The sequence below is a fragment of the Chionomys nivalis genome, chromosome 16 (genome assembly GCF_950005125.1).
Source record: "Chionomys nivalis chromosome 16, mChiNiv1.1, whole genome shotgun sequence".
Lineage (NCBI taxonomy): Eukaryota > Metazoa > Chordata > Mammalia > Rodentia > Cricetidae > Chionomys > Chionomys nivalis.
Window position 1 is genome coordinate 41992001 of NC_080101.1, and position 72089 is coordinate 42064089.

Sequence of the window (72089 nt, forward strand, 5' to 3'; positions counted from 1 at the left end):
AAGGCTGTTTCCTAATATTCTGAGAAATCTCCACACTGACATTCAAAAGGACTGTACCAGTGTGCATTCCCACCAGCAATACAGGAGTGTTCCCTTTAGCCCACACCCTCTCCAGCATAAGTTGTCTTCAGTGTTTTTGATTTTGGCTATTCTTACAGGTATAAGATGGAATCTCAGCGTTGTTTGGATTTGCATTTTTCTGATGACTAAGGATATTGAACTTTTCCTTAAGTGTCTTTTAGCCATTTTAGATTCTTCTGTTGGGAGTTCTCTGTTTAGGTCTGTACTCCATATTTTTATTGGATTATTTGTTCTTTTGATGACCAATTTGTTGAGTTCTTTGTGTATTTTGGAGATCTGACCTCTGTCTGATGTGTTATTTAAGACATAGTCTCAAAACAGTTAATTCTGAAAATAACCACAGAGCTGATTTATTAAACTTCTCCATCTGAATGTATACAGGTTTATATGGCTTATACAAATACATCTTTAGATATGCATCTTTATGCATTTAGATACAGGTGTTGGAATATGGATAATGAGAGTTTTTTAACTCCTGGGTAATCGTGTCTTCAAATAAAGACACCTGCCCAAAGTACTGTTAGAAAATAGTTTGGGTCTTTTTACTTCAGTATGTTTGGTAAGGAGGCAATGAGGTATCATCCTTCTAATGTACAGGAACACTAGATTTTCTAATATAGGCAAAGAAGTCGAAGCCATTAGTTAATTTGCTTCAACACTTGCATTCTTGTGTTCTTTATCAGAAAATTCTGTCCTTATCAGGCCTCACTCAAATGCTATATTCACTGTATATCTGAATATTTTGTGTTTCTGTGAGTTTACATTCTTCTTTTTCTATTGCCATAGACACTGTTTAGGATGTTTGTAAACACTGAGAAAAGAACTAATTGGCAGGTGACATAAAAATATAAATCCAGGAAAGATATTCAGCATCTTATCTGGAGACAAAATAGCACAGAAACCTGAGAAAGGGCTTAGCTGTCCAATTCCAGGACAGATCAAGCACATTTTATAAAAGAAGAAATGGAAGTCAGGAAATAAAAGCTTCTGCCAGGTACTTAGAAACTTCAATCTTGTTTCATATAGGAATTACATGACATATTTAGAATTAAAAGTAACTGAATTTTATAGACTTTTAGAAGTTATCATTTAAGACAGTAAGAACAGATAATGTACCATTAACTACCATACAATATTTCTATTGTTTATATAGAGAGTAAATTTTAAAATAGGAACTGTGTTCATTGCTCTCCCACTCCATCCTTCTCCGCACTCTACCATCCCTGTACCTCATGCTATCATCTTCCATCCCCTCCCCTTTACTGTCCCTCTTTGTCCCCTGTTTACCCAGGACATCTCATCTAATTCTCCTTCCCTGGATGATCCAGGTGTTATTCTTAGGGTCTTCCTTGTTATGTAGCTTCTCTGTACCTGTGGATTGTAGTCTGGTTTTTGGAGCCCATTCCCTATGGTGGGGTGCCATGCTCAACCTTAATGAAGTGGGAAGGGGCTTGATTCTGCCCAAACTTAATGTGTCACTTTTTTGACTTCCAATGGGAGCTCTTATCTGTTGGGAGGAGTAGATGGGGGAGGTAGGCTGGCGGAAAGGCGGTTGGGGGCAGGAGTTGGAGGAAGCACTGTGGATGAAATAAAAAATAAAATTAGAAAAATAAAATAAAAAACTGTGGAATAAAAGGAACTTCAAGCCTAGAGGTAGTGCTGTATGCCTTTAATCCAGTCCTCTGGAGTCAGAGGTTGGTGGATCTCTGGGTTTGAAGACTGCCTTCTGCAAAGCACATTGCAGAACAGTCAGAGCTACAGAGCGAAATCTAGACAAACAAAATCCAATAACAACAGCAACAACAACAAAAAAGAAACTACAATGTGCTTAACCAATTTATATATTTGACCATTTTAAAATCATTAAAGTATATTCTAAGTTATCCATATATTCTAAGGACTTAGATTGTTCTTAGTTCTACTGACTGAGAACTCACCATGTAACTGGAAGACTGAGAAGCCTAATATCTACTAGCAAGCTCAACAGGTGTGGGGGCTGATGGAATAATTTCTAACCACATCCAAGGCGTAGAAGACTAATAGATGGGCTCAGAGACAACTAGGCAGAGACAAAGCCTTCCTCTCTTTCTTAGTTTTTTACTCTATCCAGCTCTCAGTATATTAGATGAGGTCCATTCAAATAGAAAGAGAAATCTCTTTAGCTCAGCCTACTGATTCTACAACAACATCTTTTTTTTTTCTTGCTGATTTTTTTTATTAATTAATTAATTTAATTATTAAAGATTTCTGCCTCTTCCCCGCCACCACCTCCCATTCCCTCCCCCTCCCCCAATCAAGTCTTCCTTCCTCCTCAGCCCAAAGAGCAAGCAGGTTTCTCTGCCCTGTGGGAGGTCCAAGGACCACCCACCTCCATCCAGGTCTATTAAGGTGAGCATCCAAACTACCTGGGCTCCCACAAAGCCATTACATGCAATAGGATCAAGAACCCATTGCCATTGTTCTTCAGTTCTCAGTAGTCCTCATTGTCCATTATGTTCAGCGAGACCGGTTTTGTCTACAACAACATCTTTTCAGAAACACCTTCCCAGTCAAACTTAGAATAATGCCTAACCATGTATGGCAGCACCTATGACATTACTCAAAATGCCTCATGAAATTCACCATGCCAAGTCCACCATTTGCCAATTTAACACTCATGTGCATTTCTTTATATCACACATATTGATTAACTATGATAGTAATGTGACGGTAATATAAAACTAGTCTGCATGTAGACAGATGTACAAAAACCCATTCACAGAAAAATAAAGAAAAATCCTCAAGAAATACTTAGTCCTTTTATATCGTAACTTACATCTTATGATTTAAAACTAATAGTCCTTGAATAGTACTGTAAACCCCCAAATATATTGAATTACATGAGTTAGGAAAGAAAAAATGAAATGTATGTTAAGCATATACATGCTGTATATTTTTATTTACATAGTAAGGAAAAACCCTTTTATCAATTATAGTCCTCATTTCCATGACAAGACTTGTGATGATAGTGGGTATGCAAAATCATCTTTTTTCATTACCCATTATTACTTCTCTGAACCTTCAGTAAATACACCTATTCATTGTGCTTATTACCCTTGTGAAGTAATCTAAATATTTGGTCTTAAAAGGGATTGAGCTGTTGTCCTTTCTTTTTAACTTTAATCACAGGCCTTGATAATACTAAAAGATATCTTAGGGGATTATCTGTATTCAAAACATATTCCTTTTTTCTTTAGAGTGGAATTGAAGTTGAATTTGCCCCTTGACAGTCTTATTCAGTCATAATAACTAACATTAATACTGCTTTCTTTGACAATTGGTTCAGAAGCATGACAAATTCAGTGTTCAGGAAGCAGTCTGTGCTTCCAAATCAATGGAATCCTTCTAACTCCTTGTTGAAGACATCTAGGCAAAAATAGAAATTCACAGGAAAAGGATGAAAAATATGCTAATAGATCATGTCTTTGTTAGGGTCACTATTGCTGTGATGTAAAACCATGACCACATAAACTTGGGAGAAAAGGATTTACTTCACTCACAGTTCCTTAAACATTTCATCCAAAGCAGTGAGGGCAGAAAGCTGAAGGCAGGATCTGATGTAGAGGCCATATAGAGGTGATGCTCATTGACTTGTTCCTTATGGTTCGGCCTGCTTCATTAAAGCACCCAGGTCTGCCAGTCCAGAGGTGGCCCCACTAACGATGTGATGGTCTTCTCACATCAATATTTAATTAAGGAAATGCCCTAGTGCCTTGTCTCCAGCCTAATCGTAAGGAGGCATTTCTCAGTTGAGGCTGTCTGCTCTCTGATAACTCTGGCTGTGTGAAGCCGACAAAACTAGCCAGTAGAACTGGCCCCTTGTTCACTTGTTACACAAACGCGTGGCAGTTAGGCCACCATCTTTTCTTTCTGGTTCATCCCCAAGTTCACATCTTAACGAAGACATTACAATACAAGACATTTTTACAAATGTAAAGACCCCACAGCTTTACAAATTCAAACATTTTGAAAGTTGTCTCTTAAAAATTAGTCACTCTCATTTAAAATCCAAAGTCTTCATAAACTCTAAAAGCTTCTTTTATGTTTAACATCTCCTTATAAAAATAAATTGTTAACTTATTGTTGATTTTTGTTTTGTTTTTTGATTATGATTTTTTACTTCAAGAAGAAAGAACGAGGGTACAATCACAATCATATCAAAACACACTCTCAACAGTGTATAACACAATGTACGATGCCTGGATCCACTTATGATCCACTGAGCTGCTCCAAAAGGCTTCAGTCACTTTTCCTGATCTGCCGTCTGCAGCACACACAGCTTGTCTTCCAAGCTCAGGTAGGCTCCACTCCTCGGCTGCTGCTGTTCTTGGTGGGTATACCAAGACACTGGGGCCTTTGGCTGCAGCTGGGCTGCACCCCTCCTGACCTCTCCTCAGGATGTTTGGTCTCACCTTCTCTGCATGACCCCTTTACTCTTGGGAATTCTACTGCTACTGAGGTTGCCCCATCTTCGCCTCTCCCAGCACCATGCCTCAGCTGTTCTATGTGACCCCTCGTGCCTTCAAAACTAATACTATTTGGATAATTCTTCTATTACCAATTCAGATGCCAGAGGTTGGTACACAACCTTGACCTCCTCCAGAACACAGCTTCTGTATGCTAACTGAGCAAATGTTACCAAGAAGATTTTGCTTCAACATTGCTGACCTTTTCTTAATCTGCATTAATTCCTTAGCTCCAGCTGATCATTTGTCCCAGTAAAGCGAAGGTTTTACTTCAGCACTTCTGGTCTCTTGTCAATCATAGCTGATTCTTGAGCCTCAGCTAACCAGAACAATAGATTATTAACTCAAAATACCAAAAAGTTCTCATATAGTCTTTAAGTAACTCTTAAACATCCCTCTGAAACATCACAAGCCAGGCCTCTACCAACTGCATTGCTTTTACCATTTATACCTTTCGAGGTCCTACAGAACACCTTACCGAACTTTGTCTTTTCTAGCATCGAGTTCCAAAGTATTCAATAATCCTCCCTAAAACAACATGGCCAGGACAGTCACAGCAAGACCCCACTCCTGGTGTCAGTTGTCTAAGTTAGGGCTACTAACGCTGTGATGACTATGACATAAAGCAACTTGGAATGGAAAGGGTTTATTCAACTCACAGTTCTATATAACACTTTATTATCAAAAGCAGTGAGGGCAGAAACCTGGAGACAGAAGCTGATGCAAAGACCAGGGAGCGGTGATGCTTGCTGGCTTCTTTCACTGGCTTGTTCGATCTTCTCTTTTATAAATCCCAGAACCACTAACCCTGTGGTAGCTCTACCCACAATGGAATGGACCTTTCCACATCAATCACTCATTAAGAAGATGCCCTACAGCCTTGTCCACAGCCCAATCTTATGGAGGCATTTTCTCAGTTGGAGCTTCCTCCTTTCTGATGATTCTAGTTCATGTCAAATTAACATAAAACTTTCCAGGACTTGTCCCTGGATATATTAAGAAATAGTACATTTGCTCATCTACCTCTCAATTCCTGAATTCATAAATTCTAGGAACTGGAGAAATGGCAGTGCATATCCTTGATAAGTCAGAAAATACACAGATGTCCAGGGAACTTCCATAATCCCTGGCAAGCAGTACAATAGAGCCTTCCAAAGGCCATTTACCATCAACCAAACCAGCTGCACAAGCGTTCCAGGAAGTAAAATAACACCAGTTCATCTAATGAACATGTCTTCGTCCCATCCTTATTGGATTTTTTTTTCACAAAAGGTGTTATATAGAATACTAATGATGAATAAGGCATTTCTGTGTACTTAAATAGCATCACTGGAAGACATATTGTATTATTTGAAGAGAAGAAGTTTAAAGCAATGTCTAATAAGAGCAATGCTGCCCCTTCCAAGTGGAAGTCCATGTTTTTCAGCCTGTGTATGAGCTTCATTATAGAGGTTTTGGCTGTTTTATTCATGAGCCCATCAGGTGATGACAATGCTGAGTGAGGAATAAGGAATGAGGTCAGCTGGGTTACTAGACTGTGAGTTTCTTCTTCACTAACATCTTACTTCTGTAGACAATTACATAGACTACAATACTTCCACATTTTTTTTTTCTGATTCTATGAGGTCTTTTCTCATATACTTTTCTCAAATTTCTAGTCTTATTCGTATGATATTCCTGAAAATCCAAGCATGGTTTTTATTATACACAGACTATGCACTAATAAAAACATGTGGACCTTTTTTTATTTCAATCAAATCAATAGCAAGATTCTTATTTAAAGGAATACTACCGGCATAGGTCAGGAAGAGATAATAGAACTAGAGTTGATAAATTTTGGATGATGTTTGCCTATCATGCAAACTATGAGGCTTCATCAATCTGTGTTTTCTGTCTACTAATAATAGAACTCTGTGAGAACTTTAATGTAGACTGAGAAAACAAAGGTGGATAAGCAAAAACAACATCTTCATGGCATTAAATTAAGGAGTATACTTGAGACATTGTTTAACTGAGCTTTACTTGAGTCTATTTTCATATTTATCACTTCCATGTTTGCTATAGACTGCTAATTTGGATGCTCAGACAAATGCCAAGCTCATGATTCCAATTTCATTTAATTGCCATGGTTAAATACTGAGTTTCCACTACGGCCCAATGGAAATCTCAAGATTGTTTTCCAAAAGAATAGTTTTCTTCAGGTGATAGTAGACCTTGTTCCTAGAATCCTAAGTTTTTGTGCTGTAATTCAACTATAAAGGCTTGCCAAAGTTTCCGGGCAGCATTATCTCTATCCTGCTCTCTCAAGTACCATGGGCTCATGTCCCCAAGTGGGTGGGTCACCTGCACAGCCTCATGGATATTCAGAAAAGCATTCTCTCTAGGAGTTTCAGTCTAAACTAATGAGTTTTTTTTTAGATGTTTGATAAAGAACCCACTATTTATCACCTCTGTTTTTTTCTCTTATTTAAGGAAGAGTCAGTTGAATCTACTTTTCCTTTACTTTAGAAGTAAATACAGATTTATGCATGCAATAACAATAACAAAAGAGGCTATAAATTTAGAGGAGACTGTGGAGTGGGATATGAGAAGTTTTTGATGGAGAAAAGGCAAGAAATGTTGTAAGTCGATTGTAATCTCAAAAATGTGTAAATAAATAAAAAAGTAGCATGAAGTAAAGATGTGAGAAGCAAAAAGAAACAAAAGTGGTTAAATATCACGGTGTTTTTTTTGTTTTAATATGTCCTGTATCACTAGACTTGCATTAATTTTACTGAATAATTTTTGACAGATTTATTTCTCATCATTTACTTTACAAAGGTATTATTAGTAAAAGTTACACCATGCTCACTAGGTCAAATTACTTTATCATCAGTATAATGGGTTAGTATGACTTCCTTTGAAAGAGAAAATCCACCATTTGTCTGTGCAGACTAAATGACTATATTCCCAAGTTTATACATCTTCAAAATACTCCAAGACCTAAGGATCATGGAAAATTGCAGAAGAGAAAGTGGAGAGATTATAGAGCAAGAGGACAGGGAGTTTGCAGTAAAATTGTGTTTCCCAGTAAAATAGGAAGCTATACCAGCAAAGTCTCACCAACATGACTATCCAAATGTGAGTTAAACAAGGATGGCACAAATGAATTTGCCAAACTAGACTAGTGAAGTCCACAAGACCTCAACCTACACAGAGAACTATAGGCAATTGAGAAAAGATGGAAAAGGGTAGGTAGTCTTCACCAGGGAAGCTGTGCACCAATTGGATGTACAGTACCAAAATATCAACCCTGAAGACATATAAAAAGGCATTATTATATAGACTGACCTTGTTATACTTAGGAATTTATGTTCATATAAATACAGATTTATGCATGAGATAGCAATACAAAAGAAGTCATGAATTTGAAGGAGGCTGTGGAGTAGTATATGAGAAGTTTTGGACGGAGGAAAGGGAAGGAATGTTGTATGCAAATTATAATCTCAAAAATGTGTAAATAAATAAAAAAGAAGCAGGTAGTAAAGATACGAGAAGTATAAAACAATAAAAGGGGTAAGACAACATAAGGTTGATATGTATGTGTACAAAAGTAGGCGTATATATGGCATACATTTATTTACTAGATGAATTTAGTTCCATGATCAGGAAGACAGAAGTTCAAGATTTAATGTCATTTAGCAGAGAAGAGAAAACAGACATCAGAGCAGTAGTCAGGGTGGGGTCTTGAGAAATAGAGGACTGATGGAACAAGGCTTAGGTCATCTGCAAAGGCAGAAGACTCCTTTCGGAACTCTAAAATGGGCAGAGAAAGAATCTATTCTTACTCTGCCTTTCTTTTTATTCAGTCTTCAGCAGTTTTGCACACACTCCATTCACATTAGGGAAAGTAGTTTGTTTTACCCAATTCATTGATTCAAATGTCAATCGCACCCAGAAAAGCCCTCGCAGTCACACTCAGAATGATGTTTAAACAAGTATCTGGGTACCCAGTGGCCCACTCTAATTGATACATATAAGTAACCACTCCAATGCTTCATTTTACAGCACCTGATTAAGAGTAAGGTGATAACTGAAGAAAATACATTAAAGTCCCATGATAAAGATTGAAAATAGAATTTGCTTTTTTATATTGTACTTCAACTGCTTTAATAGATTATAATTTATTTCTATAAAGAAAACATATGGAGTGAAATGTGATTTTATTATTTACAAAGTTTATACGTACACTGAATTCTCCCATGAGGCAGTTACTTTCATAGTTCACTGGAGCCATCCTAGCTTTTCACATTTTACTGTCTAATATGGGAAATCAAGCACGGTACCCAAACCTTCAGAGTTGTAAACATTTCATAGCACTTTCTTTTGATATTTCTTTTTTGGATTAAACATCTTCTAGAAAAATTATCCTGGTGTGTTCACATGTTAATTTATATGTTAAGACTGTGATCTTGAATTATTTGCAAGACTTGACAATGTGTGCCATTAAGGATCCTTAACACACTGAACCTATGTTTTTCCTATTGTATAGAAAGGAAAACTTCACAAACACTAAATGTTTTGCAGAAGGTCTAATGACAGTCTAGTAGCAGAATGTGCGAGTAAATGAAAATTTACTTAGTGTGTTTCCTCTTAAGCAAATTGTTATCAATTTAAACATTAGATAAAATGAGTGCCATGCACTAGCTAAATACTTTAAATACACCTGTTAATAACAAAAGTCCAACTTTCATGTGTGTATAGCCAATAAGGCTAATCTAAAGTTTTAGAGACAAACAATATTAAAAAATAGTATGATACTTGAATTTATTGAGCAGTTAATCCTGGGAGTAAATTTTCAATGGTTTAATTTAAATGTAGTGATGCATCAAATCTGAAAAATTAGAATTCAGAAGTATCTAGCTTCAAGGGAGAAAACCACCTTTGTAATGCAATGATATTTCTTTCACTGGTAGATATAAAACAATGCTATCCTATTTCAAGTTGCTATAATAAGAAGATATAATGATAGTTCCATGTCACTTTCAGATCTCCTTTTGTCTTAAAACCTCCAAAAATACTTTGAATTTTTTTTTATCTTAAGAGACTCAAAAGTACTTTCAATCAGGTGAGATAGACAAAAATATCCGTTCTATTCTCATTTTAACTGGATTCAGCCCACTGATTGAGACTTATTAATCTGCTCTCCATATTTTCCAACTAGTATCTGCAGCCTGGATATATCTGTCACTTTATAAGGTTGTGCATAGAAATGCCTGAAAAACTCAACTCATGTATTTCACATGCAACTCCAGGTATAACTCAATCTAAAGTTATTTTCCTGCATGTTATAACTATACTCATTGCAGAATTTTCTGTATTCCAGCCACATCTCTTTTCCTTACAGCTAAACAATGCCACTGTATTATAGAGACAGCTGGTTTTCAACCCCTTCTCTGCTATTAGAGCTAGCAGTCAAGAACCTCTGTAGTGACAAGAGCTTTTACTAGCAAGTTAGACAATATTCTCTCCCTTCCCTTCCTGTTTCTGACACATAATTTTTCTGCTGAGTAAAAATGTTAGCAGAGATGACTCCCTCATCTTAGTTATTGCAAACCCCTTGATATTATATGTTAGTGTTCCTATAAACAATAAATATAGTTTTGAAGAAATGAACATAAGGTTTGAGGCGATGCATTAGTGAATAAGACCACTTATTGATCAAACCATAGAACATGAATTTGCATTCCCAGAACTCATGTAAAAACAATGAATAGCCCACTATTGCCGGTAATCCAGGCACTGAGTGGTGAAATCAAGTAGAATTTGGGAGCTCTCCCACCAGGAAGCCTAACCAAGATGATCAACTTCTGATTCAGTGAAAGATCCATCTTAAGGGTATCAGGCAGAGAGCAAAAGAGGAAGACACTTGCTGTCCTCTTCTGGTCTCTGCATTCATACACAGTGGTATTTGCAATATATCTCAAGCTATGGACATTGAAATGGGGTTTGATTCTAGGCTATAAGAGTTTTACACTTTTATTTTTTGCTGTCTGTTCAGGATTAGAGGTACAAAAGCTTCTCCACATGTGAAACAGGAATAAAGTTTGAATATCTCAATGAACACTATACTGGCCATGAAGAAGAGAGATACCCAAGGTAAAATATTTTTATTATAATAAACATACTAATGCTTGATGATTTGCTACTCAGTCATGCTTAGTTCCCCCCCCCCCCAGGGTAATTAGCTTAGAGAGTGATAAGAGGGGATCCTGGAAAGATGGCTAAGATTTGTTATTTTAATTATCCATGTATAAAAAGACAAAAAAATCACGTAGCATGAAAATACCGGAGGTGACTTATAGACTACTCAGAAAAGACTTTCTCATAAAGGACACAGGCTAAATTAAGAGCTTTTATTGGCCAATGTATACTCATAAGACACTAGGAGTATCCTCTGCTTCTATATATCACAAAAGCACTCTATAGATCTTACCAAGTAAGCTGCACAATGACCCTGAACTGACACTACCTGAATAACTTCAGGTAGCAAAGAAAACATCCTGACAACTGCTCCACATACGTGCATCATCATAACTGCTTGTAAATGACATAGAATTCCATTTAAATAGGAGTGCAATGAGAGTAGGGCATATTTTTGCATTCTCAAACCAAAGCTTTTAGGAGGAACTGGGTGTTTCCTTTGGCTAGAATGTCAAATCGTTCACTTGGTTTAGAATGAGAGCTTATGTGCATAATTTTAGATTGATTATCATAGATATAGTTCTCTTTTTTATGACTGGTCTATGCTTCCTTTGGCTCAGATGTTTTTAAGTGCTTTGCGCGCCTGGCTTCTGCATTAATATTGTGCCGTGTCTATTTTGTGATCTGTTATTAGTATTATCAATTGTAGCTCAGGCAAACTTTTATATGAAATAGAGGCAAGAACTGAACATCGTCAATATCTTTTAACTGTTAACCCAAGCCCGAGGAAGTCTGCATAAGCATCCTCTCTGCATTTCTAGAGGTAGCTGTTTTTCTACCCTGGCTCCCTAATTACACCTTCTGGGAGACAGAAATTTGTACCATTTTGCCCTTCATTTGCATCATCACAGCAACTATAGCCTTCATGTCCCTTTGCCTGATAAGTTGCAGGGTTTTTGGGTTCTGCACACTGATTATGCAGCCACGCTTGCCTCTCCTTGGACAGTTCCAAGGACATTGCAATTCTTCCTTCAGGCTTACAGCACACACTTGAAAAGACCATCTTGCCTTCTCGCCTACTCAGAAAGTGGTGCACGACAGCCCCTCAGTCCATTTTCACCTTTCTGGATACTGGAGTGCACCTGCATAAGAGCTAAACACAGACTTCTTCATGGCTGAATATATCTTGACACTCACTTGAGAATTAACCCTTAAGAATCATGCCTTGAAGCTTACCTGTGGGTCTGGCTTTTAGAACTAATTCATTATTTTTCTTATTTGGCAGACATTATTAGATACTGGGGCTTTATGAGGTTTTTTCATCACTAAATTTACATCTAGGCCATTTAATCAACTACCTGTCTAAAGCATTGCATTAATCAGAAAAAGACAGTTAATCTGGAATATTTATTTTTAGCTTATATATTCCTGTGTGGTAGTTAGGTAGGAATTTCTTGAAATATACAAAATAATTCCCTATCATTCTGAAGAAATCAAGGTGGTACAGTGTAAAATGATGTCTGCTGTGATTATTGGTTGCCTAAAATTTTAAGTGATATGAAGTAAAGATTGTTGTTTGTGCATGATTCATAGAACTCAATGCAAAATGCTTATGAAAGCTACAAAAATCTCATTCAGTGTGAGATTTGGAGATATTGGATGGTTTTATAATTTGGATTATAATGTGCCTTTTAAACTGGAGAATTCTCCCACCAAATTCTACTTGATCAGCATAATTTCTTCTATACTAGTGACTATACTTTGAATAGTGATCTCATTTGGTCCACTTTGAGGCAATACTGAAAATTTTGTTTGAGAAACTGCCTCAGTGTTGATCAGAGTCATAGATTATAAAACAGTAGAAATTGAATTATTTTCTCTAATAACCAAAAAAATCGAAGTATATTATAGTGTAATTTTATCATATTCTATTTTCATTAATGTTTTATATGCTATGTAGTTATAAGGCAAATAAAGAGGTATTGGTAAAATCTAATCAATTGTGTACTATCCTTAATCATAATTTGACATATATACAAAGGATCTTCTATGGTCTTAATGTTTATATCTCATGAAACTTCACATGTTACAACTCTAATACCCAAATGATATTGTGAAGAGGAAGAAGGGACCATTGCAAAAAGATTAAGTCATGAGGATGGAGGTATCATGAATGCTATCAATGCTCTTATAGATTCAAGAGAGTCCTTTTCTTCTTCTATAAGCACATAAGCACATAGCAAGAACATGGCATACAGGAACCAAGAAACAAGATATCAACAGACATCAATCTTCCAATACCTTAATCTTGAACTTCTAAACATAAAATTCTCTAAGGAGTAGATTTATAGTCTGTTACTGCTTTAGTAACTCAGACAGATCATCATAATCTCTACCATTTTTTAGAGTTTCCACTGAGATTACATAGACAAAAGAGTAGCACAAAAATCAATTTGCATAAGCAATCACGCTTTCCTAAAATTTCAGACATTTGAAGGCAGTTAGTGAGGCCCACTTAAACTTTTTCTCTTTTATGCTAAATACCATGTTTCCTTGAATAAGTCTACATTGAGACCTGTTTGGATTACATATACTTTAAAAATACTCCCTTTCTTTCATTAAGACTTTGAGTTTATTGCTGGTACTATAAACTGGTGAGGAACCTAAAAGAGAGGCTACTACTGTCATTTGCCTTGCCCATTATAACTAACTGCATTCTAAATACTTATCCTATCAAAATGGTGACTTTCACATCTCACCAAAGAAGGATTTATTTTTAGCAACATATAGAGACCATAACCAAAAAACACAGCTGGTCAAAATTCAGAGAACAACTCACCATGGGGTATCCATCCACAAACTTCTAGCATTCAGCCTGTACATTTAAGGCTCAGAGAACATTACAAAAGATAGTCAGAAATGAAAAAAGAGTCAGATGACAAGGTTCACCTGTGAAACCTTAGCACTATTGTCGCTGAGACAAGAACTGAACAATGATTACACAAGTTGGTATATCAACATAGAAAATATTTCATAAGGTTCCACCATTAGATGAAAAGTTACAGGCAAATAATGACTATTAAGAGAAGGAGTATATTTTCCCCCAGGGATTAATTCCAACCAGTTAACTAACATAAAGTGGTCATTCCTAAGAATATATATATATATATAAAACTGAATGGACTCAACAGGTTATATTTATATATGTATATGCTTGTATACATGTACTAATAATAAAGAAAGCAGCAATAGAAGATAATATATGAAAGTAGAAGGAAGTATGGGAATTAGAGGAGGGGTACAGTAAGGGGAACAGGATATGATAGCAAGTAATTGAAGATGCTCATAGTATATTAGGATTAATCATAAATATTATAATGAAGTCCATTTCTTTGCATAATTAATAATGTTACCAAAACAAAAAAATATTTTAGCTTATTTTCTTTATCATTGCATTTCTGTAAGTTGAATTGCCATTTTGAATACATATTTTGCAGCAATCCAATAACAAATTCTTCAAATGCAATAACATAGACACAGGTAAATAAATAACAGAAAGTTGCTGTCTTTGCCTTCAATATTGAATTACAGAGCATATTGTCATCATTCCACTCCACTTACCATATGAAGCCAACACTGAACAATCAAACTGAAGATGACTTGACATTGTCTCAGAGATTCATGGTAAGGCAATAGAAAATTACTATTGGATTAAGGAAGACTACAGTCAAATTTAAGAAAGTAGTGATGTCTACATTCCAGACCACAAAAGATATGTTAAACTTCAGACTTCATAAGGCCTGTGGGAAATTCAAACACACTAGTACAACATTTCTAAATCCATCCTCTGATAATAAGTAGCTAAAATTCTATAATACATAGAAGTATGGAAATATAACTATTATGTAAACTGTCATGAAAACATCATATATATACATATATAAATATGTATATATATATGGGGTTTTTTGAGTTATATATTTTTCCCAGTCTATTTCTACCTCCCTTCTCCCCTTCTACTCTTTCCATGCCCCACATGCTCTCAATTTACTCGGGAGATTTTGTCTTTTTCTCTGTCCTAAGTAGAACCATGTTTGTCTCTCTTCGGGTCCTTTTTGTTGTCTAGGTTCTCTGGGGTTATGAACTGTAGGTCAGTTGTCCTTTGTTTTATGTCTAACATTCACTTATGAGTGAGCACATACTTTATTTATCTTACGGGTCTGGGTTGCCTCACTCAATATGTTGTTTGTTTTTTTCTAGTTCCATTGCTTGCGAATTTCAAGATGACATTACTTTTTACCACTGACAATATTCCATTGTCTACATGTATCACATTCCTGAACAAATTTGAGCAAATTTCCTTGTGGTATGATTGAGTTTCCTTTAGGTATATGCCCAAAAGTAGTATTGCTGGGTTTTGAGATAGATTGAGTCTTAATTTTCTGAGAAATCATCATACTGATTTGTAAAGAGGCCATGCAAGTTATATCTGTACCCCATTTTAAAACTGGATTATTTGGTGTTTTGATGTCTAGTTTCTTGAGTTTTTTATATATATTTTGGAGATCAGTCCTCTATCTGATATTGGGTTGCTCTAATTCATTAACTGCTCAGAAGTTAAGTCATTCACTGAGATAAGGAACCTGGAGAGAGGAGAGGCCTGCAAGTGTAGCTGAGGAATACAAATGGATGCATGTCAAGCATGTCCATGGTCCACGTTAAGGTGAAGATGGAACTATAGGCCAACAGAGATGAGTGTGAAATTCAGGATGAGAACCTATGCTGATCAACTCTCTAAGGATCTCAGAACATCCGTGGTACTGGAGCCACAAGCTTACAGAGGAAGGCTATATAATCAGAGAAAAATAGCACACCCAACTTTTGCATTCCTCCTCTTCCTTCTTTGTGATCTTCCTAGAGACTTAGAGGGCCAGGTGGTGAGAAGCGGAGTTATAAAATACTCTTTTAGAAACATCCTCTAAATGTGTCACTAGAGCTCATAGTAGCTGAGTTTCTCTGATAAGGGTCTGATTGAGATTAAGCGGCTGAGCATTCATCACAGAAAGAGGAGGAATTCATAGAATGGTGCCTACACCTTTAATCCCAACACTATGGAGGCAGGGACAGATGGATTTCTGTGAGTTTGAGGCCAGCCTGGTCTACAAGAGCTAGTTCTAGGACAGCCAGGGCTGTTACACAGAGAAACCCTGTCTCGAAAAAGAAAAAGAAAAAGAAAAAGCTAGAACCCCTCAACTCAGGAGATTGCTTCATTAGTAAAGAGCTTGCAGCATGATCATAAGGAACAAAGTAATCCCCCATATATACTTTTAAAAAGATGGGCAAGGTGATGCTTACTTTTAATTCTAGCAGTGGGGAAAGAAAAAAAAAAAACTATATTCCTGGAGATTGCTAGCCAGTCAGAGTTATCTGCTTGGTAAGATCCAGGTATGTGTTAGAAGAAGAAGGGTAGACAGTGGACAGCACCAGAGGAAAGACATCTGAGGTTGTTCTCTGAACCACACACACATACAGACACGGACACATAAGTACACATGTGATCTTTCCCTACACAAATTTGCACACAAATGCACAAAGAGTAAATTCCCAAAACTTCAGAGACCTAATCAAAAGTACATATGTCACTTTTTACTTCCAAGTCAAACATGCATATTTCTGTTGCCCTGTGGTTTATAAACCTCCACTTTGTAATAGTCTCAGTAGCTTTCTACAAACCACTGGCAGAGAGAAAAGGAATGAATAATTACACTAGAGAAGAAGGAACTTGAGGCTTATTCCACAGTTGAGTGGATTTTGTACAAATAAATTCCACCAAAAATATATACAGATTGGTAGACCAATTATTACCATCCATCAGTTATAATCAGCAGAAATGTTAATTCCTTTTTATTTTTCAACTGCAGTTCTGGTAGCAAAAGGAATTTTATTTTAATGCAGAGATTTTGGGTCTTTTACCCATAAGTTGGGGGAGCATGCTTAAAATAGTCTGATTAAATGCAACATAAATGAACTATTGCCTGTATCTGCCGAGGAATGCATTACATCCAGGAGCAATTTCTATAAACACTAGGTTCTAGCAGGACTATGGAAGGTCAAGGGCACAGCACAAAGAACTGCAATCACACTTACAACCAAGTAACATACTGCTTCTGTGTGATAGACAGCTTTTGTTATGTTGTTTATTTCAGGCAGCAATATTCCTAATGAACTGTGTAACAATGTTTTTGTGGTGGTTTCAAACTTTTGTATTCCAACAATGCAAAAAAAAAATATGCAGAGAGAAAGAACATCTCATGATTCGGAAGGAACTCATAACATTTGCACATATCTTGTTCCTAAGCACTAGTTCCATGAAGAAACAACCTAATATGGGATGTAGTATGAGCTGTTCAGTTTCTTTCCAGCATTAATCCAGAAAAGTTAGAGCCCAATTCTTAACATCAAAAATAAGAACTACCCTTGCCCCAATTTTATAATAAGGTATCAACTGGAAAATTTCATATAGACCTGGACCAAATGTTTAGCTGGGTTTGATTTCTCATACCTATAAATCATCATTTAGACAAATCAGAAGTTCAAGGCCAGCCTGTGCTACATAGTGCATTCTGAATTAGCCTGGGAATCCCTGTCTCAAAAGCCTGAATACTTACTGCATGATACAGTTGGGACTACTCTACAGAAGAAATTGCCAGCGGCCCTGCAGTCTGTCCCATCAATTCAACTGTCAACCACATTCAGAGGGATTAGTTTGATACTATGCTTGTTCCTTCCCAGTCCGGCTGCAGTTGGTGAACTCCCATTAGCTCAGGCAAATTGTTTCAGTGGGTGTACCCATTATGGTCTTGACCTCCTTGCTCATATTCTCATTCCTTCCACTCTTCAACTGGACTTTTGGAGCTCAGTCCAGTGTTCTGATGTGGGTCTCTGCCTCTGTTTCTATCAGTTGTTGAATGAATGTTCTATGGTGATATTTAAGATAGTCATCAATCTGACTACAGCCTCAGTCAAGATCGGGCCCCCCCTCCTCTATTTCTTAGGGTCATAGGCAGGGTCATTCTTGTGGATTCCAGGGAATTCCTCTAAAGCCAGCTTTCTGCTAACCCTATAATGGCTCCCTCAATCAAGGTATCCCTTTCCTTGCTCTCATCTCTGTCCTTCCTCCATCTCCACTATACCATTCCCTCGAGTTCTCTGCAACTCTCCTCTTCTTCCCTCCTATTCCCCTTCTACTCTCTCGTCTCCCCTCATCCCCATGCTCCCAATTTTGCCAGGCAATCTTGTCTGTTTCCAGTTGGATCTATATGTTTTTCTTTTGGTTCACCTTATAACTTAACTTCTCTAGGATCATGAACTATATGTTCTTTGTCCTTTGTTTATAGCTAGTCTCCACTTATAAATGACTACATACCATATTCATCTTTTTGTGTCTGGGTTACCTCTGCAGATTAAATAGGGGTGGAGTGGGAGGGTGTGTGAAGGGAATGGGAGGAGGGAAGGAGTGGGAACTTGGATTAGTATTTTTTTAAAAATCTGAAACAGAAAAAAACCTAAAACTGCTAAGCAAACACATTTTTCAAAGTTGTGTGAATGAATATTGCTCTGAATACTCGCTCCTAACCTAGAAGCAGAATATTATACACATATCTGAATTTCCATATGTGGAAAACCACAAAATTGCTATTTGTAAGTCATGTTCATTTGTATACCAGAAACTTGCCAGCAATGTACCCAAAATTCATTTGTAACCACTGTTTATAGCAACATCGGCATTCAAGCTTTTATGTATAAATAGCAAAGTAGAGCTACTGGCATCATAGTAGCTAACACGCTTACTCATTCACACATGCAAGTTTATTTGCTCATTGTAGAAAAATATATTAGGAAATATCTTTAACATTAGACAAGAGAACATTGCAATGAGGCCTAAAAGAAAAGCTAAACCCAAACATTTTCATGAAATCTAAAGAAATATAATAGCCAATTTTTGAGTGCTTTCCAAATATTTACATACTTAAAATTATATTGACCAAATAGAGTATATGTTCAGAGATCATCTTTCCCTTCTAACTACAAACATTACTATAACAATAACTATAAGTTATAAACAGAGCTGCTAAGGGATTCAAGGTCTACTTATAAATTGTTCTTGCCACATGTGTTGGTGAATATGCACATCAACTTGGCTAGATTTAGAATCACCTATGAAATACACTTGACAAACTCCTTGTTCAGTTTGTGAGGATATTTCCAAAGTGTCTTAACTAAGAAGGGGACACCTAGCCTGAACATGGGCAAGACCAAGAGGTTTTGACTGAATAAATGAGGTTCTGACTGAATTGAAGTAGAGAATGAGGAAGCCTAATTAGTATTACCTTTCAATACTTCACTCTCTGTTTCAACGTGGCCAGATATTTTACACTATTATTTAATTTGCTACAAAGTTGAGAGATAAATTTGATTTCTATTCAAATAGTTGAAGAATTTGAGACCTGCCACTCTCATTACTCCAACTGCCTCAAAAGTCTAAGGACTTTGGAAATAAGTAACTTTTGTAAAACCGAACAGATAAAATTTGGGAAAACTGCAACCTCAAGACTCAGAGAGACAGTGCATTCAGGAGAGAAATGGGATTAAGATCAGCTTCTCTGAGCCACCAGTGCTGGAACTGCTTCACATCACAAGGTTGATAGCCTCCAGTGGAATGAACATGTGTTAAGACAATCTTTACAAATGTTGAGCATTTCCTTAGTTGTCTTTGGTCATTTTAGTTTCCACTGTACATTAGTTTTGGATTTGTATTGGGGTCAGAGAACACAGGCAAGTTCTTGGTATCAGATGGCTGTTGAAATCAGGATGACTTTAGGGAGCCTGTTCTCCCCTACATATCCCTTATATTATTATTTTATTTTCTATATTACAAGTAAAAAGCAAGCTGTCCCCAAAACCCATATACATTCATATCTAAAACAAGTTGTTATAGATTAACAGAGTGTAAGCAAGCAACGTATTTTTTCTCAGCCTGTTCTTTAGCTCGCATGCTGCAAATTGTGGTTACAAAGTAAGGATCAATCACTTTATTATTTATCTCAAAAGGCAATCTTCTAAGAAATCTTAAAAGAATCACAAATATAAGCATTTATATATGTAAAATGACAAGTCAACTCTACTTTGAAACCTCAAGGTACATAACCACTTATCCACAGCTTTTTTTTTTTCAATTATGAAGCAGAAGGCAGAAATGGGTACAAGGAATTAAGCATAACCTTTGATCACCAACCCATTCTAGCAAGAAAGGTATGTCAGCCAGCAATAGCCAGGTTGTCATTGTTTTGTTCCCTAAATTTAATGAGTCCCATGTATAGCTATTAAAAGTGTATCTTTATAAACTTCAAATTGTTGCCCAAGATTTTGTGCCTCAAGTCATTAACAAAAACACCTTAACCTAACCTTACTAGCAATTCTATATGTCTAAATTCTTTTTAAGGGTTAGGGTTGAGTCATTCATTCTCTCCAGCAGCAATACTTGGAAAAAGTCAATCACTATTATTGTAAGTACCAGTAACTCTACCCAGTGAGGGGTTAGAAATGGGCTGAGGATTTTCACACAACCCATAGATTATGAGAAAAGTGATGACCACACAGCCAACAATTAGAGCTATGCGCAGTAACAGCATGAGGTCCTCAGATCACATGGTCATCAGGGGTTTGCCTTGTCAAGGCTCACTCAGGCATGGCTTTGCCTACCACTCATCTCTGTTCCATGAGTTCTAGTGGTGCCTGCCTGTTGGTCCCCTTGTATGCCTGTCAAAAATTAACTCATTTGAGAGAAGAGTAACTCCCCTGTAGTGGGAGCTGCGGGCTGCGTTCCTGCCACTCAACTCCCGGCCGCCTGGCTAGCTTATACCCCAAAATAACAACACACAAACTGTATTCATTTAAACACTGCCTGGCCCATTTCTATTCATGTGTGTAGCACCCCAAGGTGCGCTTACTGGGAGGATTCTAGCCTACGTCCATCCTGGGTCGGAGCTTCATTGCATCTGCCCCAGAGAGCAGAGCTAAGGAGTATGAGCTCACTTCCTCTTCCTCCCAGCATTCTGTTCTGTTTACTCTACCCACCTAAAGGCTGGCCAATCAAATGGGCCAAGGCAGTTTCTTTATTAGCCAATGACCTTCCTCCATCACTCCCCACTACCTTATTCCAGGTCATTCTGTCTACATTAAGGAAAACTCATAGTAACCTGGAAGTTAAGCTCCCAGGAAAAAGAATGGGAACAACCTAGCAAGCAGAAAGAGTGAAGAAGAATAGAAGGAAGAAAAATAAAAACAAAACAATACAGTGTTCTACCAAAAATGAACAGAAATTTCTCTGCTGGTGACAGTTTTAAGACTGGGACCTACATCAGGGCAGTAATGTACTCAGGCAGAATTTTTCACATTACCAATAATGTCTACACCTGCTATGCAGTGGTTTAACAACACTGAAACACAAAAGAAGTGCTTTAGGGCTGAGTATCTTTTCCAAAATAGCACATGAAAAAATTCCAACAGCTAAACATAAGATGACAAAACTCTAAAAGAACTTGAAGACTCTGGTAGTCTTAACTACAATAATGATTAAACATAGCTCAGTTTCTAAAGAGACTAATGAGTCCTCATAGTACACGATTTATTCAGTTTCTTACTTTTGAGAGCAACACAATTTCAACAAAACAAAAACCAATTGTGAGTTACACGCAAAATCAAGGAGAAATGCAATCTAAGTGTACAAAGACATCAGAAACAGAATTAAATATGATATTTAAAAGAAAATGTTCATTGATCTGTACAACTATCTTATTTTTTTCTGGCAGATACTATTTGCTTATTTCACCCACTGCCTCTGGTACTTAACATCCTACCAACCTCTTTCCCTAATTATTCCTGAACCATGAGAGGAAAGGGTGTGATATAGCTGTCCCATTTATGGTGAAATATTTTGAAATCTCTATTTACTACTCTTTGTCCATTTCTTGTGGGTCTCTGAGTTAATCACCATCTATTTCAAATAGTAGATTTTCTGTTGAAGACTGAGAAATGCATTGATCTATTAGTATTATTAAAAAAACCATTAGGATTTAATCAGTTTAATATTGTGCCATTATAGAATAATTGTAATAGATTGCTCCCTCAGACCTATTATCTGTTTAATCACAGGCTCTTGAACCAATAATCTTACCCAGTACAGGTTTTATTTTGTGGCTTAGGACTTAAGTCCAATCAGAAAGTGTAGTTAGTTACTTCCATGATGTTCTTATCACTATAGCATCAGTGGGCATGTCTTACCAGTTTGGCCATTGACGTAGCTTACAAGAGTCACAGCTGGGTAATATTGATGATTACAATTCTCCTGTAGAATGCATAGCACCTTCTAGCATTAGAAAACTAGCCAGTAGAACTGGAGATTCTAAGTCAGTACCAGACTGATATATCTTTGTATTATGAAACAATTATATTCTGTCTTCATCAATACAGCTGACTTTTAAGTTCTGGAGAGTAAGCAGCCTCTAATATTTGCAGATGCAAGGGAACTTTCCTAGCTAATAATTACAAAATAGCTAACCCATTCTTAAGATTGGGCTTTTTCTTTTCCTGTAGCTACTTGTAGGGGCATGCTATTTCATTATAATAGCCAGGATAAGATGTCTCCACTGTAGATCAGCAACCCTACGACAGTCACAAAAAATTCAATATAGCTGAAGTGCAAGACAGAAACATTAAAAATTGCTATTATGAATATATTCAATGAGACCTTAAACATGATATGGATAAATCCATTATCGAAACCTATGAACACGAACAGTGTAATAAACTGAAAAAATATTTCACGACATAAAAGTAGAAAAAAATGAAGAAAAACATTTAATTTGGAGAAAACTAGAAATGAAAAATTTAGAAACTTGAACAGGAACTGCAAATTCAAGCTTCACCAACATAATACAGGAGAAGGAAGAGAGACAAAATATAATGAATAGATATGTTGGTAAAAAAATAAATATAAAAAATTTATACAAAAAATATGCATGAAATCTGGGACACTGGGAAATACAAAATCTAATAATAATGAATATAAAAGAAGAGACCCAAGTCAAAAGCAAAGAAAATATTTTCAAATAGTATAGAATGAAATTTCCCTAACCTAGAGAAGATGACGTCTAAAGGTACAAGAAGCATTTAGAACACCAAATGAACTGAGTCATAGAAGAAATCCCCTCACAAAACATAATAATTAAAACACTCAAAATAGAACAAAGAAAGAATATTAAAAGCTCATAGGGAAAAAGACTAAGGATTATATGAAGGCAGACTTATTAGAATAACACTTAAAAGTTCAATGGAGACTCTAAAAGGCAAAAAGACCTAGATAGATATTCAACAAACTCTGAGGGACTACAGATGAATACTTTCAATCACATATGGAAATTCTGTTTCATTTCTAATGTTCTTATGCAACCTAAACTGCTATAAAAGTTATAGTCTGTTAAACTAAACTAGAAGTCTGAGACAGTTACTTCAAAGAACAGATAAAAAACCTACAATTAGCATCATACCAAATGAATTAGAGGGAATCTTTTACTATTCAGACTTCAGGGAATTGCTTAAAACAGACGGATAGGAGTATCATACAGACCAATGTCCAAAGCTGAAATAATTGAAGTAATGAAAATTTAGCAGCATTGTCCAAATCTTCAGATGAGTAGACAACATAGAGTAATCACAGAGCCAGGAAAGTATTTTAAAAATGCAGCAGGGATTAAGTCCACATTAGCACAAAGTTAGTGATAAGAAGTAGAAAACAGAAAAATGGGAAAAGCTTCTGATGGGAGGCAGGAAGGTTAATACAGAAAAAAAAGGGGGAAGCATGGGCACAAAGGTTATTTAGTGAAGCCCTAAGGAATCACACACACACACACACACACACACACACACGTTATGCCACTTGGACTGGCAATGCTTTCCAGAAGAACTACAGACTGATTAAAAAAACCTCATCACCTGTCATGAGAAACCTTCTCTATTATGGTTTTTGATGGAAGTCCATTTGACTCTTAAAACAATATAAACAATGGATAAAGTTTGGCTGCCTTTCAGAGGTTAAAATGATGCATGTTTGATAGGGAATACTATCCAACTGTGAAGAAAAATGAAATCATGAAATTTTCAGGTAAATGGAACCAGACACTAAGTTGAGTGAAGTAATCCAGCTGCAGAAAGACAAATGTCACATGTTCTCATCTCATCTGGAGTACTTTTAGAAACCCTGAGAATAAAGGGGTACCATGAGAGTGTGAGAGCATGAGAGATGTGGATAGCAGAGAACCAGTAATTTGAAGGGAAATGATATAATTGGTGGGGAAACTTTAATTTGGGAGAGGTAGGGAGATAAACACAGAAGCGGAGGATGGTGAAATAAGATCAAGAACAACCGAAAGTTATAAGAAAGCATGTTATTATCTATTTACCTAACTAAAATAGTGATAATAAATGCAAGCCTGTATATTCATATACATATGTAGTTTAAATAAAAATTTCCTGTCTGATATGATAAGGCTTCCATCAAGAGCCGTGAACTAACAAAACTCCCAATACTAGTCATGAGAATCTCCTGTGGGTTGTTGTTCAGGGTTGTCCAAGAGACTCCAAAATATTATAGACTATTGTTATTGCCCTTCTTTGCCTCCTCAGTGTGGAAGCTAATCCCCTATTGCTGCAAACATGATATGCTTTGGGCACAGAATCCAGAGGATCTGATCTTTATTTGACTTAAGGCTTCCTCCCTGAGCACTAGCTTTCAGGGTATCAGCACCCCGTACCAAACAGTCATCATAGAAAACAAATGTGTGTATATTTATATATACATATACATGTGTAACAATAATTAAAGAAAAGGGGGCATGAATTTGAAAAGGAAAAGGGCGCATGCAAGATCTAGGAGAGAGAAAAGGGAATGCAAAATAAGAGCCGTGTCTAATTCATATATTTGCTTTTGCTCCTCGTTCTTTTAATATTTGTCGTTAAGTCTTGAAATAACTCCGAACAATAACACTAATAGTGTAGCTGATTTTAACAGCACATTTGAGTTTTATTTACTTATTTTCTGTCATGGAAAACATTTTTTAAAAATGTACTCCACTTGCATCTCTTTGGCCCTTACCTTTCCTCTTTAAGTGGAATTATGAATATTTACATTTTCTCTGCATTTAATTTTTATCTAGAATAACTTTTTTTCTGGTTTAATCATTATATCTACTATGTGCCTTTTCCATACTGCGAATAAGGTGGTTACTTCTGGTCTATTTCCCTTGTTATAGGAGGGAACTATTCTTCTCTCGGACAATTACAGTGTTAACATATGCACTCAACTCAAACTACAACTAAGTCCATTTTGTTCTTAATCTGATTACATAATATAAACAATAATAGTATTAGGGATAAAGGCATGGCTTGACATGGTTAAGAGTTCTTATTACTCTTTTATCATGCTCAATTCCAAGCATTCTTGTTGGCCAGCTCATCACTGACTTTAACTCCAGTTCCGAGGGATCCAGTGTCCTCTTCCAGCCTCCACTGGTAACTCAACACACGTAACATATTTTCAGACAAACACATGTGTACATAAGTCAAAACAAATCTGTTTTATAGGCAACTGTTTATATTTTAAGGAATTATTCTAATATTCCTCACTCTTTAGCCAAAATACTGTGCCCTGAAAGTGATCCCTTTCTTATAAAACCTGATTTTTGCTTATGCCTTTTTAGATCTGTTTTTGCCTACCGTTGTTTAAATTTACTTTTTCCTTAGATTGTTGAATATTTTTAGAAGCAGTTTCATGTCTCAAAACCTGTTAAAAAAGCACTCACTCCACTTCTGTCTATACTCATTCATACACAGAGCTAAGCACACCATGGTTTTGGCGTTTGTGGATCGTGTTTTTCTGGATTGAGCCCACCTATACTTTACCAGACAACATGTCTTTATGCTTTGCCTGACACCTATCACAGGGACAGTTCCTCAATTCACTTTTTGACAAATGCCATATGAATAAGTAGCCTAGCTTTGAAGGTGATTTCATTTAGCCCACATATATTTGTAAAAACTATGCCTTTGCACAGAGTTGAAACAAAAACTGAGGTATTTTCCCAAAGATAGGACTCAACTATAGGTTAGTTGTTGTGAAAATATGAGAAGATAAAGCACATTGTGGTGCACCACGCCCATCTGCACTCTGTGAATGCCATACAGTTTGTGAACCCGGCAAGGGGCTGGAGGTTGAAACACACAAAGACACAGACAGAGAGAGAACACGGGTCATCCTTGATGCCAGTATGCTCCAAGAATGCCCCTTTATTGTGTCCAGGGGCAGCTTCTATAGGGATAGCCACACCCCAGCCAAATGCACCAGAAACCATTACCCTGCCATCAGGAACTCCTGTGGGTCTCGTGCTCAGAGCAGCTGTAGGCACTCAGATAAGGGGAAAACAAGTTGTTTACAAGAAATTCAGGATCTTAGGGTCCTCAATGTTGTCTAGGTTTTCTGAGATTGTGAATTATAGGTTGATTTTCTTTGGTTTATATCTAAAAGCCACTTATGAGTGAGTACATATGATATTTGTCTTTCTGGTTTGGGTTACGTCACTCAGTATGATGTTTTCTAGATCCATCCATTTGCCCGCATATTTCAAGATGTCATTAATTTGTTGCTGTGTAGTAATCCATTGTGCATTTATACCACATTTTCCTTGTCCATTTTCTGGCCACTGAAGGAAACAATTATTAAATGGGACCCCCTGAAACTGAAAATAACTAAAACAGAGGCCTACAGAATGGGAAAAGATCTTTGCCAACCTCACATCAGACAGAGGTCTGATCCCCAAAATATACAAAGAACTCAAGAAAATGGTCATCAAAAGAACAAATAATCCAATAAAAAAAATGGAGTACAGACCTAAACAAAGAACTCTCAACAGAGGAATCAAAAATGGCTGAAAGACACTTAAGGAAATGCTAAACATCCTTAGCCATCAGAGAAATGCAAATCAAAACAACTCTGAGATTCCATTTTACACCTGTAAGAATAGCCAAGATCAGAAACCCTATGACAACTTATGCTGGAGAGGTTGTGCAGTAAAGGGAACACTCCTGCATTGCTGGTGGGAGTGTAAGCTGGAACAGCCCCTTTGGATATCAGTGTGGCCATTTCTCAGAAAATTAGGAAACAACCTTCCTCAAGACCCAGCAATACCACTTTTGGGTATATATCCTAAGGATGCTCAATTGTACCACAAGGACATGTGCTCAACTCTGTTCATAGCAGTATTGTTTGTCATAGCCAGAACCTGGAAACAACTTAGATACCCCTTGACCAAAGAATGGATAAGAAAAATGTGATACTTTTGAGAAGTCTATGGATTCTCTGAGACTTGCTATGTCCCTTGTAGTTTGCAGTATCAGTGCTTTGGTTCTGTCTATTTGGTATATTGATTATGATATTACATGGTGTTTATTCTCTGGTGTTGTCTATTTGGTGGGCCAAATATTTCCTGAACCAGGATGGGTGTATCTTTCAAATATTTGAGGAAATTGTTCTTGATTTCATTAAAGATGTTTTCTATACTTTTTTGCATGAAATTCTTAGCATTAAATATTCCTTATCTGCTTATTTTTGTATGCTTTGTGTTGTCCCAATTTTCCATCTGTCTTGAATGAATTATTCATGACTTCTTATTAATTATCTGACCATTGTCTGAAAGATCCAATTCCTCTACAAGTTTTAATAAGCAATCTTTCCTCTAACCCATTGTATTGGGATGTTTTCCAGAGTTTTTTATTTGACTAATTTAATTATTGTTTCCAAGATTTCACTTGCTTGATTTTTTTTTTAGTTTTCTATCTTCCTACTGAAGCAATTCTAGTTCTGTGCCCTATATTCACATCCATATTTTATTTAGTTTGCATTTTCTGGAATACAGTTAGGAGTTTTGTGTCCTCTTTGATGTGTTTGAGAATGCTTGTAATCATTCTTTTCAATTCTTTACAAATTCACCTAATTTACTTTCATTGGAAAACATAATAATGGTGGAATTAGTAATTTTAAAAGTATTCATCTTACACTGAGTTTTCATATTTCTTGTGGTTTTGTATTGAAAATACAAATATATCTGGAATTATTTAACCAACTATAATTGTCTTAAATCACTCCATCTTTGTTTGTTTATTTGTTTGTTGTTTAAAATTTTAGTTAAAATGTGATTACTTTATTTTTCCCCTTTCTCTTACGTCTCCCCACTCTACCTTCACATCACAATTCACCATCTCCTTTGTTTAAAACAATTGTTTTTTATATATACATATAATGAGTAAAACTACAAATGCAATCTGCTGCGTCCATTTAGCACTCTTTTCTGTGTATGGTTTTAGGGCTGACCACTTGGTACTGGATAACAAATCAGAGGGCTTATCCATGGGGAAGACTAACTTTCCTCTCTCAATGTTTGTTAATTTTTGTACCCATTCACTGAGAACTGAGGTGAAGCCCCATCTACACTGGAATGTAAAATTATGTTGGAAATGCTCAGGTCTTGTTTGGGAAGTTATGTTATTGAGATTTATGGGTGTAGCTCTTCTTTCATGCAGAAGAGTCACACTCTCATAAGGACTCTGTCCTCTTTAGTACTATTATTTCTTGGAGTTTTATCAAGCATTTTGGATTCTGATAAAGTTTTTTTTTATGTATCTACTGGGATGATCATGTGATTTTTGTTTTAAACCACTTATATGATTTATCACATTATTGTCCTACATCTATTGAACTATCTCTGGATTTCTAAGATAAACACAAATCAATCATAGCTAATAACTTTAGGTTTTATTTTAAAGAAGTCATCTTCAAATTTGTAGGCAAATGGGTACATCTAGAAAACACCATACTGAGTGAGGTAACCAGAACCAGAAAGACAAATATCATATGTATTTACTCATAAGTGGCTTTTAGACACAAAGCAAAGAAAAACTAGCCTACAGTACACAACCCCAGAGAAACTAGACAATAAAGAGGCCCCTAACAGAGACATACATGGTTCTATATAGAATGGTGAAAATGATAAGAAATCTTGAGTAAATTGGGAGCATGTGGGGCTCATAAGGGTAGAAGGAAGAGGAGAGAAAGGAAAGAAAGTGAAGAAGGAAATATAGTTCAATAAAACAATAAAAAGTGAAAAAGTAAAACAGAAGTTTTATATATAATATATGTTGTTCATAAACTTTAACTTCCCCCACCTTCTCCAAGATTACTATATCCTAATCTTCCTATACACCCAATTTCATGTGTTCTCTCTTTCCTCACCTCTTGTAACAAAAAAAAAAGGTCAAAATAAAAAAGCAGCAAAACTACCTTATTGATGCTTTAAATTTTATTTAGGTATCTTTGAAACATTTTATGAATAAAATAAAATCATATACAAATAAAGATAATTATTTGTTAACTTTTTTTCCTATTTGTATTCCATTGATCTCTTTCAGTTAGTTGTCCTATTGATCTAGCTAACAGTTCAAGTACTATATTGTATAGGTATGGAGAGAACAGGCAACCTTTTCTCATTTCTAATTTTAGAGCAAATGCTTTGAGTTTATTTCCACTTGATGTTGACTGTTGGCATATTTATGATAAGGTATATCCTTTATATGCCTAGTCTCTCCTGGGCTATTTATTATAAATAGCTGTTGGATTTAGTCGAAGGTCTTTACTACATCTAATGAGATGATCATGTGCGTTTTACCCAGTTCAGATAGTAGTGTATCCTTGTTTCATGTTCTAGAGGTGATGGAAACTAAAATGCCCTAAAAATTAGGTCTCATGCAATAATCATCTTTATTTGGAGTGAAAGATGTAGATGTAGCTGCGGGCCACGTTCCTGCTGCCTGGCTCCTGGCTGCCTGGCTAGTTTATGCCCCCAAATAATAACACACAAATTGTATTCATTTAAACACTGCCTGGCCCATTATATCTAGACCCTTCTTGGCTAATTCTCATACCTTGCTTAACCCATTTCTAATAATCTGTGTAGTACCTCAAGGTGGTGTCTTACCGGGAAGATTCCAGCCTATGTCCATCTTGGGTGGGAGCTTCATCCTGTCTGGCTTGGAGAGGAGAGGCATGGCTATTGCCTCACTTCCTCGCAGCATTCTGTTCTGTCTACTCCACCCACCTAAGGGCTGGCCTAGTAAATGGGCCAAGGCAGTTTCTTTATTAACCAATGAGAGTAACTCTTCCATCAGACAGAACTGAGAGCTATGGAAGTTCACCTGAATAAAATTCTCATCATGTTAAGCTGTATATAACCACAGGACAAATTACACGTGGCAAACATGTTTTTCCATGCAGGCATATAAACAAATAACAATATCTGGTTGTAATAATCTGAAGTAAACTCACTCTTCACCACATAAAAGCACATTTCAAGAACAATTCCATGTTCTTAAAGAAATAGGTCACAAGACTCCAGTCTTATTTCCTTACAAGCACTCTGAATGCTCCTTACAGGACTACATTTTGGGACCATATTCCAGAATGTTATGCTTATTGATTTACATATGCTGAACATTCTTTACTACAGTAGAGTGAAGTCAACTTAACCATGGTGAATAATTTTTTATGTTTTCTTGTATTTGTTTTGTCAATATTTTACTGACATGTTTTGCATCTAGGTCAAAGGGGATATTGGTTTGTAGCTTTCTTTTGGAGAATCTTTCTATAGTTCTAGTATCAAAATAATATTAGCTTTATCAAAATGAATAAGAAATGTTACTTCAGGGTCTATATTTCAGAATAATATTAGGAGTATTGGCATTCTTCTTTGAAGACTTGGTAGAATTCTATAATAAATCTCTCTGTACATTTGTACATTTTTCTTTTGATTTGGAGATTTTTAATCACATTTCTGTTTTAGTAGAGGTTTTGTGTCTATTTTACCTTGTTCATTTTAACTTAACTTTCACAGATCATATACATCATAATGATCTATTTAACTATATATTTTAACTTTTTAAGGTTAGTAGGATATATATTTTTAAAATAAGTTCTTATGATTATTGGAATGTCCTTTTGTCTGTTGTAATGTCTCTCTTTTCATAACTAATTTTATTCATTTGGATCTTCAATCAGTTTTTATCTATTTGGCTACAGATTTGACAGTCCTGTTGATTTTTCCAACGATTTGTTTAACCAGTTCTTTAGTTTTGTTTTGTTTCTTTCTTCCATTAATATTAGACCTGAATTCCTTCTTTTTTTCCCATCTACTCGTTTTTGATATTTTTCTTTGATTTCTAGAGCTATCAAGTATTATATTAAGTGGTCAGTATAAGATCTCACCAGTTTTAGTGCTGTGAATTTTCCTCTTGTAACTGACTCCATATCTCCTACAGATTTGAATATGTTGTGTTTTCATTCCTATTAAATTCTAAAAAAGTCTTTAGTTACATTATTGATTTTTTTCTCTTGACCCAATTTTCATTCAGTAGTAAGTTGCTCAGCTTCCATGAATTTGTTTGTTTTCTGCCATTTCGATTGCTGTTGGTGTTCAGCTTTAAAACAAGATGGTGAGAGAGGCTACAGGATGATGTCAACGTTTCTCATTTCTGTTATGTCAATCATTCTTCACTAAAAGACTGTGCATTCAATATTATTTTGGCAACATAAATTGGTTTGAAAGATCTCTTTTGAAAGACAAAATGTTAGACAGAGAAGGGGGTGTATATCTTGAAAGAGTTTGGGGAAGGGCTAATCTGATAAAAATATAATGTGAGAAACTCCCAAAGACTTAATTTAAAAGAGCCACCAAAAAGAGTAAAATGTTAGCCTTATTTCATAAAAAGTAAAGTGAATATTTGTTAAGTTTTTTAAACTGTGAATATACTTTGTACTGAGTATGAGTTTAGTTAGTTGTTTTGATTTTCTTTCACAATGTTATTTCTTGGATGTTCATATCTTCTATGTATAAAAAAATTTTAATTAATTTGATTATATTTAATTAGACTGTAGAAAATTGTTTGATAAACTAATTTGAGTTGAAATACAGCTCTACTACAACAGTTTAGGGAATTTTTTTTGATTAAATTGTGGAAGATATTAATGATTAGAAATGCTGTTTATTGATTATGTTCTTTTTTCTGAATTTTGGGCCATGCATATTGTATAATAACTGAATATAATATCAAAATTTTATTCTATGGTCCTGAAATTTTCCTCTTAGGCCTTGTAGCACTCATATTCAGTATGAGTATCATCATTCCTACTCTACTCATATGCTATAAGATCAAATATTTACTATTCAGGGTAACAATAGCTCTCATTATGTAGCCCTAGCTTCCCTGGAACTCACTGTGTAGATCAGGAATGCCTCTAACTCACAAATATCCATCTTGCCCTTCCTCTAGAGCATCGGAATTAAAGACACCAACACATTCCATGTGGAAATTCTAATAAAGGTTAGCCTGGTTGGGCCTTCTAGCCACAGGTATCTCTCCTGATTCTATATCATGTTGCCAGGGCACTAACAATATTGGTGAGCTGCAAAATCTTAATGTTTAGGCAGTAGTCTTGGTGTTTCAAACAAGTTCCTCTGCTCTTTCCCAACACAACTAGATCATAATATATTTTTGGTTTTCAGAAACAGGAAAGAATGAGCTGAGAGATAGTAATTCTGGGAAGATGTCCCTTTCTTTACCTTTGTTGGGCTTCTAATCTTCATTTAATTCACTGAGCATTTGCAAGGGAGTCAATGAAGGATAAGGTAAGATGAACAAGAAAATACTGGAGAGATGCATGATGCACCATATTTTTTCAATGGAGTCAACCTTATAAAGTAGGAAAATATATCAACGGAAAGCATCTTTAATTTTGAGCAAGAGGAACCAAAAATCTAAGAGTTAATGGATGTAATCACTGTTACAACTTGTAGAAAAGGGAAATAGAATGCTCAATTTTTCATTTTGCACTCCGACTATAAATAAGTGGAGCACTGAAGTAAAGTTGGAGGACAAAAGAATGATTATTTTTTTCTGAGTCAAAGGAGCAAGGAGAGAGGGCAGGTGTAAGATCATTTAATTATTCTTTCTGCAGCTGAACTTAGCCTACTGATCTTACATTCTTGCTCTTGCTGCTATAGCATGTGCATACAACTAATTCATTTTTCTTTATCTAAGATTTTAAAGTACCTCTGAGAAAGATGAGGGTATACAAATCAAATTATAATCACAATAGATTGGGAACTGATCCAAGAATTTTATATAAGACCTAAATAATAGAAAGCAAAAATAGCAGAAAACTGAGGTGGTTTGAATTCCTAAGTCTTATGAATAAAACTAGAATAATGACATCATCTCTTATTTTTTTAAGAGAATTGGCATTGTGACTTGAAGGATTGAAAAAAAAGCCTTTCATAACAGAATGTCAGTGTGATCCACTGACCTTGATTCTGATTTCCTGACCTTCACCTACACTAAAACAGGTTTACTGAAGATGGGTAAAGTATAAAAGTTCATTTAAGTGCATATCATATACATATAACATACACACATATGTACATATAACATACACAGACTCATGTTAGTGCTCAGCAATGCTATGTTAATATTAAGTACATTTTATTTAATATTAGCTATATTTTAATTATTAACTATATTTCAGTATTAACTATTAATATTACTATCTTTTTCTTTCATTTTTGCTTCTGTTTAGATACTTTGTATATTGTATAACTGACTTCAATTTAAGTGAATGATCAAGAGGACTTTATCAGGGAATATCGATTCATTTGATTTAGAGATCAAGCATGGCCTGATTATAATAAGAACTGTATAAAAATTGAGCACCTATTCATTAAAAAAGCTGCAGGTTTAAATGATGTTATTGGTAAACACACCCTTATTTGAGACATGGTGTATAACAATTTTAATGAATTTTCAACAATATTGGGAATCTGGTACCTAACAGTAGATATATAATAATAAAAAGTCATTGAATGACTTCTAATGATATTCTGCTATTCTCATAGATCGGTGCCTTGTCCAGTCATAATTAGAGAGGCTTTTCCAGCAGCAGATGGGAACAGACACAGAGATCCACAGTCAGACATGCAGGGAGAGTCTAAATTGGAGGTCTTCATCAGGTCCCGCCCCTAAGAGCATGGAGAATTTTGAAGAGGAGGAGTAAAGACTGTCACAGGGGATAGAGGATGCTAAAAGAACATGTACCACTGAATCATCAAAGCAGGACTCATGTGGGCTCACAGACACTGAAGTGACAAGAATAGGGCCTGCATGATCTGCACTAGGTCCTCTGTGTAGATGTTATGACTGTTAGCTTGGTACTTTATGGGACTCCTAACAGTGAGAGTGGGGGTGTCTCTGACATTTTTCTTTGTTCTAGGGACTCTTTTACTCCTATTGGGTTGCCTTGTCCATGCTCAATATGAGGGCTTTTATCTTGCCTTCTTATATCTTGTTTTGCTATGTTTGGATGTCATCTCTGGGAGGCATGTTCATTTTTGCAGGGAAATGGAGGGGAAGTGAATCTGGGGGAGATGGAAGATGGAGGGAGACTGGGAGAGTGGAGATAGGGAAACTGTGGTCAAGGTATATTGTATGAAAAAGGAATTTTTTTCAGTACAAAAAAATTTAATTTGTATGAGTGTGTGTGTGTTAGAAATTTTTATTAAATACACAAAGCTTTTGGGAAGTGGGTGGTTTGTCAATCAAATGTATTCATCTACTCAGTAATTCAATAACAAACAATGAATCCAAATGGTCTTTAGAAAAAATTGAAAAATTTTGAGCCAAATTATTGATGAGTTACTTTGTCCAATGATCTTACTGCTCTACAGCTAAGAACACATGTGTAATCATCCTTTTCAACTCTTCCTTACCAACACTCAAATGTGTTATAATTATCTGCATCTTAACATTCAACCAAGAATTCCTTGAATATAAATATTTTAAACATTATTCTTTCCTGAAGTTGGCATTGTGTGTGTGATAGACTAGCAGGTTTTGATCTCAAAAGATCAAGATCATCTGAGTTTTAATTTTTTTGCTCTTACATTATTATTATTATTATTATTATTATTATTATTATTATTATTTTGATTTTCGAGACAGGGTCTCTCCATAGCTTTTTCGGTTCCTGTCCTGGAACTAGCTCTTGTAGACCAGGCTGGCCTCGAACTCAGAGAGATCCACCTGCCTCTGCCTCCCGAGTGCTGGGATTAAAGGCGTGTGCCATCACCACCCGGCGCTGTTACATTATTTTAAAAAGTATATCCTGAATATACATTCTGAAAAGAAACAAAACTTATTTGGATTTAGTTGTATTAAACTCTGTTGAGTTTTCCACATACTAAAAATTTAGATTTACTCTTACTTGTATGTAGTTAGGGGTTATAGACACATGTTAACATGGGTTCTCATGGAGACCAGAAGAAGTCATCACATTCCCTGGAGTCAGGCACTTTTGAACAAATTCTCTTTGCCATGGAGCCATCTCTCCTGTCCTGTAACAACATTTTAAAAGCAGTAGGAGGATGCATCGCATTAATTCTAACTCATACTGGTGAATTTGAGTCATCTTTAGCTCAGATACCTGACTTAAGGGATACTTTTTCTATTCACCTTCCCCTGTCTTCAGCAGAGCAATGGGCCTTCAAGTCAGGACATAACAAGTAAATAACATTCCATTAAGCAATAATAGACTAATCTCATTGTCAAACAGTCTCTGCACCTATCTGAAGAAGCATTTGACACTTTGTCTATAGTCATTCATCTGGGGGCTAAAAATAGATTTAATTTAATAACGTTAGTGTTCCTACTTGTCCAACATTTGGATCTTATTCCAGGGGGAACTATGTTTGTAGCAATGGTAAAATTAGGAAAGTTGTTTTATGTCACATTAGCTAACATATGCAAGCTTACTTAACATGTGGACGGCAAATACGTGTAATTGCATTAAAACACGGAGCTGCAGCACAGAGGCAATAACATAGACTAGGTTGTGTTATTAATTCTTGTGTTAAGGGTTTTGAGCCATGTTGATTGGCCTGAATTTTTTGATTTTGTTATGGTACAAAGGGATTGTTTGAAGTAATTTGTCCCCGAGAGAGGCTCACAATCCCAAGCGGGTTTCAATTCAGCAAAGCAAATCTAATTTTGTTTGCTTTATGCAAACCAGAAGGGGCTGTGGTTCATTCTGTTTTCACTGGAGGGGAAAGGCGCACTAATGGGACCTGCTGAAATGCATGCATTGCAAACACCATACCCCTGCATATATTAAATTTAGCTATGTGATGCACTGTGTTCATCATCTCATTGTGTACACAGATATGCTTTAGAACAAAGCCTTTTAATAGCATGGGAACCTTACTACATTATGTCAATACTCGACTGTATTTATATTTAATGCTGCCACTGGAATACCTGCCCTTAACTAGAGTATGTTCATATTTGTGATCATTTTACATCTCAGCTGCTCCTTATGTGAAGGGTATACACTGAGGCTATTATACTGGACTTTAAAGCTAACACCCGAAGATTAATTATATGTAGATCGATAAAGCTTTCCCATTTTTTCCAGTCTCTACCCCCACACATATACTCCTCCCATACCTGAACTGAACTGGAGAGACGCTTGGCACCTCATTGAAAGAATGGGACACATCACAATCTGAATATTCAGCCTGGAAGATAAATGGAAGATAATAATACCTGCACAACAGGTAACACTAAAGACAGTCTCCATCCGTGTGACAAATCACCATCCTCTTACTTATTCCCTCCCTCCAATACACTGTGTTCTTCCCTTGACTTGCCAGCTTCAGCTATGCTGCCAGACACATTTGATCAAATTCATCAAAATTACAGAGTGCATGAAATGGGAAGGGAAACCAGAAGATGATAGATGATAATGCAGCTATTGGCTAGGTGAATTTACTCACATAAAAATAGAATTATTTGTCAATTAAAATTGCATAATGACTGTATTTCCTGTCACGCCAGCACCATTTTCAGTGTGTCTTGTTTTGAAAACACTTCTAATACTGAAAATAGACAGACACATCTACAAACCCTTCAATTTGTCATTAGACATTTGGCAGCATGCCTACTTTGCTGTTAATTTTCCAAAACTACATTAATTTGCTGAATGACTTTTGTGAATCAGTTCACATATAATTCAAGATGATACTTGTCATGTATCAAAGAATGACTATGGAAAGTACAGGTTACTTATAAAAACATTGAATGAATCATTTTCAATTGTATATGTTAAGTTCAAACATGGGTTAGCATTAATGTTTTTTTTTCTTTCCTAATGAAAGTTGCTTAATGAGACATTACAAGGATAATCTCCCCATTCTGCTTTTTTCTTCTTTTTTGACATATCTGGTTCTTACTAGTGTACACATCCTTAATTTGACTTGATCTGGAGCACAAGGAACACCTCAGGCAGTTAAAATTCAGTGATGTAGCCGAAAGTAATTGCTTGATATTGTGACATAAGGAATTCGGTACTCAAAGTAGCTGTATCTCCTAATTGTGAAATTTAAACATTGTGAACAATCACCCTGTGCTTAGAAAACACCAAACTCTTATGACATTCTTAACAAAGCAATTTATTCAAGCAGAGAAAGGAATTTTGTTGACTTACAAGAGCTACTAGCTTCTTGTAGCATAAAATTATAAAATAGTGTAGACTATAATAGAAATACTGATTTCATTAAATAAGCACTTGCTTGATTTATGCAATGTTTACTGTAAGAAAAATGCTGGCTTTAGCCTGACATTAACATTGCTTCATGATTGATGAGCATTGACTTATATTCCATGCCAATTTCATTGGAACATATGTGTACACCCACACCCATACCACACTGAATGTACCTGCTCTTATATGAATATACATAGAAACAAATGTGTAAGTATTTACTACATGTTTATCAAAAATACATGTGGTATATAGTATACCTAATATGTGTATTGCCATGGATATTTTATGATTATTTATTGCACTTAATTGCAACCATTATTATAATTTAGTTGACTTCATACGGTCATAGGAACCCAATTATAGAGAAAATTATTTTTGACACCTTTAGTGAGTTCAAACCCTCGATAAGAAATTATGTCAAAATCATATCACCTGGCTTTAAGTGAAGAGCACTAACATAAAACAACTCCCATGAAGAAAATGGCTGCTTATAACACTCCCACCCCAATTTTCAGATTTGTTCCTTTTTCCTAGTGCAACTTTCTATTTGAGAAAAGGAGCAAACAAGAAGTTTGTGAAGGTTAGGAAAAATGGATGCCAGAGTTCCCTGGTTGTGCTGGTTGGATGCTCAATTATGCTAGTTCTGACTAAGTTTACATTTTATCAGCAAGGTTCTAAAACACCATTTAGAATGAGAATATATATATATATATATATATATATATATATATCCTAAAAAACTAACTCCTCTTACTATTGAATATTCTAGATGAAGTATTAATGTGCAGAAAACAGTTGAGATGGCAAGCTTGGGGACTAAGTTCTTTAGTATGTTTTTAGAAAGTGGGGCCATACAGCATAATTTGAGGATGAAACAGTTTTTGCAATGACAGTAAACAATTTCTATTAGGAACATCATAGCAACTCTGCCCATTAATGTAAGTCCTGAGTAGATACATTTAAACCTTGTGTAGAACTGTCTTTGATCAATTTTTTTTGAGACAGGGTTTCCCTGTAGCTTTTTGGAGCCTGTCCTGGAACTAACTCTTGTAGACCAGGCTGGCCTTGAATTCACAGAGATCTGTCTGCCTCCGCCTCCCAAGTGCTGGGATTAAAGGAGAGTGTCACCTCTGCCCAGCTCTGATCAAATTCTTATTTCACTCAGCAGTCTGAGAACACATGAGCAGTTATATGTGCTCTTCAAAATAGTCTTTCTAGCCAGGTTAGTGATAAGTGCTTAATTCTCATTTTCTTATAATATATGTTAACTCCAAGAAACCAGGGTGACATTCCTGAATTCCAATAGGAGCAAACAGGAACCCCACATAGTTCCTTAGTCTGTTACATCATATAGATGGCAATAACATCAAGAGTGTAGATAGAAGTAAAATGTGATAAGGTCAAAAGTAACAAGTATAGGGTAATACCTTTCCTTTTAATTTAACATTGGATTGCGTTGCTGTATTTTGATTGGTTTATAATAGTGGCTGAATATAACAAGCAGCTTGGAGAATTTTGAGAGTTTAGCATCTGTTTCTTATGAGATCGTGTCAGGCAGTCCCAGTGCAGACTTGCCTCCAACCCGTCTCAGAACATACACACCACAATTAGCTTCCTGGTTCATTAACATCAATCCGGAGTTATGCCTCATCAAATGTGAAAATATTTGTCCTGGCTATAAACAAAATAACATCGTGCCTATCAGTTGCTATTAACATAATTGTGTAGTATTGCTTCAACGTGTAATTTCAAGGGTGCATTCTTTTGTGACATCCAAGTCCTTCGTTGAACTTTTATGCAGTGGCCTGGAGGACACGACCTCTGTCTGCTTTCTCTGTCTAGACGTAGTGATTCCCCTCACACACAAAGGGTAAGAACTGCAGTGCAATGGTGTGCGGTGCTGTGGATAGAGGTCTGGGGAGATTGCCCGATCTGTACTGGGAAAAAGTCTCCATTATTTGATATAAGTATAGACATTTTATTCAAATGGAATTGATCAGGGACAAGAGGGGAAGGGCCCCTTGCTATAGAAAAGTTATTTGTCTATTTATAGTTCCCTTTAACACTTGTGCTCTGAAGAAAGATGAGGATTTTCCTGGGAGGTGGTGTATGCAACTCTGAGCATCTGTGTACATATGACTAGAGATGAAGCAAATGTTGATTAAATGTTCATTGGGAGGTGCTCTGAGTGTTTGCAAAGGAAGGTGCATCTCAGTCATTTATAATGTTTGCTCACCATCCCATCTTTCATTTTATAAATGATTGTACATTGTAAAGTATGAATCCCTACCACGTCATGAAACTAGATGTTAAGACATTCTATGAGAGAAGAGCATGGACCAAAAACTCAAGACATTTCAGCAGTGTAAGTGTAAATGGACTTTGATAACCCAGGCCACAGTTTCACTTGACATTGCTATAAAATGCATGTTTTAAAACTATAGTAACAAATTGTTCTCATATTTATATCTTTAGTACCAACCCAGTCATCCTTCATATAAATGTAGTTCAAAATTGCCTCATTTGTAATCAGTACCAAATTAAACTGTACAGGCTTCCACATAAGTAATGTCTTCGAGGCAAGAAACACATCCTATAAAATCTCAAAGCTGAAGACTTTGCTGTGATCATTTCATTCATGTGAAGAGAATGTAACTGAGTGCCATTTGCTTTCCTACTTTCTCAATTGGTATCCACCACTTATATGTTCCTTGCAGATAAAAATGGACGCAGTAATGCAGGCACCAGCAATCTTAGTACACCTCTGGAGGAAGTTGAGAGGCAGAGACATGAGACTCAGCAGACGCACACTATCTAGCTAGCCTGACTAAGGCAGTGACCAAGAAACCTATCAACATGGAAAGTGGAAAGTGATGATTGATGCCTGTGGCTTTTCCTCGACTTTCCACATCAACTCCAATTGTGTGATGACCCACAGCTACAACTCCAACAAGCACATGAACACACAAGCAGTTATACATAAGGGAACACACAGTATTCTCATATGTACATGTGTGCATAAGAAACACACACACACACAAACGTAGGGAGACTCTCATTCCTGTTTGCCACTGTGATTCTTCTCTTCTGACGACTATTCTCAACTTCTTATGACTATATACATGAGCTAGAAGCCAAATCCACTTTCATGTCCCAGCACTTGTAATACCAGAAACTTCTAGATCTTCAGTTCATCCTCAACTCTATTATTCTAGGATTTTTGTCCCTACTAATGAAGGTCGAAACTAGACCTTTACACATGATGATCTAGTGCTCTGCCATTGAGCAAACATACATGCCTCGTTAGATCCTCAGTGTTTGATGAAGTAAAACATGTGTTTCCTTCTTCCAGTAGCTCACATTTCCCCCTTTTTATCAGGATATTTGTAATATGTATAGTCATCATATCTGACAGTATGCAGCTCACATCACAGAGGAAATAATTTCACAGGGGCCAAAGATCACTGGAGTAACTCATGTGGTGAACTGGATGTGAGATAGAAGGTGAAAATCAACATTTAAACTGAAAGGATGGCTGAAACTTCAATGCTCAAATATTCATGTGGCATTTATTAGCACAATTTCAGAGAATTTTAAATTGGTTTTGGTACTACTAAAAGCTGTAATCTTAAGTTATCTGAGATACACAGAATTCCACTAAGCATAACGGATACAGATGCCCCAGTATCTATGAATTCTCTCTTCTTGACTTGTATAGGCCCTTGAAGAAAGTTTCTGGCAGAAGGAAACCTTAAATCCTAGTCTTATGGATGGAGAGTTGGAAAAACTATGTATGGCAAATATGACCAAAAGGAAGTGAAGGAGATGTAAAATTATTTTCTAGATAAAGGAATAGATTTTCAGAGCAAAAACAGAAGTCATTGGTCATAACAAATTGCAACAAGCCAATTATTTTCTAGGCATTTATAGAGGACTAAAAATGAAATAGCTCCTAAGAAGCCATGTTACAAAAAAAAGGACAGAAGCCGGGTGGTGGTGGCGCACGCCTTTAATCCCAGCACTTGGGAGGCAGAGGCAGGCGGATCTCTGTGAGTTCGAGACCAGCCTGGTCTACAAGAGCTCGTTCCAGGACAGGCTCCAAAACCACAGAGAAACCCTGACTCAAAAAACCAACCAACCAAACAAACAAACAAACAAACAAACAAAAAACAAAAAAAGGACAGACACTAAATTTCTGAGGTTCAAAGTGTCTGAATGCTGTCATTGATTATATTTGGGAAGCAGGTATATGATTAAGAAATTTAAAGAAAGGTATTGATTACTTCTCAAGTTTCTGGGCTTTAAGGATAAAAGACTAAAAAAGAGCTGCTATTGGCTCAGGTAAACTGTTTCAGCAGGTGTCCCCATCATGGTCTCTATCCTCTTTGCTCACATTCTCACTCCTCCCACTCTTCAGATGGACTTTGGGAGCTCAGCCCAGTGCTCTGCTGAGGGTCTCTGCCTCTATTTCCATCAGTTGCTAGATGAAGGTTTCATGGTGACGTTTAAGATCTTCATCCATCTGACTACAGGACAAAGCCAATTCAGGCAGCCTCTCTACTACTGCTTAGGGTCTTAGCTGAGGTCATCCTTGTGGACTCCTGGGAATTTCTCTAGTGCCAGATTTCTTGCTAGCCCCATATGGGCTCACCAACTCCAGTCAGACAGAGAAGGAACCAGCATAGGAACAAACTACACCCTCTGAATTGGGGTGACAGTGTATGGCTGTGGAGATGGCAGGGCTGCTGGCAGTGACACCAGGATTTATCCATACTGCTTATACTGGCATTTTGGAACCTAGTCTCTTTGAATGGATACTTTGCTCAGCCTAGATTTAATAGGGAGGGCCTTCCACCTTCCTCAAATCAATGGGTTTTACCCTCTCTGAGGAGTAGATGGGGGTGAAAGGGCAAAGTAGAGGGAATGGGAGGAGGGAAGGGAGTGGGAACTGGAATTGGTATGTAAAATGGAAAAAGACAACTTGCTTTATTTAAAAATAAAATAAAAAGACTAGTAAAGAGAATAAAATTAAAACTCATTGTATTAGTCACTTTTTATATTGCTATGAAAAAGTACCCAACAAAAATGACATATGGAAAGAAGGGTGTATTTGTACTCAGGATTTGAGATTTCAGTAGAGAAGTCATGGTGGCAAGACTGTTGAACAGCCAGTATTCAGAGACAGAAGCAAAACCAAACGCACGTTGGTATTCACTGTGCATTCTTCCATTTATGTACCTAAGACCCAGACCTTTTATCCATCTATAAAAGTGCTATAAAACAACTTTCAACAAAAACTTTATAGATATTTTGTGCAGTGGAAAGTTCAGCCTTGTCACATGCATAAATGAGTAATAGAGAGCTCTTTCCTATCTATTTTGATTTTATTTATGTCAAAGATGATCTTTATCTTCAGGTACCACCTAGAGGAAGCTGGCTTCTAAAAATCCCCTTTTGTTTGTTATAGAACTCTTAACCAGAAACAAGTCCTTCAAAGGTCAGTGAGAGGGATCTAGAAAATCATTCGGGTTCCATGATCTCCATGAGGGGGATAAGAATAAATAATTTCTATATAACTTCATTGATAATATCAAGAGAAGGTATTTGGAGGAAGTCATAAGAAAGGGGAAGTAATTCTGAAATACCACCATCCATAAATGTCATATCGTTTTCATTTTTATAACACTGAGCAATTAGAAATATTTTAAAAATACACTTATGTGAAGCTAAGCATTCGGTATATTTTACTGTCTGTACTACAAGACAGGGTCAGTGAAAGGAAATGATTAAATTGTTAACCCATCTGATTGATTCAAGTGTTGATGCTACTATGTCTGCATAAATGAGTTTGAAAGCAGTTGGCTAGTCCAATCTATTATTTGATACTAGAATCCTAAAACCTGTTTGTAATGTAGAGAGGAGCAATTGGCTATCCTGTTGTGTGAATTATCAGTGTTATTACAGGAATTATAACAAAACTTGCCTTGTACTTTCCTCTATCTCTCCTTTTCTCTCTTTTTCCATTTTCTCTTGTCCTTTTTCCTCTCTTCTTCTGCTCTTTCTCTCTTTCTTACCTTTTAGATAAAAAGAAGTCATTATAAATAACATAAATTCCATCAAGTGTTTTCAGTGGGAGTTTGAGATTATTTTGTCTGGATAAACAGTGTTCATTTCTATGTGTTCCCTTTTTACAGTAACCAGAAACATGCCCATATCCCACTATGCCACAGACAAGCCATGGATCGCAGATGTAATTCCCAGACAATTGCCCCATATATAATTTTCAAAACAAAGAGTTGTGAATGTAAATATCGTACTTGCTGAGCATATTTATTGTGTGTTGATGTTGACTGTTTAAAAGAGGGTTATGGTTCAATAAATTGAACACCTGAGCTGAGCGCTTGTATGATGAAATTGAGAGCTGAGCAGATCAATTTAGACTCACTTCTACATTTCGATCTGTTTAATAGATTTTTAAAACGACACTTAGAGTCCCACAGAAGCAGCAGCAGCGTTTTGCATCCTCCTACACATCCTCCCCGAGACACCCTCTCATTCCTGCATGCCCTGTGCAGCTGCAGGAGGACCTGTGAACACAACTTCCGAGTGTCCTCTTCTCTTCTGCATTCTGCAGAACTGGGCTCCTTTATTTGGCTGGTGTTGCGAATTGAGGGCCACGACAGTACATCTGACCCCTTTGGGGTAAAATTTGATCTGGCATTTCATTTCAAGGGCTAGGCCTCCGGTATGTCAAATCTTCATTTTGCGGGTGCCCACTAGAAGTGCTGACGCGGGTCTCTAACTCCCACAGCTTTCATCTTTCACTAGCAATAAACATGTCACCCTGCTGGGGTGAGACACAATCTGGAATTAAATTTACTGCATATAAAATATAGTGCCCTCTTTATTGGTTCAAATACTTGTCACTCATAATTTATTTGCCCATGTATGGCCTTCAGGCAGGGGGAAGAGTGCTGACAACTGGGAGGGGCCTTGAATGTTCATTTATTTTGCTGTGATCTCTTTCAATTTTTATTCCTCCCCATCTTCGTCCTAAAATCCCACTCAGTTACTCGCTTGGGCTAATCTGTTTTCTATGAAGCACTTCAAATAAAACCGGAGCTCTTTGCCAAAAAGTCACAAATATGTCATTGAAAACATTGGCTTTTTGGCTGAGCTGCTGCATTTCTGCTAGGGGATTTTAAGAACATGGCACCTGGTAGTGCCCTCCAGTGAGCAGATCCCAGCACCGAGGGGGGAAGGAAGCAAGGAGAATGGAGCCCTCCACAGTTTCCATCTCTGACTTGTCATGCCTACCCCTTTGGCACTCAACTTCTTCATGGTTTATCCCGATGAGCTTTCACTAATACAGTTCTTGTGTGAAGCACCTCTCTAATCTCTTCAAACACAGATGTGGAAGCACAGCTCAGAGCATGGAGGCCAACAAAAGCCCTGTGCCTGTCCCAGTGATTAGCTTTGATTGACACAGAGCCCTTCTGCTCTCCTCGGCATCCTCTCACACCCACACGTTATTGTTTGAAAATGAGACGTGCAGGGTACACTGGGCACCAGCTCTAATGAATTGCCATCCAACAACGTTAGCAGATAACTTGCAACCACACACGATGTAGCTGATGCAGCAGGGTTCCCTTCTCCCCTTGCTATTTCTTTTAAAATATCTTTTTAGATCTTTCTCTTTATTTAAAAAAAAATACTGAACATTAGTCTATCACTCGCAATTATCGCAACATGCTGGGGTGTATTTCATCATAATCTCTGTCTTCATCATGATATGATCCCAGACATTAAAATGTAGGATAAAGGATGTGTTAGGACTTTCCTTTGAGATTCCATTTTCTTTTAAATGTAAGTGGAAATTTTGAATGTAATCAAACAGTGCTAAAAAAAATCAGTATAATGAGCAAATATCAGGAGCGCAAAGGCATACTGTAACAAACTGCTTAAATTCCTTGAAATATTATTAATTCCAGTGACAGACAGCATGTTCTCACTCTTATTAATTCTACTGTCCTATCTTTTTTGGAGCTGTGAAATTGGAGAAACTTCCAAAAGTTGGCTGCTTGGCTGGGGCAGTTTCCCAAGTTGAGAAATGTAGATCATTGCCCTCCTTGGTAAAACAACTCCCTTCAGAGTCAGAAGCAGTCTGGCTTTCCAAGCTACTCCAGGCTGCATCAAAGACTCCCCTTAAATCTCTATCAATGCCCTCAGAAAATCGGCTACCTCATGTGCTTGGCTATGAAGTTTTTCAGAGTTTGAAGATGCATTTCTGTCTCCTCCATCCCCCAAAACAATCTATGACTAACCATGGATAGGAAATGTCCCTTTGCCTTTTGCAAGCAGCAGTGTAAGTGAAGAAAAAAAGTCTTAGAATAGAAATTCTTGCTTCAGCCAGCTATGAAATGCCTGATTTTATTTGCATCTGCACAAATATGAAGTTAGATGTTTTATTCATTACTTATACACTTACTTCCAAAAGAAGCTAATGGGACAAACAAAAAAAAAAAGGAAAAAAGCTTGTTGTCTTTTAGTTTCATTTTAAAATTGTAACAAGTCTTAATATTGTCTTTCTAAACGTTTACATAATGGTTTCTTAAGTGAATTATATATGTAGAAGAAGAGTATGTAGAAAGGAAATGTCAATATTTTAGAAAGCACCCCAGCCCCTGAACAAAGTTAGGAAAAATAACATCTGTCTTCCATTTTCCTTCTGAGGAAGGAAACCAGACCCAGGGAGTTAAAATATTTGCCTAAGATTACCTATTTAGTGAACAACAGAGTAAACAACAAAATCTAGTTTTTAAGCCACATTTATCCACTAATCTAGGTGTAGTTTCATCACATGACAAGAAATGCCTGTTGGAAAACTGAATGCTCACAAGGTCCTTAGTACCTAAGATGGCAGGAATCGCTGGGTCTGCCCAGGTTACAGCAGTTTCTCTGGTGCACAGAGGAACCAGAATGGCTCACTCCTCACCTGAAAAAAAGAAGAGGAAAAAGAAAGGGGAGGAACAACCCGGCTACATGTCAAAACCTCAGGAATGATATCTCCTATGTTTTTCAAAGGTCTGTTAATTTTTGTTCCTGATAATATAATTATCCTGTGTCTTCTCAAGTAAAAACTTTTAAAGCCCCAGACTTTGTTTCAATAATGGAATTGGGGCGTCCATTATGCTGCAACAGAAAGGCCCTTTCTCCATATGCACACATCTGCAATGTTTTATTATCAATTCCTTCTCAGAGAAAATCAAATTTGAAGAGAGAAAAAAAATACACAGAATTCACCAAATATCCTAGACTGAGCCTTGTTCTCAGAATCTACAGCTCTGAAAGTTGTTGAGTTGCTAACACACACTCACCTTAAAGAGTTAGCAATGTAAAGGCAGAGTCTGACTGCATCCTCATGTCAACAAGACACTGTTACACCAACCCTTCTCTGTTCTTGTTTATATTTTAAACATTTCCCAAGAAAGTGTCTATACATTATTTAAATTTTCTGATGCTCTTTGGCACCTTTGAGAGGGGAGAGAAAAACAGAAACAGACAGAAAGACTGCTTTATTATCGTGTGTAAATTTTCTCCAGATACATTAGGATGATGGTCACTCACTGTAAGATCATATGTGGCCAATACAATAATCAGTTATCTGCAGCACCTGTCATAATAATTATATGTTCAAGTATTATTATAAAATGTGGGATCATTTTTGTTGTGTTCTTTGCATTCTTTTATTTGTATTTACAGTTTTATTGAAATATAAAACCTACTATATGCATAATTGCAAGATCAAATATGAAAATAGGCATCTTTGTCCGGGCTGAGATGATACACACTCTTAATCCCCAAACTTTAGAGACAGAGGCAGGGGGATCTCTGAATTCAAGGCCACTCTAATCTACAGAGTGAGTTCCAGGGCAGTCAGGGCTACATAGATAAACACGATCTTGAAAAAAAAAAAAGAAAGGAAAAGAAAAAATGCTTTTTTGATATAATTCCATGATTATATATGAATATATTATTCCCAATAGATTATAATGAAAACTATTCTACTTTCCCAAACATAACATATTCTACATTGGGCTATGTACTGAACAGGATTGGTAGTAATGCCTTTTAAACTTGAAAACAATTTAGAACAGAAATAAAGCCGGAGGATTTTAGAACAGTCAATTTGTCTTTGGGTATTGGATAGTATAGGCCTCAGAAGGCCAAATGAGAAAAGCAGGCAGCTAATGACTAAATAGAAAACCCATGAAAATAGAAACAGCATTTAAAGAGTGAGAGGAAGAAGAGTATGCTACGGTGGAGATAGGGAAAAAGGTGTGAAAGGAAAAGGAGAGTTAATTCTATAGAAAGGGGAGATACCTGGACTCGAATGTGCCATGGACGTTCAAAATGATAAGATTTACAGTCCCTTCATGTGACAGTAGTGACTACCATCTAGACTTTATAAAGTCTTTCAGTGCAAATGGGAGGGTGGATCCAAAGCCTAGTAGGACTGTGGAAGGAATTGAAACAAAAGAGATATAAGGTATTGACATGTGCTTAACAACATAACATCAAATCAATAAAATGAAATTAAAAATGGAACAAAACTAAATATATTATTATGCCATTGAAATGTGGTTTTGGCCAAAACATGTCCTTCTCAAAAACAGCAAGACAGCACTCATGACTTGTAGAATAACTGGAAGAAGAAAACAAAGAACAAAATCAAATCGTCAGGATCCTATCACCAGAGATTATGACATATAAATGCTGGTGTGATTCCTTTCAGACATTGAACTAAAACTGACATTGCTCCACATGTGAAATTCTGCATCAGATTTTTTTTATGTATCAATATTTTTATGTACACATCACAGTGTATTTTAGCATATTTGAATTTGTGAATATGTTTAGCTTTAGGGGAAATAAAACTTTAGATTATTGATGGTCAAAGGAAAAGAAGTTAATAACTAGACATGTGATGAAATTGATCAAAAGGAACTAAAAAGGAATATAGGAGGAAGAAAGAAATTAGGAAGTGAATCATATGACTTTATTTGTAGAGAACAGAAGAACAAGCTGAGTGAGGCTGTGCATTTATTAATGGATCCATGTAGAATCCATTTACATTTAACTGACAATCTCAAGCATGAACAATTACATGCAGTACTAACAAGAACACACAGTTAAGTTGAACCTGAGAGCAAGAATCTATAGTGTAATCAATCTACATGGTATGGCATCCCCTCCAACTGTTTCAAAAAAGAGGCTGAAGAATTGAAAAATCCAGAAAGAATAGAATGAATAATTAGCAAAGTTTCTAGATATTTAGAGAAGTGGGGGAAGGAAAGTAAGTCCTTGGTGGAAAAATCTTTAAAGTTGAAGAGAGTACGTAACAGTAGTGAGAATTTAAAACATAACTATGTGAAGAATTATGAACAGCACATCATAGTAGAGTCAAAGTTGTGATAGGAGGCAGAGAAGAGTGTGTACATTTTGGGAGGTGAACATAGAGGTGAATGGTGAGCTCAAGAAGATACTAAAAGATAAAGGTATTGAAATACAATGTCAAGAATGAACCATTAATGTAAACTGTGAGTTAGGTTGATGTGGAGATTCTCCTCTGTATGCACTGATTACCATTAATAAATAAAGAAACTACGTTGGACCTATAGTAGGGCAGAACTTATCTAGGTGGGAAAAACTAAACTGAATGCTGAGAGAAAGAAGGGCGGACTCAGAGAGAAGCCATGTAGCCCTGCCAGAGACAGATGCTAGAACTTTACCCGGTAAGCTGTAGCCAGATGGCAATACACAGATTAATAGAGATAGGTTAAATTAATATGTAAGAGTTAGCTAATAAGAAGCTAGAGCTAATGGGCCAAGCAGTGATTTAATTAATATAGTTTCTGTGTGACTATTTCGGGGCTAAGCAGACAGGAACCAACAAGCGGCCTCCTTACAACACTAGGTGTTGACATTGAGTCAATGAGGGTTCATCAGTTGTAAAAAGAGGATCACTGCTGGGAGAAGGTTGGTAATGACAGAAGCTGTTCGTGCCTAGGGTTGAAGGTATGTGAACAATCTCTATACTGTCTGTTAAATTTTATGACCCTGATGCCTCTCTAAAATAAATGTCTATGTTTAATAGATCCTAGAGAAATGATATGCAAACCTTAGTTTTGAAGAATCAAGAGGTGTAAGGCTCAACAGTTCAGTAATCTGCAGAGTTAAAAGTTCACAGGAAATAAAGGAAACCTGTAGATATAGATATGATTTATAGTGAGTATGTAGCAGTAGCTAGTAGAAATTATATAATCCAGAACACAAGTGTGTGATAAAACAGTTTTAGGCCCAGTAAACCTCAATGACGGCAAGCTTATAGGATCCAAAGGCTGCCTCAGCATCGTAAGTTGCAACCTCCTGGTCCAGGAAAACAACTGCTCTCATTCATGTTCATGAAAACATAATACTGTAGGCCAAAAATAAATATTAATTAAACCCAAAAAGGCAAGTTATCTGCTGGAGAAATGAATGTTACAGAGGGGTTTGTTACCCATAGAATGGAAACTCCAGAAAGAAATCCAAAGAGAGCAAGAGAAATGAGGCAACAGATAAAGACAGCACCAAGCAAGATGAGAAATGAAAGTTTCCCATATCCACAGGGAATTACATTTTGATGGACACCAGAGAAAAGTTGTATCTAGGACATATTATGATGTTACTAAAGATTGCTTTAGATATTTGGGTTTCTTCATGTTTTTATATAAAGTTTAGACTTTTTTCTAATTCAGATGATGAATGAATTGAATCTGTAGATTGCTTGTGGCAATATAACTATCTGTACAATATTAATTCTGCCAATCCACAAGCATTAACAATCTTGCCATCTTCTAATTTCTTCTTCATTTTTCTCTAATTTTTATGTTTTTACAATGGTTCAGTATATTACTAGGTATTCTATGTTTATAAATGTATTATAAATGGAGTAATTTTCCAATGGGGAAAACTAATTGTTAGTGTATAGAAAAGCTATTCATTGTTTACATTTTTTTTTATTTTTGCACGTGTTTCAATTTTGCTGAGAGTATTGACCATAACAAAGAGTTTTCTGGTACAAGCTAGGGTCTTCTAAGTATATATTTATGTCAACTATCCTAACCTTTATTATTTTTCTCTATTAAATGCATTTCTGGGCTCATTTTCTTTTTGTTTCTTTTCCTCGTTTTTGAAATTTTAATTAAGACATAATTACGTAAGGAAGCAGGTAAGCTGACAGTAGATCTTCCCCTCTCCTTCTGTTCCCCCTAATTTTATTCCCAGTTCTGTAACAGACCACCTGCTGTGCCTTCCCTTTCTGCTCTGACCCCATCTCCAAGAGATCACAAGAATCTTCGCAACCCCGCCCCCAATTCATCACATTATCTCCCTCTTCAACACCAGCAAGCACTCCCCTGAAACACACCAGCTGAGTAGGCAAGAGAGACAGGTTTGTAGAAAATTTGACTATCAGGCAACACAAAACTATGACACTCTCCTAAAATCTAGACAGGACACAAACAAAAGAACAAAACATCCAACCAACAAAAGCAAAATCAGATATTAACACCTAGACTTATACTCATCCCGACTCAGATGCCTAGATCAGTATAGATACACAATCAATAGTAGTTAGGACTACATATCTCCACTAAAGCCCATCAATCTACCACAGTAGGAACTGAGTATTCCAACACAGCTGAGGACTAAAGAAAGATTTTAATACAGCCTGTATGCAGATGTTACGGTCTTTCAGTAGGAAATGAATAAATCTCTTAAATGAATCCAGGCAATTGCAAACAACAATTAAGGAAATGAATAAAACTATCCAAAACCAAAAATGGAAATAGAATTAAAAACTAATCCCCAAACTGAGGAAATTCTGATAATTAATAATTCAGAGTCTTAAATAGAAACCATGCAAGCAAGCTTCACCAATAGAACATAAAAGATGAAAGAGAGACTCTCAGGCACCAAGGATATAATAGAAAACAATGGATATATAATAATTTGTCAAAGAAAATGTCTAATGGAAAAACTAGTACAAAAAAAATTCAGGAACTCTAGGATACTATGAAAAGACCATATCGTTAACTAATAGGAATATAGGAAGTAGAAGAAACAAAGATCAGAGACATGGAAAATATTTTTAATAAAATCATAGAAGAGAAATCTCCTAAGCTAACGAAGGAGATACCTATAAAGACATAAGTAGTATGTAGACCTCCTATTAGATTGAACCAGAAAATAAAGTTTCTGTGCATATAAACATCAAAACAACAACAACAAATAAGTGAACAGAACCAAGAAAGAATATTAAAAACAGTGGAGAAAAAACCAACTAACATATAAAGGAAGCCCTGCTGGAATTGCATCTGTCTCCTCAATGGAGACTCTAACAGCCAGAAGGGCCTGAATATATGTGCTAATGGAGAAAAACAGATGCCAGACCAGGTTATTATACCCAGAAAAACTTTCCATTACCATAGACTGAGAAAGATATCCCATAAAATTCTGAATTTAAGTATATTCAGTTATACAGAAGGTACAAGAATGAAAACTCAAATCCAACAAAGTTAACTACACTATAAAAACACAGGCAATAAATAAATTTCACACTAACAAAGCCAAAAGAAGCATACAATCACTACCAGCAGCAGCTGCAACAATGACAACAAAAAAAGCAAAAGGACAAGAATAAACATTAATTGCTCATTGATGTCTCTCATTTTCAATGTTCTCAAGTTCCCAATAAAAGGACACAGACTAATAGAATAGAGGTGAAAACAGATTCTGCCCTTCCGATGCACATAAGTAACACACTTTGACATCAAGTATAGAAATGACATCAGGGTAAAGAGTTGGAAAAAGATATTTCAAGCAAATGAGTGTAAGAAACAATATGGTCCAGTCATTTAAATGGCTAAGAAAATAAGACTTCAACCCAAAAACTAATCAAAAAATATGGACAGCATATTATAGTCATCAAAGGGAAAATCCAACAAGAGAACATTGCAATTGCTCTATGCTTCAAACAAAAGGGACCAAGGTTTGCAAAAGAAATACTACTACGCCTAAATGGCAATTTGAGCCTAGCACGTTTTTAGTGGGAGACTTCAGTATCCCACTCTCAGTAATAGAAGTGTCATCTAGACAAATCTAGACAGATGACTTCTGGAGTTAACAGATATATATGTGTGTGTGTGTATATATACACAGATATGTACACATATATGCATTAAATTATATATAAATTAAATATATATTTTTAAAAACGGTGCCTAACAGAGATTTACAGAATATTTCACCCAAACACAGCAGAATATACTATCTTCTTTGCACCTCATAGTACTGCCTTTAAAATTGTTTACGTACTCAGACACAAAGCAAGCTTTAGAAAATGCAAGAAAATCAAAATAATATCCTGCATAGTATCTGACCCCCATGAATTAAAGTTAGATATCAATAAGAACAAAACAACAATAAATTTACACACTTGGAAACTAAATGACAATCTACTGAATAAAAAATGGATCAAGACATATTAGGAAAGAAATTAAATACTTTACAGAATTGGATAAAAATAAATACACACCATACCAAAACTTAGAAAACACAATGCAAGTGGTTCAAAGAGGCAAATTCATAGCACGAATTATCTAAAAATGAAGAGATCTCATATTAGCAACTTAACAGCATATCTGAAACTTCTAGAACCAAAACAAGAAAATGTTGTAGAATATTCTTTTATACTGTGTGATGATGTGTCACTGTGATAAAGAGCTGAATGGTCAATAGCTATATGGAGGAGATTAGGTGGGACTTCTGGGGATAGAGAGAGCTTGGAAAAGAAGACAATGGGTCACCACCCAGATGCAGAAGAATCAGGACATATATGAGGAGAGGTAAAAGTTACGAGCTATTTGGCAGTATGTACATTAAAGTAAATGGGTTAATGTAAGTTAAAAGAACTCGTGGGAGAAGCCTAAGCTAAGGCCAAGTTTTGACAATTAGTAATAAGTCTCCATGCCTTTATTTGGGAGCTAGTAGTCCCAATGAGAAATTATTTTCTATAGAAATAAACCCAGAAGAAGTAGATGTCACGAAATAATTAAACTCAGACCTCAAATCAATGAAGTGGAAACAATGAAAACAATGTAAAGAATCAATGAAATAAAAGGTTAATTCTTTAAGAAAATAAGTAAGATTGGCAAAGACTTATCCAAAGTAAGTAAAAAGGGGAGAGAAAATATCCAAATTAACAAAATCTGAAACAAAATTGGTACATAATAATAGCGAGCCAAAGAAATCCAGAGAATCACACAGAAATACATCAGAAACCTATACTCAACCAGATTGGAAAATCCACAACAAAATTATAATTTTCTCAATACATGCCATTTACCAAAGTTAAATCAAGACAAGATAAACAATTTTAAAAGATCTTAGTGAAATAGAAGCATTCATTAAAAGACTTTAAAAGTGGCTGGAGTAGCAGCTCAGCTACCAGCCAGACACATGTCCTGGGCATTGGGTTGGCTCACCCTCACATCCATCCCAGCTATGACCTGCTGGTGTGTATGAAGGGACTGGTTTTGCAGGATGATAACCACAGGCTCTCCATGACATGGGCCAATAGCAAGATATCCAAGAGGAGTTTGGATGAGGGTCCAGTGATGATGGTGTGCCATGGGCCTTGATCCAGACCAATGAGTCATTGCCATTAACATTTTGTGCATGGGGTTAATTGGACAAGAATGTATACTGTGTGAAACACCACAGATTCCAGTGCCACTAGGATGAAAAAGAGGTGTTGTAAAGATAGAGGTACAAGGTGAGATTGTTTGTATTTTTATTTGTTTTGCTTTGTTTTGTTTTTAATTAATTTGGGAGGCATGCTTCAGGGGTAAGTAGTAGATATGGAGGGACTGGAAGGTGAGTGAGATTGGGATGAATGATGTAGAAAGAATCAATCAGGAATTGTGTTTAAAAATAATTAAGCATAATAACATAAAATTACATTATTAAACAATGGCCATCCTACCAAATGCAACCTATAAATTCAATGAAATGTCCATAAAAATTCCAAAACAATTCTTCACCATCGATCTTAAAAGTACAACTCTAAGCTTCATACAGAAAAAGGAAAACTCCCAAGGTAGTTAAAACTATCGTGAAGAAAAGAACTACAGGATGTCTCACCATTCCTGATTTCAAATTGTACTACAAAACTAGAGTTATAAAAACCAACTGGTATTGGCATAAAAGCAGACATACTGATAAATGGAATGGAAATGTAGACACAGACATAAATCCACAGGTAGATGGACTCCTGATCTTTGATAATGGAACCTGAAATACACTATGGAGAAAGAGGCAACATCTTCAAAAATGATGCTGATCAAACTGGATCTCTATGTGTAGAAGAATGCAACTAGATCTGTACTTTACACCCTGCAGGTCACTCAATCCCCAATGGAAGACCTAAATAAAAGCATAGAACCTGATAGAATAGAAAGTTGTAAACTCAGTTGGTATAGGAGAACACTTTCTTAATAAAATAACACTAGCACAGACACTAAAATCAACAATTAATAATGGGGACCTCATGAAACCTAAAAGTTTCTGTAAAGCAAAGGATAGCATCCATTCTGACAAAGAGGCAGCATACAGAATAGGAAAAGATTTTAAGAAACTCCAAATAATAGATGACCAATTCAAAATATATACTGAACACAAGAAATTAGATATCAAAATATCAAATAACTCAGTTTAAAAATAGGGTGCAGATCTAAACAGAATTTTCAATGGAAGAAATTCAAATGGCCAAGAAACACTTAAAGAAATGTTCGACATATGATGTGGAAAGTCCTTCGGTATATGTGTCATTTTTAATTGGTTAAAGAATAAATAAGCTGCTTTGACCTATGATAGGACAGAATAAAGCTAAGTGAGAAAACTAAACAGAATGCTGGGAGAAAGAAGGAGGAGTCAGGAGAAGCCATGTAGTATCTGCTGGAGCCTGCCAAAATTTTGCCAGTAGGTCCCGAACTCGTGTTGACACACAAATTAATAGAAATGGGTTAATCAAGATATAAAAGCTAGCTAGCAATATGCTTAAGTGATTGGCCAATCAGTGATTTAAATAATATGGTTTCTATATAATTAGTTTGGGACTAAGCATCTGGGAATAAATGAGCACCCTCCCCCAACAGACATACTTAGCCATCAGGGAAATGTAAGTTACAATTACTTTGATAGCCTATCTTATACCTATCAGAATGACTAATACCAATATCACAAGTGACAACTAACATCAGTGAGAATGTGAAGCAAGGTGAAAACCCATCCATTGCTGGTAGGAGTGCAAACTTGTACAGTCACTATGCATTTCAGCTTGGCAGTTTCTCAGAAAGATGGGAATTGATGTATCTCATGATCTAGCTATAGCACTGTTGGACATACCCAAGCAATGTTCATCCTACCAGAAGGACACTTGCTCAAGCATGTTCAGTATTGGTCTCTCCAGACTATGCAGAAATTAGAAACAACCTAGATGTCTCTCAACAAAAGAATGCACCAAAGCTACTGAGAAACCCTGTCTCGAAAAACCAAAAAAAAAAAAAAAAAAAGAATGGATAACATGTGACAAATTTATGCAATGGAGTATTACTCAGCTGTTTTTTTTTTTTTTAAAAAATGACCTCATGAAATCTACCAGTAATTGGATAGAACTAGAAAAAGAATCATCCTGAATGAGATAGCACAGATCTAGAAAGATAAAAATGGTGTGTATTCACTTATATGTGGATATTATTTATTAAATACATGATAACTAAGCTACAAGCAATAGATATGCAGAGGCCAGTTTTAGAGAGGAATGGAGCAGAGGGGACATATGGATCTCCCTAGGGAGGAGACAGAATATATTTTATGGCTGGACTGGGGGCAAGAAAACTGAAAATAGAAGGATCAGATAAGGAGTGGGAGGGGAGATGAGGCCAAGGAAATATGGGGAGAGACAGTTAGTATGGAAGTGCATTTGGTGGATGGTGTGGAAACCTACTACCATGGAACCTTCCTGAAATATATGAAGGTGATACCAATAAAGTCTCCAAATAATGAGTGAGACAGAGTCCCAACAATATCACTTGTCACCAAAGGAAGCTTTCAGTACTGAGACTGAGTTACAACCAATGGAGATGATTGGTAAAGGAGTCCAATGGAAATCCTCCAATCAACCCAGTTTGTTGCCAAGACTTAGGTTGCTGTCCACAAACTGACAGGAAAGCTCCATGCTTAAAACAGTATCCCGACAACAGATTGAACATGGATAGATTAAGCTGGTACCCACATAGAACTTCACACACACATCATAGTATTTTTGTTATAGGAAGGTATGCAGAAGGTTATCAAAAAAGAAATGTAAACACCAGCCAAGCCAGAAAATCTTTGATTTACAATGCTAAACTGCCTGCAAAATACACTAATGGTGGCATAAAGCTTTTAGGGAATCAGCCAGTCAATATCTGATTGAAATAAGGTCTATTCCCTGAGATGGAACCTGCTTTGTTAAGGAAGAACCATAGATTGGATAGTTCAGAGATCTAGAGTAAAACTAAATACTACTGATCTATAAAAAGTAACAATAATTGACTCCTAGTGATATTCTGCTATATGCATGGATCAATGCCTTATTAGTCATCATCAGAGAGGCTTCTTCTTGAAGCAGATGGAAACAAATACAGAGACCAACAGCCAGATATTACAGAGACAGACACACACAGAGAGAGACAGAGAGAGACAGAGAGAGAGAGAGAGAGAGAGAGAGAGAGAGAGAGAGAGAGAGAACAGCTTTGGAACACACAGCTCTAATCAAGATATTTCTATCAAATCCCACCACTCAGAGCTCATGGAGCTCTGTGGAAGAGGTATGGGAGTCAGAAGCCATAGAAAACATAAGAGAACAAGTCCATCTAAATCAACTGAGCAAATCTTATATGAACTCTCAGAGACTCAAGCAGCAAGCACAGGTCTAACATAGATATACCTATACATACATATACATATACTAAATCCTCTGATTTCAGATTAGTACTTTTATGGGACTCCTGTGTGCTTGAATAAGTGTGTCTCTGGTTCCCATACTTTCTTTTGGAGGTCTTTCCTTCTGTTGGCTTGCTTTGGCCAACTGTGTTGTGATGCTTTTGTTTTATTTTATTATACATTATTTTGTTGAGAAAGAAATAATTACACAATTTCTCACCTTTAATTCCCTCCTTCCAGTCTCCCTGGTGATCTCTTGCATTCACCATCTCCTTGTTCTTGTTCTCTCTCTTCCTTCAGTGTTTCCCTGATCATTTCCTTTACTCTTTCTCAAATTCATAGCCTATTTTTGTTTGATGGTTATTTTTCTTTATTGTTTCAATAAACATATGTGCTATATATATATATATATATATATATATATATATATATATATATAGAGAGAGAGAGAGAGAGAGAGAGAGAGAGAGAGAAATCCACTACTATTTTTCTGCTGAGCAAACATACTAATAAAGGTGTTAACGGTATAGGGCTATACTCATAGATCATTGCTTCACTCAACTCTCCACAGAAAAACTTCTTGTAGTGAATGATAATTAACAGAAGCACCGGCAACCAAACTGCATACAGAGTGTGAGAGATTTCAAACTACTCATTTCTAAATAGGTTGCTTTATTGTACCCTTCCTTTCAAGACCCTGGTATCTATTCAGGAGAAAGAAAAGATGGATTTGAAGATGAGAAAAAAATAAAAATAGAAAGCATAAAATTCTCAAAGAATAAATTTTAATAATAACTTTAAAGGAGTGTACTCTTTATTATCTGGATATTTCTTCAGTTTCCTTCAGTGCTTATTTTTAGTTTTCATCCACTCTACTATAAGATTTAATATGTTGTGATAATGTTAGCCGAGAATGTGGTTTATTCTAGAGAAGTTCCCCCAAGCTGCTAAGAAAAAAAGTCTATTCTAATGTATCAATGTAGTAGTATATAATTATTTGTTATGTCCAAGATAACCTATCACAACTCCACTCATTCGACTTGACACACAAAAGTAATTATTTCATGTATAATTTCTAAATTAAAGTAATAACAAAGTAATAACCCAAACTAATATAGCTGCCCTACATGTAACCAAAAATGCACTATAATCCCCCCAAAACAAATAGTCAATTGTTCTGTTTAAACAAAAAGAAAGGCCTTAACTCTAACATAGTAAAATTACATATAACAAAACTGTTATTAAGCAAGAATTATAGTTACAATATTTATATCTACATCCAATTTATTCTTCAACTCCATCAAAGACTCCAGAAGGTTATATTACCTAAGTAAAGAGAAAGTGCATTGTAAGCTACTTCCAGAACTCTAGATTTGAAAGAGACATCTCACTACCTGGACAGTCACACAAAGTTCTTCCGTATCATTGGAGCATCCATCATTGGACTTCAGGCCCATAGTATCCAGCAGACTTTTCCATAAAGCAGGAAATTTCAAAGGCTGTTCCACCTATATTGACAGTTTGTCAGTCACTTTCTTCTGTGTCCTGCAGAATGTCTGGCAGACTCTTTCATGAAGCAGGAACCCTGAACTACCATCTCACCTTTAGGCAAGTTCAGCAGTCATTTCTCTGTGGGCTCCTGCATGTCCAGTTTATCAAGCAGTCCAGGCAAGAGCAGTTTCTTGCCCAAATGGCTAGCAAACTCCATAAGGAGCCTCCTCAATGTCCATCATCTTTTCGAAGTAATTGGTGCTATCACAGCAGGTGTGTCTCATTTTCATGAAAAGTCTTAACTTCTTAAAACATTTTAAATGCCATATTCTGAAGTCTTTGAAAGATCTGAGGAATGCTTATCCATCTGAAATACATATCTGTCCATCTAGAAAAATCTAACTAACATGACTACAAGCTTGATAATTATCTATTAACCTATATTTCTTAATTATACATTATATTTATAAATGAGCTGGACAAACACAATGCCTTAATCAAGATCAGAAATACATATACACAGTATAACAAAATTAACCTTAAAGCTGCATCAATAAACCAAGATCAATATCAATGCAAATCTCTATAGCATATCCACCTCTAAATGTAAAGAAACATTTACAAACAATATTTGGGAATATGGGGGCAGTTCTGTCCAAAATTCTTCCTGCTGTTTATTGGGTGAAGTAATTCTTTGAAAGTGCTCACAGCAACCTCTTAGGGGGATGTGGTCTATCAGACCATATTACCCTGGAATGAATCCACAGGTTCTCATCCTCTGTGGAAAGAAAAGAAGAACCTCTTTTCCAAAACAATATATCCTTAAACTCAAACTTTGGAATCAAGATATCTTTATGTTGGTTTGACTTTGAAGTCAAAACAATGAAATCTCTCTGTACTTAGCTCCTTCACAGTCAAAAAATTCAAAGAAGACACAATAATATATGTAATCCAGACTCTTTGTGTGTATTTCATTTTTATGTGACTTGTTTTTACTCTATTACTTTTTTTTTTTTTTTTTTGGTTTTTTGAGACAGGGTTTCTCTGTGGCTTTGCGATGGTGGCGCACGCCTTTAATCCCAGCACTCGGGAGGCAGAGGCAGGCAGATCTCTGTGAGTTCGAGACCAGCCTGGTCTACAGAGCAAGTTCCAGGACAGGCTCCAAAGCCACAGAGAAACTCTATTACTTTTTAATATTTATTTTATTATCTTTATTCCTTTAATTTATGACTGTCTGTACTTTGTCTCTTTAAAGACTTTACTCCTTTTTAAAAAAGAAAAAAACATTTACTTCTTTTCCAACTCTCTATACTCCTTTTCTTCTCTCTTCCAAGCCTACATACATTTATCCAACACTGTAACCCATTTAGAGGTCTTCTATATCTGAATCTATCCTGTGTATCTATAATTATTTACTGTTCGGGAGTGCTTCTTAAAATGATAAGTGCTTCTTAAATCTTAACCTGTGGAATTACTAAGTCAAATATGATATTTCCCGCTTGCCCCACCCAGTCCAGCATGGTTAATCTGCTCACACCTCTGAGAGCCACACACACTGCCCCACTTACAGGCACACAGCCAGTCCATGTTGCCATCAAGCAAGTCTCAGCACACTGCTCACAAACCCTATTGAAATACTTCATCTCCTGAAAAAGCCAGAGGTTATGCTGGCAGCGTGGTCCAGAAAGTCACCATTCCAAAATGATGTGGCTTTTCTGCTACCACTGAGTGAGGAAAACCTCCCTTAAAGGAGCTGTAGCATGCTGCCAGCAACTAAAAAGAAGCTGTGCTAAAATCTGTATTTTTGTGTCTAGAATTCCTTTTTAAGCCCTTTCAGGTTTTATGTGGATTTAGTGTACCATGTTGGCATCAATTTATTGGAGGGGGGAGAGCCACTTATTGATTCCCGGCTGCCTGGCTAGCTTAGAACCAAAATAATCACACAGAAACTATATTATTTAAATCACTGCTTGGCCCATTAGCTCTAGTTTCTTATTGGCTAACTCCTACATATTAATTTAACCGATCTCCATAATCGGTGCATCACCATGACATCATGGCCTACCAGCAAAGTTTTAGCATGGTTGTCTGTGGTGGTGGCTCCATGGCTTCTCCCTAACTCATCTTTCTTTCTCCCAGCATTCAGTTTAGTTTTCCCCTCCTACCGACGTTCTGCCCTATGAATGGTGCAAGGAAGTTTCTTTTTTTTTTTTAATCAATGGTATTCAGAGCATAAAGAGGAGAATCCCACATCACTAAAGTTCAGTTCAAAAAACCCAAGTTGAGCAGCTCACAACTTTTTGAAACTCCAGCGGCAAGGTATCCAATGCTCTTTTGCCTCCACAGATATCTGCATACTCAGGTACACATACAAAGTGACACAAGTAAACTTAAATAAATAGTAATAATAAATCTTGAAGAGAAGAAATCGAGGTAAAATCAAAAAGATGTACCTAATATTGTTTTTACATGCACAAACATATCCTTAAAAACAGAGGATTGAAGCATATTAAAATTCTCATTTCTGCAACTGTAGTATTCTGCAGCTTATAGTATTTATTAGCACCTTCTTCTATACATCCCATACACATAATGTTTATTTTATATCACTTTCCATGCACTTTCACAGATCTTTGTCCTTTATTGAAAAGGGTGACCTAATCTTCATTCATAGATGGTCTGGGGCATTTACATTATGCTTGGATTGGGTTCTTGTTTTTTTCTGTTGAACTTAATCACAGGACAGGATAACAACAAGAGGTGTACTCCAGACAAACTGTTACTTACCCTAACTGTGGAGGAGAAGTCTATTTACTACCACATCAGGCCATTCTGAATCAATCATCTCTTCCAGTACTGTTATTTCTTTCTTACGTGGCTGACTCAAAGGTATCTGTAGACAAAAATGACCATGGGCGGGGAGGAAAGTATTAGTTTCTAGGCCAGATTAGTTGCCATGATTATAAGCATCCCCAGTATCTTTTCAGCATTTATCTCACATACATAGATGGCATTTGCCACAGAGTCTATATTTAGGGTCATTTGAATTTACATCTGCAATCAAGAAAACTAAATGCATACTCCTGTGTAGATTATTCAATTGACAGACTGTAATCGTCCTTTTGCAGTCTTTATATCTGCTGCCAGGCACTTCTGAGAGACTTCTAATAGGGTCTTGGCTTTATGCCACAGGCAAGCACTTTCACTATTGCTGTTCATAAATGCCTTTGGGTTTGAATTACAAATATTGTAACCCCCGAGGTTTGGTAGGAAGGTCTGCCAAGGTTCAACTGGGATTGCCTATTAGCCCATTGAACTTCTTTGAGCCCTAGAGACTCAAGAACTGGTTTCATTCAAGCAACGTGGAGAAGAGAGACTTCTTACCACTGTCTCTCCTGAGCAGGTAGGTTAAATACACTCCACCCTATAAAGGAGAATTAAGGAGAGCACTTAATTCTACTTAATTCTACTTTCTTCAAGGTAGATAGAGTATGAATAAGCCAAAGAGAATGAATACTTAACTTTTTCTTTTTCTCCCTCAACCCTCTGTATGTATACAAGTGAAGGAAAAATACCTATTTTGTCCACTGTTATATACCTATAAACCATCACAAGGAAAATGACACAAAAATAAATAATTGTGAAATGAATCTTTGTCTTATCTAAGTACTGAAAAAGATTAAACTCCTGGCAGGTATTCAGAATGACTAGGTTATGAATCAAAATTAAAAACTTGGGTAGGTATGATGTCTCCTAAAAACACATGATCAAAGAAAGCAGGAATCTATCAAAACAGTAGTTTCACTGCATACAAGGAAATTTTGTGGTGTAGGAAATGCAATATGGCATAAGAATTTCACTGTCAAGGGTGAGATGGCTGTTTTCTTCCACTAGTAGTTCTACTTCCATATCCGCACTATCATCAGTAAGTGACGAAATGATATCATATGAAATGCTTAAAACTACTCCACCCTTTATGATTGATTACAGAGAACAAGGAGAAACTGTGAGGTTAATTTCCTAATATAACACTGATTTTTCTTTGTTAGCTCTGCTACTCAAATAGTCAATGAACATTTTTATTTTTATTTTTATTATGCTTTAAATCAAACTGTATCATACTCTATCTTCATAGAGAACTTAGTTTTGTCATACCCTTCCTATAACTTTTCTATTTGTAATTGTTTTTGCTTAACTGCCCTTTAACTTAAATCCATGTAGAACAATATTCTAAAGACCTAGGAAAAACTTGCTTGACTTTTTTGTGCTTTTGTGTCCTCACATGTACCATTAGATTAATAAATATAAAACCATTATAGATTAATAAAAATAAAAACCATTTTTCCAGTGTTGTCTTAACAATTCAATGATGCATAAAATTTGTAAGGAAAGATACCAGAAACAATGGAATACCAGCTTTTCCTGCTCACAAGATATACAACAATAATAATTTGGTAGCCATGGTCAGAGAAAAAAAAAAAAGTCCTTATCTGGAAATTCTGTGATTCATGATTTGGGTAGGAAGTTACAAATGTACAATGGATCTTAAAACCAAAGGCCATGATTCTGAAAGGTTAGCCTCTTTGCCAGTGGCAAGCCTACAGACCTAGGAACTTTCCGCTGTCTGTGGGCTCAGATACAGCTCTGTTTAGGCTTGCTCTTGCCACTAACACCATCTGCCAAAGGCATGGCTATATTTGCCCATCCATTTACTGCCTACTTTTGTCCCAGTTGTACATTTTGAAGTGGCCTGGGCCCTGGCGTTACTTCCTCCCAGCTGTGAACTGAGAGTATCCTGATCATGTAGCTGTATAGCAAAAGCTATGATTAAATGTGTCCTTAAATAACGCCTATTAGATTCAGCAAAACTGTAGATTATGAAGTATATACACATTCCTGCTCTGCTTATCAATATGCTAGGGACATTTTCATTACTCAGGAACCTGACAAAAGATTCCTGTGTGTTCCAATGGAGGAAGACCCACAAATGGTTTGGCTCAAAATCTGGAACCTATTACATGGGTCATTTTCTCTCCACTAACCTCTAAGGCCAGTTCTGCCCACCAGTAATCTTGGAAGTAAACAACCTAAACCCTCCCAAGAAATATGGAAGTGATATTCATAAGTGCATCTGGTATAAAGCCTGCTGAACCCAAGTGAAGATGCTCTCTACGTACTAGCTATAATGGCTATAACTCCCCCAATGGAGAATTATGGATTTTCTGGAAAATTCTAATTAATCATCTTAAATAAATTCATTGAGAAGCACAGACCAACAGCTAAGTAGATCAAAGCATGAAATGTGTTTTTAATAGAGAACTGAAAACATTGAGCAGAATTAGATAAAAATCTTGAAGATAAAGAATTCTTTAACAGAACAGAAAAATATCACAAAGATGCTTCAAAGTCAAATCCTAACACACAGACTCATACCATATTACCTGGTACGTAGATAGCCTTAATGATTTCACCGACTACATAAAAATAATTAATTAATTTAAGTTGCAGAATTCAAATCAGTACACAAACATTTTTATATGTTAATATACTGTGCTAAAAGAAGCTATGAAAGTAATTTATTAGCAATAGCATTCAAAAGAATTGCTTAGGAAAAAGCTTTCTCAAGGTTAAGAATAAAGATATTCTAAACACTAATGAAAATCTTGAAGATATAACCCAGACCGAGAAAGTCAAATATAATATGTACTCATTCATAAGTGGCTTTTAGACATAAAGCAAAGTAAACGAGCCTACAATTCAAAACTTCAGAAAACCTAGACAACAAAGAGGACCCTAAGAGAGACATACATGAATCTAACCTACATGGAAAGTAGAAAAAGACAAGATCTCCTGAGTAAATAGGAAGCGTGGGGATCATTTGAGAGGATAGAAGAAGAGGGGTGAGGAAGGGAGGAAAAGGGAGAAAATTATTTAGCTCAATAAAAACAATTTAAAAATAATGAAAATGTAGTTTATGTACAGTATTCAAAAAATAATGAAAACAATACTTTACCTAAAATATTTTTAGAGACTCAGTACAGTTTCTGTCAAAATTCCAATATCATTTTCACAGATATTGGAAGAATAATCAAATAAAATTCTGGATTTATAGAGAAAATAACTCAAGTAACAAAAATAATCTTGAATAGGGGAAACAAACCTATCTGTACAATGTTTTCTGATTTTAAACTCTATATTAATGCTGTAATAATCAGAATAGTACCAGGTTAACATATAATTAACACATGAACCAATGAAAAAAATATAGTCTCCAGAAAGAAAGTGACACAAATATAATCTTTAGTAAATGCCACAAAATTGTGAAACAGCATTGGCTATATGCATGCAAAGAAGCTCAACAAATTCTTGTCTTATTCCATAACTTTATAAATATGAATACAAAAATTAAATATAAGTTTAAAACTGCACAGAAATTACAAGATGAAGGGGAAAACTTTTTGATGTTGGTCTTCAATATGATTATTTGATATCTTAACAGAAGTGTGAGTGACAAATGCAAAGTAAAGAAGAAAGAAAGAAAGAAAGAAAGAAAGAAAGAAAGAAAGAAAGAAAGAAAGAAAGAAAAGAAAGGAAGGAAGGAAGGACAGAAGGAAGGAAAAAGAAAGGAAAAGATTACAGCAAACTACAGCAAGGACACCATCAACAAAATGAAAATGCAACCCGTGGAATGACAGAAAGTAATTGTAAACCATATACGTGATAAAATATTAATATCCAAAACACATGAGTAACACATACCAATTAACAAATGTATTACAAAGTAAAGATTAGCCTAGATGAAACTTTGGCAAAGCATTGAAATGAACAGTTCACCAATGAAGACATAAAATTACCAGCCATCACTAATCAGAAATGGCCAATGAATCAAGCCTCTAGGGACAAAAACAACTTCAAACTTCTAGGAAAGTTGACTACTGTAAGGACAAGAGATGAAAAAAATGAAGCTGTAAAGAATAAGAATGTGGAAGAACAGTGGTGTAAACATAAATACACCTTGCTTCACAAGAAGTAGTCAAGACACATTAAAAAACTTACAGACACGACAATCACATGCTCAAGCTTCTACCTGTGAATATACATCGAGGCAAGAGTTCAGTATTTTATATAAATTACATTCCCATGACTGTAATGGCATCCTTCCCAACACCTAAGGCAGAGACAGAAACAAGTCTCAGCCAAAGGATGACTAGATAGATAAAATATGAATAAGGAAATGTAAGGTAAGTAATAAACTCTTTGTTTAAAATATAAAATTTACATCATTTATATAATTATATAGACATAAACCTAGCTAAATTAAAGTTAATCTGCATCACTTATATAATTATATAGTCATAATCCTAGCTGTATTATATGTAGTCTGTATGTGTCTATATACATATATGTACACAGTGGAACACTATGAACCTGGGAGATATTATATGAAATAAGTTAGACAATAAAAAGTTAAAACTCTATGTTCATATTTGTATTAAAACTCTATGTTCATATTTATATGGAAAATTAAAATGGTATAAGTAATGAAATAGACATTATGGTTTTTACCTGAGGTGAAATTTGAGAGATCATGAGTATATAATAACCCAAGGGTACCAGTATTCAGGAATAAAGTGAATGGGTTCAGTGCCTGGCATTCAGAAACACTGTGATTGGGTTCTGGACTGCTAATGTGCAATACAATTATGTGCACTTGAAATTTGATAAAAATATCTTAGGTTTTCTTATCAAAATGCAAACAACATAGCAGTTATATAAGTCAATAGTTGCTTTAATTAGTTTGATTATTATAATTATTTCATAATGTGCATACAAAACAAACTTTTAAACTTGAATATATACAGTTTTTAGTGGTCACTAATGCATTCAACAAAGCTGTTTGAAGAAAAATAGCACAAGTTTGACTCCTTTTAGGAGCCCAGTAAATGGTAGTCAAGGTTTAAGAAAAGGAAATAAGGAAGCAGAGGAGGAGAGAGAGAAGTGAGAAGGGAGACAGAAAGATTGCTTAGTTAATGAGTGCGTCTGTATTTGGCAGAGTTATACAGAATGGTAAGAAGACACCTTCTCAAGAAGGATGGGAAAGCCATGTCAAGATCCACATTGCCATCCCTGAGAAATCTAGACTGCCAGGCTACCAAGAGAAACTATTATTGAAATAGATGATTTTGCTAAAATCTATTTTATTTTGTTTAGGGAAAATGGATTTTTAAAAATTAAAAACAGAAAACATGGAATGACTTCCAAATCATTACTGTGCGTGCATTACTATATTCTTTTTGTGTGTGACTGGAGGACATTGATCAGATTTTACAATTTCATTAAAAACATGCCATCAGTTTTTACAAAAAGAGAAATAAATCTTTAACAGAGATGATTGCTTAATTAATCATAGGATAAAGAGAGATTGATGCTAAGAGCGCTTTCACAGATTAAGAAGAGCCGAGTACTTGCTGGCTCCAGGACCAGTTATTTATTTTCAAAGGACACATTTACTCAGAGATCTCATCATATTCTTTGTGATATTCTCTGATATCTAGATGAATTGAGTTAAGTTTACCATGGTGTCTTATCAAGGTGAGCTACCATTATGTAAAGCCCCACTGGTTTATTAATAATTAAATTTTTTTCTTTGATAGTGTATTTGATTTGGTCAGCCCACCTTCTGTTTCCTGAACTTGTAGTTGGAGACCTTACTCTTTGCTGAATAAAAAACTGGGTTGTAAAGAAATATGGTACACAATTTATCAAGAATTGCCCAATCATGTAGAGTAGTAAGAGAAAAAACATATCTAGCTGAGGTCCATGGTCCTTAACCTGGGATCTATAAAGACTAGAAAATACAGGGATGATATTCTGGTAATTTGATCCTGTAAATAATAGAAACAAAACTGGTTCTTTCTGTGGAAATTTGTAGAGAAAGGTCTGTGCTCTCAACAAATCTTTAACTGTTTATGGCATATGAAAGGTTAAAAACTAAAAGTAAACTCTCTAAGGGCCAAGTTATGTGGGTAGTGTATCTAACTAATTTCAAGGAGATATGTAATTTATGGTGTCACAAATCAGAAATATTTGCAGGACCTCTTGTGAAAGTATTGACAGAAGAGACTGATTTTACTCTCAGTCTTTCAAGGCCAGCTTTGTGATTATAGTTAATAAGATGCATGCTGAGATATGTCTTCTTCACACATTAATAACAAGCTATAGGATCATGGTGAACAGGAAAAAAATACAATCACTGGGAACCAAAGTCTCTACTGTAACATAACATATACATTGTAATCCCATGACTTAGCAACACTTTAGGTTAATATAATCAATGATTTGAATAGACATTTCTGAACTTCACACTATAGACTAAGCTGTACAGAACTGAAAAAAATATATATGGTATACACCTCCATTTTTGTATTCTGTGTTTCTGAATTGGGTACAATTCAGTTATATGGAAGTACATTAAAAGTTAAATGATAATACCTACTTTATAAAGCGACATGTAACAAAAACGTAGCACAGGAATAGATAGCACTCTACTTAGTGCTAAGCTCATAGTCTATGAACCTTCCAATGAAAATTAGTCAAATGAATATTGCATAAAAGAAGAAAAGCAATTGGAAATCACTCTCAATTTTACAGAGTGAAAGTAAAGTTTGGTAAGTTGAACACCAGAAACAATCCTATTTATATTTTAATGAGAACAAAAAAATTGCTTTGTTAAGAATAGACCAAAGGACAATCAGCACTTGTACAGAATACTCCACAAGTAAAAGAAAAGCTAGCAAAAGATTACAGTAGAATACTTTGAAAATGAGGCTCAGAGAACAGAAAAAGCGAGGGGGAACAAGAATGGAAACTTTTTCTCTTCTAGATAGCACTCATAGTGCAAGAAGATAACATATGGGATATTGGGGTAGACAAGTTAACAGTAGTCATTCTCATCCGTAGACCCTACTGCATCATCATCATCATCGTTGTCATTGTCAACATCATCATCATAATAATAAATAATAATAAAATAGTAATAATAAATTTAACTCCCTGGCAAGATGTACCCATGGCTGCTGTCATGGCACAAGTGTTTCAAGGGTACCCAACTACTTCCTAGGAACATTTCCAATCTTCAAACTGGGACTAGTATTATAAACCTGGTCAAAAGCCTTTATCAAGGGAGGTTACAGGTCTACTGGGAAATCTACTATTGATGTGTTGATAAAAGGACATGTAGCTAAATTTTCTTACAAACATTTATGTTTATATATATAGACTAGCAACACATACTCTTTATCACCCATGTTCTTTTGTGTTCTTACCTAGATCTAGGATTTAACATGTTCCAAAACAATCATCTCCAATATTTACTCTAACATTGCTTTAGTTAGGGTTACTATTGCTGTGATCAAACACCATAACCAAAAAGCAAGTTTTGGGAGAAAACTTTATTTCACTCTCAGTTTCTTATAACTGTTCATTTTCAAAAGCAGTGAGAACAGGAACTCAAGCTGGGTAGGTTACTGAAGAAAGTAGCTGATGCAGAGGCCATGGATGGATACTGCTTATGGGCTCACTCATTAAGGCTTGTTCAGCCTGCTTTCTTCTACAACCCAGGGATATCATCCCAGAGTTGCCCACCCATCGATCACTAATTATGAAAATGCCCTAACACTGAATCTTATGGAGGCATTTTCCCTAGCTTGAGGTTCCCTCCTTTCAGATGTCTTTAGTTGTGTCATGCTGACATGAGACTTTCCAGGACAATAAGGACTGAGCAAGAGAAGACCCACATGTCTGCCTGAGGCAGGGAGGAGAAAACTTGAACCTGTCCCAGGTGATCCTGTGTCATTATGGTGAGCAAATATATGGTATGATATGGTACAGAAAGACAGAATGGTTCATGTCTTGTGGAAAGGGACAAATCTGAAGAGGCTGTGAGTAGGGGCCTGAGATGGGTGGTTTGCCTGCCACCTGGGTGTGTGGTGATGTCTGACCCTGGGCTCCTGCCAACTATTATTTCTGGGTCTGAGGCCCTGTCACAGCTGTGAAGTCTTTGGTTCTTGATACCACTGAGCACAGTGAGGTCAGAACTACACAGAACTGGTCCCACCCCCTCACTGACTTTCCAGTCAGTGAGAAAACTTCCAGCACTAGAGAAAACTGGTTCTAGCCTTCAGCAACTGTAGCACTCAGGAGAGTGGACCCTGCACCTCACTCACCTGGGCCACACAGTAAAGCTGACCCTGCACCTCACCTGGGCCGCACAGTAGAGCAGACCGTGTCAACAGGGACACAGGTGAATGTCCCTGAGAATGTGAGCATGGCAGAGCTGGCTCCACCCACTACTTGTCAATCATGTGGTAGCATGGGTAAGGGAGAGATGCCCCCTCTCGCCCCATGCCCCTTGCTTCTCACCCCATTTCACCTGATGCAGGTAGTAAAGTTGATCCTGGGGTCAAGAAAGTGAGAGAACTGGCCCTGCCCCTCACCAGTTGCCACACTTGAGAGAGTGGCCACTGCTCCTACCCTGGATAACACAGTAGATATGACTCTAGTGGTGTAGGTGCCCCTGATCCAATCATGAGCGCATGAGAGCAGGAGAAATGGCCCTGCCCCTTGCTGCTGGCTTCAAAATGTGAGCTCTCTGGAGTAGTGGGGGAGAGCTCTCTTTGGCAATGCGGATAAGGGAGAACTGGTTCACTGACCAATACAACTAATATTCAGGCCCAGAACCAGGACTATGGTTGGTTCACCTCAACATCCACCCATCTATGGTCTGCTAAAGAATGTAAAGGGGTCAGTCCTGTGGATCCATGATATTCTACAGTCCTGCAGCAACTCCATGACATAGGACAACAGTAGGGTGTTCAAGGGAAGTCTCAGACCAGACCAATGACTCACCGCAGTGAGCACTTATAAGTAAAGATGTATGGACTAAAGGACTTTGCCAGGTACTGTGCCACACTGTAGCCTGCACGCCTAAGTTTTTTTTTTTGCTGGGGCAGAATAAAGATGCGTGAGAGGGGAGATGATTGGGATAAGGTTGTATGAAAAGAAATCTAGGCCGGGCAGTGGTGGCGCACGCCTTTAATCCCAGCACTTGGGAGGCAGAGGCAGGCGGATCTCTGTGAGTTCAAGACCAGCCTGGTCTACAAGAGCTAGTTCCAGGACAGGCTCCAAAACCACAGAGAAACCCTGTCTCGAAAAACGAAAAAGAAAGAAAGAAAGAAAGAAAGAAAGAAAGAAAGAAAGAAAGAAAGAAAGAAAGAAATCTATAAAGAATCAATAAAAATTTAAGAAAATTATTCAGGACAATTGACCCTTTGTTAGTTTGTCAAAAGCTATTACTATTAAGCCATAATCGTTCACTTCTTGTTTATCCCCAAGATCACACTTTAACATCAAAATTACAGGAAAAAATACTTTACAAATATTAAAAGTCCCACAGTCTGTAATTCAAACACTTTAAAATTCATTCAGTTTAAAAACCAAAAGTCTATCTCTTTTTTTATATTGAGCTATATATACATTTTTCTCTGCTCCATTAAAGCCTAGGCTTACAACTAAAGTCATTTTTAAAACCTTAAATCTCTTTAAAAATTCAGTTTCTCAACTGTGGGCTCTTGTAGAATAATAATAAAAAATTTAAACACTTTCTTACTTTAGGGAATTGTCACAATAAAATCAAAGCAAAACCAAACTCCAAAAGAGTCAATAACTCAACTTTGATATCTAGGATTCACTTGAAGGTCTTCTAGGCTCCTCCAAGGGACACATAGGTCAATTCTCTGGCTCCAGCTTCTGCAGCATGCATGGCTTCTCCTCTAAGCTTGGACAGGCTCCACGTCACTGGTGTTATTGTTCTTGGTGGTCATCTCATGGTACCAGCATCTCCAAAATGTTGGGGTCCTCAAATTTAATGG